At 35.0% G+C, this 72,089-nt stretch overlaps 4 protein-coding genes and 1 long non-coding RNA gene across 10 annotated transcripts in view; 2 read left to right on the forward strand and 3 right to left on the reverse strand.

The window, feature by feature from the left end:
• Positions 1 to 5,646: 5,646 nt before the first annotated feature.
• LOC121255652 lies at positions 5,647 to 25,765 on the forward strand. Of its 5 annotated transcripts, XM_041156085.1 has the most exons (27): positions 5,959 to 6,100; positions 6,335 to 6,617; positions 6,775 to 6,884; positions 7,022 to 7,148; positions 10,494 to 10,592; positions 10,671 to 10,739; positions 10,853 to 10,987; positions 11,060 to 11,128; positions 11,604 to 11,659; positions 11,815 to 11,974; positions 12,228 to 12,392; positions 13,688 to 13,772; positions 14,272 to 14,508; positions 14,631 to 14,725; positions 14,882 to 14,924; positions 15,054 to 15,211; positions 16,771 to 16,881; positions 18,110 to 18,178; positions 18,300 to 18,443; positions 18,876 to 18,950; positions 19,044 to 19,220; positions 19,308 to 19,393; positions 22,910 to 22,964; positions 24,718 to 24,843; positions 24,982 to 25,095; positions 25,344 to 25,460; positions 25,654 to 25,765. In XM_041156085.1, the coding sequence occupies exons 2-27, from the start codon at positions 6,615 to 6,617 to the stop codon at positions 25,717 to 25,719; spliced, it is 2,751 nt and encodes a 916-aa protein (XP_041012019.1). In that variant the 5' UTR covers positions 5,959 to 6,100; positions 6,335 to 6,614; the 3' UTR covers positions 25,720 to 25,765. The 5 variants fall into 5 exon arrangements, with proteins under 5 accessions (XP_041012018.1, XP_041012017.1, XP_041012019.1 ...); XM_041156084.1 differs by lacking the exon at positions 6,335 to 6,617 and having other exon boundaries at positions 5,647 to 6,100; positions 10,494 to 10,589; XM_041156083.1 differs by lacking the exon at positions 6,335 to 6,617 and having other exon boundaries at positions 5,648 to 6,100.
• Positions 25,766 to 26,666: 901 nt separating this feature from the next.
• On the reverse strand, positions 26,667 to 33,090 carry LOC121255925 (SEC12-like protein 2). Its single transcript, XM_041156483.1, has 10 exons — positions 32,622 to 33,090; positions 32,059 to 32,153; positions 31,068 to 31,218; positions 29,203 to 29,294; positions 28,931 to 29,030; positions 28,568 to 28,643; positions 28,343 to 28,463; positions 27,720 to 27,836; positions 27,545 to 27,612; positions 26,667 to 26,849 (listed from the first exon to the last, which is right to left on the reverse strand). Exons 1-10 carry the CDS (start codon positions 32,925 to 32,927, stop codon positions 26,764 to 26,766), a joined length of 1,212 nt encoding a protein of 403 aa, XP_041012417.1. The 5' UTR covers positions 32,928 to 33,090; the 3' UTR covers positions 26,667 to 26,763.
• A 2,777-nt stretch (positions 33,091 to 35,867) lies between these two features.
• On the forward strand, positions 35,868 to 36,568 carry LOC121256457. The gene is made up of 3 exons (XR_005938990.1): positions 35,868 to 36,009; positions 36,297 to 36,375; positions 36,507 to 36,568. It is a non-coding gene; the product is annotated as an uncharacterized LOC121256457 (long non-coding RNA).
• Positions 36,569 to 42,240: 5,672 nt separating this feature from the next.
• Positions 42,241 to 46,209, reverse strand: LOC121254826 (probable pectinesterase/pectinesterase inhibitor 61). The gene is made up of 3 exons (XM_041155008.1): positions 45,020 to 46,209; positions 44,429 to 44,565; positions 42,241 to 43,302 (listed from the first exon to the last, which is right to left on the reverse strand). Exons 1-3 carry the CDS (start codon positions 45,973 to 45,975, stop codon positions 42,602 to 42,604), a joined length of 1,794 nt encoding a protein of 597 aa, XP_041010942.1. The 5' UTR covers positions 45,976 to 46,209; the 3' UTR covers positions 42,241 to 42,601.
• A 20,879-nt stretch (positions 46,210 to 67,088) lies between these two features.
• Positions 67,089 to 72,089, reverse strand: part of LOC121254123 (GDSL esterase/lipase At4g10955-like) — a 9,527-nt gene continuing 4,526 nt past the window's right edge. The window contains exons 2-3 of one of the 2 annotated variants that reach the window (XM_041154087.1): positions 69,025 to 69,156; positions 67,089 to 68,404 (exon numbers count right to left, since the gene is read on the reverse strand). In XM_041154087.1, coding sequence (XP_041010021.1) covers positions 67,405 to 68,404; positions 69,025 to 69,086 — 1,062 coding nt within the window. In that variant the 5' untranslated portion in view covers positions 69,087 to 69,156 and the 3' untranslated portion in view covers positions 67,089 to 67,404. The remainder of the gene's footprint in view (positions 68,405 to 69,024; positions 69,157 to 72,089) is intronic. The other variant, XM_041154088.1, reaches the window with a different exon arrangement.

Below are 72,089 nucleotides of genomic sequence, written 5' to 3' on the forward strand. Positions count from 1 at the left end.
TATACATATATTTAAATATTATATATATATATTTAAATATTATATATATAATAGTTATATAAGTTAATTATGTAATTTTTATCTAATAGATCATTATTGACCATATATATAATGAAAGAGAAATTCTATTTATAGTCTCCAAATAGGGACTGCATGTGCAAGCCCTTCATTAAATAGAAAAAAACACCATTTTGATAAGGATATTATTGTAATTTTAAAAAAATTTAAAGATAAAATTAACTATACTTGCAATGCAGTCCCCAAATGGGGACTGTACGTAGCATTGCTCATAATGAAATTATTTAATATTCATTAATCATATATAAAATATTAAAGAGATTACTTAATTTTAATTTAATTAATCTTATGTAAAGAAAAAAGAAAAAATATTCATGGACCAAATCAAACTGAATGGATTAAAATGTTCGATCCGTTACCTTCCAGACATGATCAGACCGAATGTTAGGGGTGTAAACGGTCCGGTCCGGTCCGGTTTTAGACAAAATTTCGAACCAAATCGGTATGTACCGGTTTTACATTTTTCAAAACCGATTACGCACCGATTAGCCTTCTAAATTGATATCTCCGATTTCCGGTCTGGTTCGGTCTTGTTTTCCTTTTTTTACTAAAAAAATCCATATACACAAACTATCAAATATACATATAAAACACACAATCTGTTTTACAATGCAATCTAATATACACAAACTATCAAACACACATATAAAACGCACAATATGTTTTACAATGCAATCCATATACATAAACTATCAAACACACACACACAGACATATACACTAACACACACAAACACACATAAATTCAAATGTTCAGTTATCTTCGAAAGTTTCAAATGTTCCAATACACCGACACACATACAGACATATACATATAAACAAACACACACAGACACAAAACACATAAATTTAAAAAAGTTAAACCATATACACAAATACAGACTTCTAGTTCACGCATATGGAGAGGGGGGGGGATTACAGAAGCTTCCCATCAACAATAAATTGTACTTTCAAGTAGTTTCACACTCACAAAACCCTAATAACACAAACACAATCACAAAACTCTAATGATTTATATAACTTGAATTAATTTCAAATAACTTAAATAAGTGAAATGAAAAAAATAATGGAGAAAAATTACCACGAGGAATCGAAGAAAGAGAGACGTGAGGTGAGGTCGTAAGTTCGTGCGAGGAGGTTCGATGACAACAGTGATTCCGTGAGCTCACGGTATGTGCGACGGCCGGTGAGGGGAGGTAGAGAGACAGAGAGTGAGGTAGAGAGATGAAGACGAGAGGGCATAGTAGAGGTAGAGACTAGAGAGGCAGAGACGAGAGACGAGAGTAAGGAGAAGCCGTAAGTCCGTGAGGGGAGGTTCGACGATGACAGTGATGCCATGAGCTCGCAGTATGTGCGACGGCCGGTGAGGAAAGGTAGAGAGACGGAGATGAGAGGAAGACTAGAGAGGCGGAGATGAGAGACGAGAGTGAGGAGAGTGGCACCGTTTGAAATTGTTTTAAGGTTTATGCCTTATGGTATAAACTGGAATTGTGAGAGGAAACGACATCGTTTCCTTTAGTTTCTACTTTCAATTGTTTTATTTTTTTAAATGATAATTAAAAAAAATTGATGGTTTGGGAAATTGATAATTATAATTTATATATATTTGTAATACCATTAATACATAGTTAATAGTTATAGACTATAGTGATTTGGTTATAGTGATTAATAATGAATTAGTTATAGTGATTACTGATTAGTATAACTATAGTCTATACTAGACTATTATTATTAGTTATATATTAGTATAGCTATATAATATATTAGACTAAATGATAGTATTAATATTAGACTATTAGTATAGCTATATATTAGTATCAGTTATAGTGATTTAATATAATTATATTAGTATAACCATAACTATAGTCTACATTAGACTATTAGTATTAGTTAAATAGTTGTAGACTTATATATTAGTATAGTTATATAATATATTAGACTATATAATAGTATTAATATTAGATTATTAGTATAGTTAATTAGTGTAATTTAAAAAAAAAAACTAGGCTTGCAATGCATTCTCCAAATGGGAACCGTACGTAACATTGCTCATAATGAAATTATTTAATATTCATTAATCATATATAAAATATTAAAAAGATTACTTAATTTTAATTTAATTTTTTTTGTAAAAAAAATAATAATCATGGACCGAATCAAACCGAATGGATTAAAATGTTCGATCTGTTACCTTCCAGACATGATCAAACCGAATACACCCCTGTATATGATAAAGCCGCGCGTTAAATGGTTGAAGAAACAGAACACAAGTGATGAATTTGGTTGTTTCGATTTCAAATGATTATCCACCAACTTTGTGATTTGGCACAATGTCCCTTTCAGATTTTCAACTGTAAATGTCTGTTCAAAAGCTTGTTTCATAGACATGGTTGTAATTGACCTCTCTTGTTTTGTATATAGGCAGTGTTAGAGACATGAAATTTGTGTACACTCTCATGAATATTTATAGAATAACATTAGATATAGTTTTAGGATGGATAAATTCTACTGTAACGTTATAATGGAAAGCCCAAATCACATGGCTTATACTCTAAAAGGACTAGTCAATGATACAATTGGAGCTTCATTAGAACATTATAAAGAGCAAAAACTTCTTATTCCCAAGCAATGTGGGATCTCATACACCACAAACCCTTATTCATATCATATAGGGTATCACAATCTACCCCACTTAAATTCTCGACGTCCTCGTCAGGCCTGTCCATTGTAGGTGGCACGGTTCAAGTCTCACATTTCTGGTTGGAACCTATCTCTGATACCATTTGTAACATCCCAATGAAACGCTCAAACCACATGGCTTATACTTCAAAATGACTAGTCAATGATACAATTGGAGCCCCATTAGAACCTTATAAAGAGCAAGAACTTCTCATTCTCAAGAAATGTGGTATCACATACACTACCAACCCTTATCCATATCATATAAGGTATCACATATGTGCACTTCATTTTAAAAAAAGTTGAGTCTATCATTAAAAGAATAATTTTTTCATATAGATTCGAAATTTATCTACTTTTTAAAAAGAATGTACGTAATTACAAAACTTAAAATTGTAAATATCATTTCTCATTTTAAGTCTCGTTAGGTTGTCCTAGTTGTTGGGATTATATCTTCAGATATGATTTACATCCTTCAGGTTTTCTTTGGTTTTGTTTTAGAAAAAAAAGTTTCATCGTTAATGGCAACGGTGCCACAACATGGGCTAAAAATGCTCTACCCAAGTTACCTTAACATGTTTGCAACCATTGATCAAATAAGTGATTAGAGGCTCGGGATGGATTATTAATGAAGGCAAGATATCGTCTTGGTTTGAAAACTGATAATCTTTGGGGATATTTGATGAACTCTTAGTTGTTACGAATCCCTACTTGACTATAGATGAGGTATTTTCTTATATGGGGAGGTAACTGAGAGAAAATACAGGAAATAGTTGGGAGTCTCAACTATGAAGAACTGAAGATACAACACATTTATCTTTTCTCAGGTCATATTCCTATACGATGAGCAGAGTAGAATGACAACTTTACGACCTTTTCAGCTTGGCACTACAATCATGATCCTAAAGAAAAAGTGTCATGGGTTAAATAGATCTGGCATAAATTAATTCCGAGTAGAATTTCTATATTTACGTGGAAAGATATGTTTAATGATCTGCCTTTTGACTAGAATATTTTGAAGCTGCATATTTCTATGGGCTCCGAATGTGAATGTTGTCAAGTAGCTGACTGTTAATTTTTAAATCATTCGTTACTTTTTGGAGAGATTCTATCCTTTGTTTGGAATTTTTATGAGGCCACGCTGGGTTTAAATTTTTTTCCTACAATACATGGCATGATAAAACTCAGCAATGGCTATCCAAGGCTCATGTAGTTTCACAAATCAACGTTGCGATTGACATTCTTCCTTTATTAATAAGCTGGTTTTTGTGGTTATACAGATGTAAAGATAGATGGAGGGGCTTGCTCAAATTAGGGAGCAAGTGTGCTACAAGATCAATAATTTTTAGCTCAACTCATTCACAAAAAAATGAAAAAGCCCTTCACCAAATGTTCAGATGGAGTGATTTTACGACAACTTGGTTTAATGAAGATGTCTGTCCAGAAAAAGTTTATGTAGGTATTGAAGCGGATGCGCCTGACTTAGGGATTTGCTAAACTTAACATTGATGGCAATAGTCTGGGCAATCTAGGTCGAAGTGGAGGTGGAGGGATTCTTCGAGATGAGAATGGTCATATGCTTTTTGCTTTTATTAGGTTCTATGGTATTAATTCAAACAACATTGCATGAATAAGAGCCCTATCTGATGCTCTTAGTTTATGTGTTAAAATGAATATTAATCACATAGAGATTGAAATGGATTCTAAGCTAGTGGTTAATTAGTGGGAGAAAGACGGACAAGTTCCTTGATGTAGTCAGAGATACTGGAAATAGACTAAATTGACGGCTCGTTTAATGGTCGTATGCTTTTATCATTCTTTTAAGAAAATGAACTATGTTAAAGACAAATTAGCTAAACTGGACACAAGAGGTACAAAGTATTTATTTAATACCAAAGACAACCTTCCAAAAGAATTATGAGAGCTATTCGAATGGATCAGGCATGGTTACAAGTTATATAGCATTGATAACATTTTTGTGTTATATTTTGTTGTACAATTTATGCTTATTTTGTTTTATTTTGATTGTAGGTTTTATTAACACGCACTTTTATATTTTGATTTGTTGGGTATTCCTATTGAATTAAGGTTTGTGGGTTTCTTTTGTATTCTTGTAGTTCATTTTGATATTTGGATTTAAAATTTAAGATAATCTGTAATTTTAGATATTCAGTTGTAATTACGATTTTTTTCCTTTAAAAAAAGTAGAGGTAATTAATAAAATTGGGTCTGTACTCATTAAAAATGAAAAAATGTTTGCAACTTTCTCGCATGCCCACACGCTACAGGCTTGATGACTCGGTTTCGTAAAAGAAAATGCTTCTCCCACCTGGAAGACTGGAAGTTAGCGAGAGAAGCTCGGTAGAAATGACATCTAAATTATAATTTTTTATAATAAATTAAAAGAGTAATATTAAATATAAATTTTAAATGTATAAATTTTGTGTAAAATTTTTATAATAAAATGGATTCCATTAAAAAAAAAAGTAAAATTTTTATAATTTTTATGGTGGGGTATATTTTTTTATATAACGGCACATAATTTATATATTTAAGATTTATATATATCATTATTCAATTAAAAATAGTGCAAGAAATATTTTTTAAATAAAATTTTAGACAAAAAGTCTCGTGAGGTGTGTGCTTTTTTGATTCTTACATTACCCATTTGCTAAATATGAAAGAAAAATGTTATAATTTTAAAAAGATTTTATAAAAATAAATTCATTAATTGATATTGTTTATTTTGATATCTTAAATTTATAAAATATTTTTGAGTAAATTATTTTTAATAGAAGAATGACCTATCGCCAAGCAATTGCATACGTGGCTCATCTCTGAGTACACTCTTCTCACCTATTTCTCCGAAGAATAGTATATAAATATGGAAAGAAAGATTTTGAAGGAGAGAGACGATAAAGAGAGTGTGGGAGCTTTTCTCACTTCCAAGCTTGTCAGGCATGGCAAGGAAGGCTTCGAGGAAGTGAAAAAAAAATAAAAAATAAAAAATAAAGGCAAGAAAAGCACTGAACAAAAACCACGTGGATAATCCCTCTCTCTCATGTACCCAGAGATTCCCCTCACAAGCAATCAAGCAAGCAGGTGGTGGGAACATAGAAAGATAGCGATAGAAGAGTAAAGAAAGGTGCAGCGCTGGTATGGGGGGTAGGGGTAGGGTTTGATCCTGATTTCTGAGACCTAACCATCGCCCCCTGAAAAACATGGACGATGAAGTTGTTCAGCGGGTTTTCCAAGAAGGAGGCCGGGACTACTTCCAACAGCAGCCCTCCACTTCCGCATCCTCGTCCTCCTCTTCCATCCTTCAATCCCTCCCTCTCCATGTGGTACGCGCGCGCGCACACACTTGCGCCCATTTCTTGATTTTTTTTTCTTGGATTAGCATTTCTTGAAATTGGGTTTCTTGAAGAGAGAGTTTGTGTGGGTTTGAATGCATATTGATGGGGGCTTAGTGGGTAGTTTGATTCTTGATTTACTTATAGAAAAAATTTGATTCTTAATTCATCTTGTGTGTTAATGTTCCCATTCTGCTGCCTCTAATCTCCATTTATATGGCGTAGGAAACGATTTCATGTGTGCGCACATTTTATATAGTTTTTATTCGAGAAGCCTGCTTTATAGCTATTGGTGGAGATGCGATTTGGAGTTCTTTGTCATCATTTATTACGTACTTTCAAGAATTTGTTAATCTGCTTTTGTGATTTCAAGAGCATGACTAATTGTGGGAATGGTTTTTGCACTTATCCATGTGTGTTTATGTTGTGTTATTGGGGTGCTTCTCTGCTTGTTGTTGGCGCTGCTTTGTGTTTTGACTTCCTACTTCCATGACTCTGAGCTTTTATGGTACGAGAAATTGGAAAGTAGTATTAACAAGCTAATTCGTTTTGGAATTGGGATGGGAAGACATATTTTTTGATGACGTCGTTCAGTCAATATTTTGGTGGTTTTCTCTATCATTTTTTTGATAGGCCTAACAAATAGATGGTTTGGTATGGTGCAGTCATTCGATCATGGCTATTATTTATTAGTAAAATCTATCCAAGAACTGCGAGAGAAAAAAGGTATTGTCACAGTTGGCATTGGTGGTCCAAGCGGTTCTGGTAAAACAAGGTATGAATGCCGTGATCCGTTCATGATTATTAATTTTTGTTAAATTGTCTTCATAAATCTTCTGGAGTAAAGGTGTTTTCTGTTGGTTTTACATCCTATTGTTCTAATTTGTTTTGTAAATTTAATGGTCCCCGAAGCTTAGCAGAAAAGGTGGCATCAGTTATTGGTTGTACTGTTGTATCCATGGAGAACTATCGTGTTGGAGTTGATGAAGGGAATGATCTGGATTCCATTGATTTTGACACGCTAGTCCGCAATCTTGAGGTCTGCATGTGCTTCTCATTTCTTTATCGTGGGATTCTATTTTTACACGTGACATTGGCTTGAATCATGTGAGAGCTCCTTGGAAGCTTTACAAGTTGTGTAGTTTTTTAGAAGGTTTTCAACATGTGAGTTTAGCATTAGCTAAGATCTTGGAGTTGCTTATTTTCTTTTTTTGTTAGTGAATTTTAGTTGCATATGGTGGATCTTGAATCCATGATCACACCCTCCACTCTATTTTTTGATATGTAAAGCAATCTTATTAAACGTGCAGAGGAGCACAATCCATGTACATAGGAAGTATACAAGATAACACACCCTGCTGAATAGAAGAAGAAAAAGAACAAAAGTCCTACCCTCCACCCTCTAGGGGTTGGCTCAAGTGGTAAAGGCCTTGGTCTTGGTGATATGCTTCGTCTAGGTCTAGGTTTGAACCCTTGGGTGCAAAAAATTATTATGGACATGTTACACGGCTTTGGGGGTTTAATCGGGTAAAATACATGTTGCCTTTGCTTGGTCTCCTCGTCATCAGAAAAAAAATTAGCGGAATAAATCATTGCCAAGTTGCCTTTTTACTTCAATAACTTTTGAAAGAGCAGAGTTTCATTGGCTTAATCGTGCCCAAGAATCAGAAAAAATGAGAAGTTTTATTTTAGACATTGTTCTTCCAAGAGAAACCTGGGCCAATTTGTTGTGCTAAAACCTGATTTGACCATATGTAATTAACTTGTCTAAGAAAATAGATTAATAATAATTTCCATTACTTCAAGAGAGAGAAAACCCTAAGGCTAACCCCGTCGTCACCCTTCAGCTAAGGCACTAACGGGCGTCACCGTTCACCTAAGACACCCTACCACCGCCACAGACAAGGCCAACGGACTTCGGCGTCTTTGTTGAGGGCACTTTTGGCGTTGGTCCTCCCTTCGGTGACCTGGAATTTCTAAAATTTCTCGGAGGCGTCGTCGACCGTCATACCTGTGCTGTGCCTCCACGATATAGACAAGACCCACGGGCTCTGGCGACTCCTTTGAGGGCACTCTGACGTCGGTCCTCCCTCCGGCGACGAGATTCAGAATCGTCAAGGAGATCTCTTGGACCATCGTCCGTCAGATCTATGCCTCCACCACCACAGACAATACTGTCGGGCTCAGGCGACTCCTCTGAGGGCACTTTGGCGTCAGTCCTCCCTCTGGCAATTGGATTTTCTCAAGAAACCACTCCTTTGATTTCGCTGGCGCAAATTGTTTTGGGAGATGATGCCGGAGATGACGAAATGAGAGGAAGCTTAATGTTTTGGGAGATGATGCTATAATTTGGGACCAGAGGATGATGACGCGCGATGCAGATTCGTTTCAGATGGAAGGTGAGAGGTGGTTGAAGGTGGAATAAAATCATTCGTTTTTACCAAAGAGGGAGGAAATAGCTTTCGCATCTCTGAACGTAGTAAAATGATAGCTAAGTTCATGTGCCTATGTGGGGCGGCAGCTTTATGGGTTGGTAAGGGATAGATGATTGTTTACAACTCATCTGTCATGATGGATTCTTCAGGGTGTTAATGATGGGAATGGAGTTCTCATCATTCCACATCATATTAACGCAAGGGCAGTTTTCTGCAACTTTTAGAATTTCGGAATGGGAGGAGGAAAGGTTTGTTGGTGATCCCTGAAGGCGCAAATGGCATCGGATGGAAATGTTTTATAAATTCCATTCGAAGTGTCACTGGGTCCAAAGTTGTTGTTCTGAAGCATGCAAACAGAGGAGAGTTCGTTGATGGAAAGACAGTGGGAAGGCCTTCCTCGGTCAAAGGTGCCTCGTATGCCTCGGTGTTGAGGTCACAGGCGGGTAGTCCAATTGAGAATAGCTCTGTGACAGAAGGAAATGGTAAGACACTTGTAGGGACAAAGGACGTCGGGCGAAATTGGGAGAAGTGGAGGGTAAGCACCATGTGGTGTAGGGTGGAATGGCTGCCTCGATTGAGTGTTTGAGTGTGGGAGAAGTGGAGGGGGTCTTGTGGGTTGTTAAAACTCAATTGATGGGAGTTATGGAGTATGTGAGAGATCTTATGATTAATGTGGATAAGGGGTTAGACCTGTCATTGGCTTGGGTGGTGGGTTGAAAACGGACCCTGGGGGGGGGGGGGTTTGAAGGCCTCAAGTGCGCCTGCAAAGGCACTTCGACGCCGTTGCAGATTGGGTTGTCGGATGCCGGAATCACTGTTCATACCGATTTGCCGTCTGACTGCTCTCAGTCACCAGTTGCAATTGGGGTTGGTACATTTTTTCAAGGTTCACTTTCAGTTGAAGATGGGAGCTCTTCCAGGGTTTTGAGTACTTTGGAAGAAGCAAACAAGCTTCTTTTAGAAGATGAAAATGGGGTAACAGAAGGTAGTGCTCCCCTGACCTGTTCTATGCCTCATGAGGGAGTAGTAGGGTCTGACAAAGTGGCACAGAAAGGGTTGTCGAGGGGACCTACAAGCAATGTTCCCGTTGATGGAATGACAACACCTATGGTGGAGGTGAAGGAACCTCTAATGGTGACAACAACAATGGACAGTAACAATATAGCTGTTGATGAGGCTCGGAATTTGAATGCAGGATATGGTGGGGAGGAAATTTCGGGTTTATCGTTGGTGCCTTGTGAGGAGGAACGTCTAGGGTCAAGAGAGCAGTTGAGAATTGTGTCTGGGGATAATGTTATTCCCCTGGTTTCAAACAACATAGCGGGTTCACCATCAGATTGGGTTCTGCATAAGGTTAACGAGATTCAGCATATTGTGGGGCTTTCATACGGAGGATGTGACGACTAATTTAAAGCACCACTCACTGCGATAGAGGCGGGCCACTCGCTTGAAAACAAATCAGGTTTTAAGAAAAGCAGAGAGTTAAAGCGTCTTTCTTGGGCAATCAACTATGACGCTAAGGAAGGTAGCTCAAGCCGAGGGAAGACGAAAGGGAAGGCATTATGAAGACATCCTCGTCGAGGGAGTTTCGGGTGGAGTATTAGTCTTACGGGGTGGTGGGGGTTGGGGAAGTGGGTTCTATTCCAATTCGGGCTTTATGTATTTTTGATAGATTTCTAATTTTCATGGGCTTTTTGGGTCATTTGGGCTAGCTAGTATGAGCTAGGTGTTTTCTTGTATACGTCTAGTGTACTTGGTTACTCCTATTGAGATATATATATATATATATATATGTATAATATTTTTACTTGTAAAAAAGAAAAAAGAAAAAAGAAAAAAGAAAATAGATTATTGCATTTGTAAGTCGTGGCAATGAAGACTGCACCTGACTTTTGGTAAGGTTAGTCTTGTCTCCTTGCATTGAGAAACCGAATTCATGTTGGTTCTAGGATTTGACAAAAGGCAGAGATACATTGATCCCGGTTTTTGATTATCAACAAAAAAGGCGTGTCGGTTCAAAATCAATAAAGAGTGCTTCATCTGAGGTGGTAAGCATGTGTAGTTGCAGTTTCTACAATTTACTCAATTTCCTGTTCTGCTGATTAATTTCTTACTTTTTTATCTAGGTAATAGTTGATGGGACCTATGCTCTACATGCAAAACTGCGCTCTTGGCTTGATATTCGGGTTGCAGTGGTAATATTATTTGTTTTTGAGGATTTATGGTTTGTACTGGAGAGGCTTGCTGGGTTATTAATTGTTACCGAAAACAGTGATCAGATGTTTTGAATATATTTTTGGTGTATCAGGTAGGTGGTGTTCATTTCAGCCTTCTTTCTAAAGTTCGATATGATATTGGGGATTCTTGTTCGCTTGATTACCTCATTGACAGTATTTTCCCATTGTTTAGAAAGCACATTGAACCAGACCTTCATCATGCACAGGTTGGTGTTCATATTTTTATCAACTTGTGATTTTTCACTTCTAATTCTATTTTTGTTACATCTGTTTTGCAGATTCGAATTAACAACAGCTTTGTCTCATCATTTAGAGAGGCAATCTACAAGTTGAAATGCAGAAATGAGGTCCGTATATATTTTATTGGCATTGTTAATGTATTTTTGGCCTACATGTACAATTGGACTTGTCCTCAACTATGTTCTTTTTTATTTTATTGTAATGATCGGGGTACTTGGTAGTTGCTTTAAACTTTTCACCATATGCAACTTATTAATTGGTTTCACTATTGTATAAAAAATGCAATCAAAGACATTGAAGGAGCACAATAAAACTCTTTTTATTGTGTCTTGTATGGAAATATATGTGGTCTAAGGCCAGGTGCATGAAATATTTCTTGCTTGTAGTGCCCTGATTTATAGTTTTGCCAGGTCCATGTTTGTTTATGCTTCCCAACCATTTTATGATAATATTAGTTGCATAAATGATAAACAACACATGCCTTCTATTGATAAACCATTTCCTCTCTATGAAATTATTAATTCATTATAAGGTAATATTTATCAGCCACATGCTTTCACCATATTTTATGTTTTATGATAGTCTCCAGATGGACATGCTGCATATGCATTTCAAGGAAATGACCCACAAACAGACAAGTGAGTATATCCTGATGCTTAATGATTTCAGCAGATTGTTGTTTCTAGCTCTGACCATTTCCTATCATATTATTAATCTGAGAATCAGTTTGTTCTTTTTGTTTCTAGAGCCATGTTTGGTACTGAGTGTGCTAGAAACTTTACTCTGGTTTCAGTTTTATTGAGATGTACCTTAGACCTCCTTCGGCAAGTGAGGAAGCACGGATAAATGATTGGATTAAGGTGCGGCAATCTGGTATTAGATATTATCTATCACTTGGTGACCAAAGGATTGTTGACAAAATATACATCATCAGGCCTAAAGCTGAATTTGAGGTAAAGAATTTGCACCACTGTGATCTATGACAATGGCATACAAAAACCAATCTTATAATGATGGGTTATAAGCATCGTGTTTTGGCATCTTTAGCTGTTATTATAACCAAGGAAACCTGTTAAGGCTTAGCTTTTACTTACTACTTCATCTGTAACATTAAGTACTATTATGAGTCTATATGGACGATGTACTATATCCTGATGCTTAATGATTTTAGATGGTTTTCATGACTAATCTTCAATGCTGGAACAGGTTGGTCGGATGACTTTAGGTGGGTTGCTGGCTTTGGGGTACACTGTGGTAGTCAGTTATAAAAGAGCGTCTACCTCAGTCAATAATGGCAATCTTTCCCTGTCACTTGAAACCATTGATACTCTTGGTGAGACATTCATGGTGCTGAGGGGCACGGATAGGAAAGTATGTAACTTCTTTATAGATTTAATTTATCATCTGTTTCAAGATCCCTTCACCCCTCCCTAGGTTCCCAAATATTTCTGTGTTAGGTATACAATTATCATTTCATGCATATGCTTTATTTTGTATCTATAGTGATGTATAAATAGTTTAGGTAGCTTTCTTCCTTCTCAAAATTTATTTTATGGTCTGTTTTTACTTGCTCAAAAATAGTAAGATTTGTTGAATTCTTGGAGTCTGTTATGTGGAGAAGAGAGAAGTATTGTAAGACATGTAGGTTTTTTTTTTAATTTTTATTTTTTATATGGCAATGCTGTTCTAGAAAGGAGAAAAAAAAAAAGAAAAATGAAAAAAGAATGAAAGTAGTGGCAATGCATCATTAAACTTTTGAAAATAATTTTTGGAAAGCGTAAGTTTTATAGATACCCATCATTTGGGTTAAAAATGAAAGTCTCTTTGATTTCAATTGAAATTAAACCCATATATATTTTTTTGAAACAATCAAATTTGCTGTTGAGAGGGTTCATGCTACAAAAATTGGTGAAAGAAGGAAATTGAATAGGTTAACATTTCTCAAATTTTTTATACATTAGGTTAACATTTCTATATGAACGGACCACCGTGAATTCCCATATATTCATGTTCACCTTATCCATTGTTCTTCTATCCCACATCACCAACATCCCTCCAGAAGCCCCCAGAGACTCCAAACAAAACCAATATACTGGTGGCATCCCCACACGCTGCAAACAATGTTGCTGGTCACACATTCTAGTTTGGTTTCCTGAAGACAGATGATGTCACCCTTTCATTCTCTAAACATATTCCTCCTACACATGGTCTCGATTTAATTCTTGTAATATGTGGACTCAAGTTACGTATCTGAGCTTTAACAGTGGGTTTTTTCGGTATTATGTATTTTATATGGTTAAAATGCTCTTGGTGAATACAGGGTCGATTGATCTGTGTTCTTAATCTTGCTTGTCCTATTGATGATGTGCATCATGATTCAGTTTGTGTTTGCATACCTACGTGATATACCAATTTGCTAAGTTTTTTCTTCATTTTTCTCTTTGAAAAGTTGATTACAAGTTATTTCTTTACATCTATGTCCCCGGACTATAAAATCCTTGTCTGCCATTCTAGGTGAACAGCATGGTGTTTTGTTAATTTTCCAACAATATTCCTCTGTTTGACAGTGGTTTGTGCATGTTGCATGCCATTTATGGAGTTCTAAGATGTGTTCTTTTTTATTATGTCCAACTGCAATTTATAGTTTGTCGTGGTTTCTTTAATAGACTGTGGGAGAGGAAGCGTTGAGAATGGGCATCAATGGACCTTGGATCACCAAATCATATTTGGAATTGATTCTTGATAGAAAAGGTTGGGAGCTGGGCTTTATTTTTTTTTCCTATTTTTGTCTTGATGTTTCATATTTTCTATTCCCCCCTTTCTACTCCTTTGGTCCATGTTGGATTTCCTCCTTTTTTTTGCTTCACTCCTTTTTATTGGTCTGGACGAGATATAGCTCTCTCACATCCCTTAAAATCCACGGAAACTGAATTGACTCCTAGTTCCTCTTTTATTGGTGCCAAGATATTTAATTGTTAAAGAAGCTGGCGCAAGCCTTTTTTTTTTTGGCTTTTCAGATTCTTTGTAATATCTCTGCTTTGCCCTTAGAGATGATCACATCTTCTGTACTTGGTGGCTGAGTTCCTTTTGGGGCATCTTTTGATATGTTCACTTATTTAATTAAGTGGGCATCTTTTGATATGTTCACTTATTTAATTAAGTGAAATAAAAGCTGTTGTCTGTATTTTTTCTATCTTTTCTGTTTGGTCTGCTTTTTGTTACTCTTCCCAAAATTTTACTTCATGTGCAGGTGTACCTCGCCTTAATTCACCACCACCCTTGTTTAATACATCTCCAACTAGTAATCAAGAACGGGTGATTGTAACTCCCAGGCCAATTCGTGTTACTTCTTCAAACCTTGCTACTCGCATTGAGGATCTATCTCAACCATGGACTCGATCACCAACTAAATCTAAAATGGAACCTGTAGTAGCAGCATGGCATTTCATCTCGTCAGATCCTTCCCATTCTGATCGCTCAGTTGTTGGTATGTTTCCTTTACATAGGGAATATATTCACGAACTTTTTACTGTTTCTATCCGGTGATCTTTTGTGGATCTGCTGTCATGAAATGTTACATTATAGACTTCTCTCATGAAGCAACCACAGATCCTGCCTCTTTCAGGGATACCATAAAGCTTGCTCCAATGCCAGATTCATATGACTTGGATAGAGGATTGCTTCTTTCTGTTCAAGCAATCCAGGTATGGGGGTGATAAGCAGATGGGAAATTTTTTCGGTGACTTCTTGCTTCTTGTTTAAAAAGCTTATAACTACATTTAGTTGTATCCAAACTTTACACTTATTACTATAAAAAACTAGTATCCAAACTTCACACTTGTTTTTTAAAAATCTGTCAGGCTTTGTTGGAGAATAAAGGTCTCCCAGTTATAGTTGGAATTGGTAATGAGTTGGCTCAATCTCTTTCTTTCCCCCCTTCCCCACTTGATTAAGTTACTTTTCAAGGTGGCTCAAATTGTTTAAGCTCTGAGATGTTTTTTTACTGTGTCTTTGCCATTGTCAATGTTGCAGGTGGTCCAAGTGGGTCTGGGAAGACTAGTTTGGCTCATAAAATGGCAAACATTGTTGGCTGTGAAGTAGTTTCCCTCGAAAGCTATTATAAATCTGAACAAGTGAAGGATTTTAAGTATGATGACTTCAGCTCTCTTGACTTATCATTACTTTCAAAGGTAAGGCGTCAATTTCATTCAACAAGCTGTTTTAACTTGAAACAATTAGATTGGAAGCAGTTTAGCCCAACTGAGATCTGGATAAATAAGTATGTTAAAAAATATTAGATGATAGCAGGTTTTATGGTCAAGTTTGTGACACTTGTGTGACTTTCTATCTACTTGTGGCTGGCCTTTCATCAATATATTGTAGGGCAAGAGCCTTTCTTATTTCTAGTCCCTGAAATTGATTGTGCTTTGTTCACTCATTCTCTCGTGCTAACATTCCATTATATAGTCCAAATTGAAATGTGAAGAACCGCAGTTCAAAAAATCAGAGAAAGCTAGATAAAGGCACGCTATTAAGTTCTGCTATCAATTTGTAAAGGGAGTTTAATATGCTTTTTCTGCTCTGCCACCGAAGTTTCTCTATCTTCCAGGGTCCTTGCATCCCACTCTCTCCAAATACAACACTTGACACATAAAGGAGCTAACCTTCAAACTTCCAAAATATTACGAGGCCCCCGGTCCTCTCCAACTCACCAATAACTCTCTTGCTGTTTTAGGCGTAACCCAATCAACACAAAACAACTTGGAGCAAACTTCATGAATCTCTTACTACTTCACAATGCATAAGAAGATGAATCTCTTACTACTTCATACACATACAACACCAATCCACTACAATGAGGTTGAATTTATTGGGGGCTTCTGCTTAGGTGACTATCCTTAGGTGGAAGACCACTGGCACATTGGTGGGGTTCTTGTGGATTCACAATCGGTGCTTATGCTTTGAAAAGGGAAGCTATCGCACCTTTTTTGGTCACTGGCTTTTTGCCACTTTTATGTACCGGCCTGGGTTTTGTTGTAGCTTTGGAGAAGTGGTTTAAGGCTTGCTTCTCAAACTTGCCATAGCTTCTCATATTCATGAAGTTCTTGGAATCCTGAATTGCCCTTAAGCCCACACAAAAGATCAGGATAATGACCACAGATCTTCCATTTTCTCCTATCGCAAAATTAAACTTTTTGATCTTTACTTTCTATATTTAGGTGTATCTGATGTATACTTCTTGTGTACTTGGATCGTACCTTTTGGCTCTTTAATAAAGGCTATATTATTAAAAGTTCGCCTGTTCCAATACCAAACACTTGACTGTAGAAGCAGTTTTCTAGTAGCTTCCTCACAGCTTCTTGACAACAACCTCTCATAGCAGCTTTCTGAAAGTTACAACAACAGCTTTCAGGAAACTATACAACTTTTTTTTTCTTTTTCCCTTTTTGGTCAGTATCAGTCTATGATGTTGTGGTCCTAACGTTGTATCTGCTGTTACATGTGTTTTTTTTTTTTTTTTTTTACTGCATTTTATTATCCCATATTCACACTGTATTTCATTTATTTATTTATTTATTTATTTTTAAATATGGTAGCAATAAATAATTTGTTCTGTAGTTTTCTATATCATTGAAGATTTATTTGATAAATCCTTGACTTCTGCAAGTTGAAATATCAACCATTTATGCCTATTCACTTTTTTATTCCCTTGTATTAGCATCCTTATTCTTATGATTCACTGGCGCAGAATATTGGTGATATAAGAAATGGTCGAAGAACAAAAGTACCCACATTTGACTTGGAGACTGGTGCTCGGAGTGGGTTCAAAGAACTTGAAGTTTCTGAAGATTGTGGAGTGGTATCTAATCAAACCTATTTTGGATTCCTCATATCAAGTTCTTCTCTGGATTTATGTTTCATTTAACATGTAATATTGTAAGAGAGAGGCTGAGAGTAAGCAGTTCATTCCTTGAGTTGGCATCTACACACACACACACACACACACACACACACACACACACACAATATTATAACGGGAACCAGTTCATGAGGAGCCTAAGGCTCCCTCTCTTAGCTATGGAGATGATAAGATAGAAGAAAATAAAGGAAGGGTGCAAGTTTTTCTTCCATGCTTTTCAACATTAAGACAAGAGGAGGGGAGAACTGAGGCTGGAGGAGCACCTAGGTCTTCGCTTATTCTTGATCATAAAGAGAAATGCAGATAACTGAGGAAGGAGGGAACAGAAGAAAGATAGAAAGGAAAGGAGGCCAGGTGAAAGCAATAGAATGTAGAAGTAACTGGGAGATTTCGGGGACATCAGTGCACCTTCTAGATTCAAAGTATCAAACGGCCCTCCGAAAGGTCGTTTTAAATTTTAATCTGCAAAATATTGTTCACTAATGGCCCCGTATCAGATACCTCCTAAGGATTTGTGAAGTTTGGTTTCTAGTTGCTACCAAATTTTAGGCTTATGCATAGGCATATAGGAAGAATCTTTCTGAAGACGTGAGGAAGGCATGCCATGTCCCTGAGAAAGGTGGTTGGCTTTGTACTTTTCAGTTGTCAGTGTCGGTAGGCAGTTGCCTAAGGCGTCCCAAAAGGCCTCATTTTTTTATTATGTTTAAAAATAATTAATTACGTAATGAAGAAGAGAGAAGATGATAATTTTGACCATAAACATGATTTTTTATATTATTTATAAATCTATTTTATGTGATATAAATGTTGAAAGCAATACTAAAAAGTATATTTCTCTCTCACTTGAAGTTTAGACATACGAGTTTTAACTCTTCACTTTTCTGTGAGACTCCTAGTTTTCTTTTATCATTTATACTCTTTATCTCTCTTTCTTTTTACTACTGATAAAAAAAAAAAACTCTTTTCTTTTTACTACAGCATAAGTATTAATACTTTCAATGGTAACTTTTTATGGTTCTGCACAATACCATTAATTTTAGTTGGTTGCTATTCCAAGTTTTGATCGCTTATCATAACAGTCACTAGATATATTATTCTAAGCTTTATTTTTAGATTATTTTCCAAATGCATGGTTGTTTGTTTTAATCTTATTGTTGTATTTGAACAGATCATTTTTGAAGGGGTTTATGCTTTGCATCCTGATATTCGAAAATCACTTGACTTGTGGATTGCTGTTGTAAGGATGACTTCCTATTCAATCTTTGGAGCTTTAATTTTCATGCCATCTTAATCTATTTCGTTATGTTCTAAAGTCATTTGATGAGAAAATCAGCTAACTCCTATTGCTGGAAAAACAGGTTGGCGGTGTTCATTCACATTTGATTTCTCGAGTTCAAAGGGATAAAAGTAGAGTTGGGTGTTTTATGTCCCAAAATGAGATCATGATGACAGTGTTTCCAATGTTCCAGCAGTACATTGAACCACATCTTGTTCATGCACATGTTAGTAGACTTGGAACCATATGGAATGTGTGTGTGTGTGTGTTTCCTTCTTGCATCATTTGTAAGTATAGGGAGTATTTCAATGATTGCCAAGGTTTTAGATTGTACTAGAGCTTTAGCATTTATTTGAGTCTGCTTATTTTGTATTTAAAGCTTCTTTGCAATAAATACACTACTTATATCTGGAAGTACTCATTTTGTAACTTATAAGATATTCACAAGGACAATACCTACTGTGGAGGCAGTATCTTACCTTGAGAAATTGTCGTTCAGAATGGTTGCATCTTCTCTCAAAAAGTTTTTTTTTTTTTTTTTTGTTTCTTTTGGGAAAATATTTTTAGAGCTAGATGTTACTGCATCAAGTTAGTCTTCATTTTATACTAAGTTGTTACTTGTAAGAGCTAACATTTTTGGTGCTACATCATGTTGCAGGTCAAAATTCGAAATGACTTTGATCCTGTCCTTTCCCCCGAGAGCTCGTTGTTTGTGTTGAAGAGTAATAAGCAAGTAAGCATGTTTTTGTGTAGTGTTGTTCAGGGTAGCTTGACCTCTTGCAATATATATTCCCTGACAGACTTCTATATTCCCAAACAATAACAGGTGCCTTGTCAAGATATTTTGAAAATTCTCGATCCGGAGAAGTTTTGCAGTTCTGTCCAGAATTTTATTGACATATATTTGAGGCTTCCTGGAATTCTCACTAATGGGCAGTTGACAGAGAGTGACTGCATACGCGTCAGAATATGTGAGGGCAGATTTGCATTGCTGATTCGGGAGGTTTGTGGTGAAATGGCTTTATCCTTTTTAATAACTTTGACTGAAACTGTAGATGCTCATTTTTTTCTTATGAATTGAATTTGTTAGCCAATAAGAGAAGGGAACTTCATCATTCAACCCAAAGTGGATTTTGATATCAGCATCAGTACGGTTTCTGGTCTTCTTAACCTTGGGTAAGCCACATACATAAGTTTATGCAATTTCCCCCTAATTGTTGAGTAAAAGAAGATCATAATTGGGCTACACTCAATTCACTACAGGGGTTTCATGCATTTTTTGAAAGCTGTGTGGTCGACGATGTTATTAGTTTCTTGGTGTGTCAAAAGTAAGGCAGTAATTAATTGGGATGAATATGCGCATGATGTTTCTTGTAGTATCCTAGGTATATGAGGTTGGGATTAAAGTCCCTGCACACTTGTTAAGCTAGGAGAGATGTAAAATATCTTTTCAACCAAGTGCATCAAGAGTGAAGATTACCTGTATAGAATGACGAGGTAATTATGGAATGAATTTGTCTTCATTTAGGACTTAGTGTAAGCCCGCCGGTCCTTTACACCCCGCCATCAAAAGCTAATACATCTGCCTTACTCTGATGAATAAAATAGGCTCAACCCACAATGAATTAAATCTACAAGCTAAAATATCTGAATTGGAAAAAAATACAAGGATGTCTGCCCACCCCAAGTGGCGGCTGGCCTGACCACCCTTATGGTGGGACTAGTTTTTTTAGGTTTTTTGGAAATTTTCCTGTGCAGTTTACCCTTTTTTGAAAAATAGTGGAATCCTTACGTAACAAGAGAATTCTTATCAAAACAAACTTATAAATTGACATGTCTCAATGTGAGACGTCAGATCTGCTTTACAATAAAATGAGCTTTACAATTTGACGTACCACATCAATTTGTCAGTTTATTTATAGAGGATTTCTGTACTTGGGCTTTGTCTATTTCTATGAATAAAATTTCTTGATTACCTATAAAAAAAATTTATATAGGATTTCTTTGTAGACCAAGCATTTTTCATGTGACAATATATGCTCACATCTTGACAGTATATGCTCTCTTACAGAATGTGAAAGATCTACTTTCATTTAAGAGCTTAAGTTTAACCCAATCTTGACTAGATGTGGCTAGTGCTTTCTAGGTCGTTACATATAGTATTGGAGTCACCTAGTAAGACTAGTTATGTGATACTAGAGCAGTGTGGGATATAGCCTTGATGAAGGCGTCAGTAATTTAAGAGGGGGAGCTTGTAACACCCCAGTCCCTCATTGGGAATATGAATAACCCGTGTCGAGTTACTTATTAAAAAAAAAAAAAAAACCCATGTCGAGTAGGTTAATTATAAATGTCGTCACGAGTGTCAAGTCCCACGTTGGTTACTTATTAGGTGAAACTAGGGTTTATAAGTGATTCTAGAGAAATCTTGAATTGATTATAGCCTTTATAAAGTTATAGCATGGATGCCGCTAGTGTTTCCCTGGGTCGTTACAATATGGTGAAGACAAAATCGTTTGGGGCCACCTAGGAAAGGAATATTTGAAGTAAAGTCATTTTTCAATGTGTTGTGTGCCCATGTTAGAGACCATTTCCCGTGAAAGTTTATTTGAAGCTTAAAGCCCCCCTAGAGTGAACTTCTTCACTTGGACTGCAGCTTTATGAAAGATAGTTATTAGGAAATTGTTTTTCTATACTTTACTTCATTGGTCGGTTGTAATTGATTTCAATGGAATGAGGTTTCATGAATTTCTTGTATCACTGAACTAGCACGCGCAGGTGGTACTCTTGTATGTCCCGTATACTTGGGCTTATGCCTATGCTTACGATTAATCTATGCCTATACTTATAAAAAAAAAAAAAAAACAAACTTCTTTACTGATAAAAAAAAAAAGATTAGTATTATTTTTTTGATAAGTACTTTATGAAAGATTATTACCCTGGATATCATGAGGAAGCGGGGCATCATAATGATTAATTGGTTTTTCATGTGCAAGAAAAAAGGGGGAAATTGGATCACCTTCTCTTGGGTTGCGAAGTTGCTAGCACCTTATGGGATTTGGTTTGGCCTATTTGGGATAGATCGAATTATGCCTGCTTGGATGGTGAATCTTCGAACATGTTGGAAAGTCCAGTTTGGTAGCCATCAGTGCACTTTATTGTGGAGGATGATCCTCTGAAATGATTATTTACCTAGATGGGGGAGTTGTTTCATAAGATTTTCCTAGACAATGCTAGATGAATGGTGGAAAATATTATTCTCAATATCTTAGATTTATGAGGTTAAAAGTTGCTGCTGCCATCATGGTCTCCATACTTTTGTTGAGAGTTGTTGACAAAGAGCTCATAAGTGCAAGCATTGTTACTTATCAAAAAAAAAAAAAAAAAAAAAAAGTGCAAGCATTGTTAAGGAGACAAGGATTAGGAGTATCCACTCCATTGTATGTTGTACCAGATGCTTACTTGTATGCCTTGTAAAGCCTACTAGACACCTATATATACTCAACTTGTGTGGCAGAGAGTAACATGAATGTGGCCCTCCAGAGTTTGACTAACACTAACACCAAGCTGCAGATTATGCTGAGCTTTCCCTGGCGTTCCATTAGTGTGAAGCCCAGAACTTAAACCTCACTACGGAAAGAATTAAACTCTGTAAGCTGTTCAATTCCTAGGTTTTCCCACTTTAGAAAACACAACCTGTGCAATCTATTTTTTGACTTGGCGACACTATAAGGCACTGGGCATTCAATACATCATGGGCGTTGATGGGTGTTAGGGATTTGAGCAGGGGAGGTTGTGATGCTTACTAAGTCCCACAGTGAATGGAACAAGTATGATAGAGGTGAATAAGTATAATAAAGGTGCAATGAGTGTCAAGTCTTACATTGATTTGTTTCTATGCAGAATTGGGCTTTATGCCGATTCTAGTGAGCTCTAATTGTAATCTTTGACTAGTGTTTTTGGAGTATAAACATAGATGTGGCTTGGGTTTTTCTTGGGTCGTTACAGCATGTGTTTTTGAACTTCTTTGCTTGCTTCGTATTTGACAAAAGCCCCGCCTGGTAGAACTCTCTTGTACTGAGCATTCTGCTTGAACATAATTTAAAGCTTTGTGATAGTTCATGAGTAGAAAGGGTTAGAAATTAGTCAAGGGGAGTTCAAGGATGTTTGTGCATGCTACATTAGGAAAAGTTTGACAAGATTCCCCCGGCGCGAGACAAGAGTTAAAATCAACTCTCAGGTTTGTTTTGTTTTTATGATCCACTATGTTTATGTGGGCCATTGCTTTAGAGTTAAATGGTCTCAGCTTCCATGACTTTCTTGTAACAGTTTCTAGTTCTTAATTTGGTATACTCATATGTATACCTCCGGTGTACTTGGGCTATGCCTATCTTTTATCAATACAATTACTTCTTACTTATAAAAAAAAAAAAAATGATCACCTTCTTTATGGATATGGAAATCAGTTATTTTATGGTGAGTTAAAAGAAGGCCATTTTTTTAGCGCACAGCGTGAAAACATGCCTGTGATCTTTTTTTAAAGAAGTAATTTCATTACATGATTTTTCTGACTAGTTATGACCATTTAGATGCTCTCTTCTTTTCCATGCCTTATAGGAGATAGATTTGCATACTTGTCTCTCACCCCCTCTCTCTTTTTGTTCTTAATGGCTGGTACTGTTTCAATGTCAGGTATCAAGCTGTAGCTTATATAGAAGCATCTGCATTCATTTATCAAGATGGAAAGGTCAGTTCAAGTTATAGGAAGTTACTCTTTTGTGAAATGTATGTTTCTGGGGTGAAGTTCACTTGTTGAAGCAATTAGGTTGAATTTCTTTTGAGTTTTTTTCCTTTCCTGATTTTACTGGTGGGATTTCATTCAATCCAAATTTTGTTTTTCAATGTGTTTCATCTTAATTTCTTGTGGTTCTGAAAGATTTTTCATGTAGCTTAATTACCTATAAAAAGAGCTAGAAAAGACAATTTCACACCGTTTATGTTCTGGATGGCTACTGGTTTGTGACACAGGAAACTTTGTGATCAAATATCACACACCATGTACTTGCCCTTGTCCGGTGTGGAAATTTGTGGTTGCTTACATTTGGTGTGTGCATGCATCGACTAGTACGTATAACGACATAGATATCGCTTGCTGTTTATTTGAAGTGTTTTCAGCCTTGAAAGAGGTCAGAAGGACAGTTTAAGTAGGTTTCTATCGCATATCAAAGATATTTTTTTTTGATAAGTAAATATACCTATCAAAGACTCGCTGATTACTTATCAAAAAAAAAAATGACTCGTTGATTGCAATGATCTTGAGACTATATGATCTACATTATTAATTATCAAAAAATAAGTTCTACAATTATTGTAGTTGAGACTTCAGGGTTCAATTTGAAGGTTTAAACTTAAAAGGTTCACAAATTTTGCAATGATTTGCTCTCTAGTTTTAAGTCACGACTGGACCTCAGCCTATTATTGTCGCCATTTGCAGTAGTAGAAGTGTGTTTCATTTTCTGTTGCACTAATGAGATCACTTACTTCTCAAGATAAAAAGGGTTTACGTTATGTAAAATAAATGTTTCTACCTCTTATTGCCACCATTGTTATTATCAATTTTGTTTTTCAAATGGGTTCCTTCCAAACAATGTTACACGGTTTTACTTGACGCTTAATATATGATGGTGGGAGATGTTTGGGGAATGAGATGAGATGAGAAATTCATGAATAGTAGTGAAATAATTATAAAGTTAAAATATTGTTAGAATATAATTTTTTAATATAATTTTTATTTTGGAATTTGAAAACGTTATATTTTTTTGTGTTTTGTTTGGAAGTTTGGGGAAGTTGTAATGATTAATTAATGATTAGATGAAAAAGTTGAAGATGAATTGAAAAGTGTTTGTGTTTGAGTGATGTTTGAGAAAGAAATTATGAGAAACTTTGAGATGAGATAAGATGGTTTGTGTTCCCAAACAAACCCTTAATCTTCCTAAATGTGCTATGGCGTTCATCATTCAATAACATAATACTTTTCTTCTACATTCACTGTTTGACCGTACTGAATGGCATGGAATTTCTTCTACGTTTAACATATGATCCACCAATTCTTGATGCTTGACCAACTTACCTTCCTAACTCTGATTCACTGTTTGACCGTACTGAATGGCATGGAATGTCTAATATCTATTCCTTTCCGGAGAATGTTCTTCCAATATGCAGGAACTTCAATATGTAATGTGAAATAAAGTTATATTTACATGAATTTACGAGTGACCTAATTACTATTATTAATTTTTTTGACAAGTAAAAGTTTTACTAATATTACAAGAAGAATAGGCATTGCTCAAGTACATACTCGTTCTAATGGCAAAGTGTGAAGTTTTCTACTATTATAAGATGCTTTTTCCCAGTTCTCTCTTGATATGTTAAAAGTTCGTCCTTCATTCCTTTTTAATCATCTTTGAACTGATAATGTCTATCTTGATTGCCTTTTATAGATCCTGATTGAGGTTGATCATCTACAAGATGCCCCTAGTCCTTACCTACAAATTAAAGGTGTTAATAAAGAGGCTGTAGCTGCTGCTGGTTCTATGCTTAAACTGGATGGCTCATATACTACGAAGGTCTTGCCCTACTACTTGAACAACATAGAATGTTTGTGTGCTTGCGTAGCAAGCTGCATGCCAGTAAATAAATCACCACCAGAACCAAATTGCATCATAATTCTGTCAGAATTTTATTGATGTTTTTTGTATTTGTAGAGTTATCTTCAAATAATTTTGGAGAGATTACCGGCAATCGAAAGAAGTTCCAGTGGAATTAACCCTCAGCAAGCTGCAAGGCTGCAGGAACTCGTGGAATTTATTCAATCTCAGGTATGTTAGCGATGAGTAAATAAGGATGATTGCCATTTGCTTCCGAAATTTAAACAGCAGATAATATTCCTGCTTTAAATTTTAGGACCGTGTCAAATACTATCTGCATAGCTTTTTCTGTGGACTCTACTGTTGCAGATTATCATCCCCAGATGCTGCAGAAATCTCCAAAACTAGTGGAATTTCTCTTTCCTCCCTATTTGCTACATCTCTAATTGTTGGTTGAAATACTGTTGTGGAACCAACAGGGTAGCAGTTCTGCTTCAGAATCCTCACCATGTAGGGAGGTATCTCCAATAGATGGGATTATCGAAGACATGCAATCCAGGATTAAAAGGCTTGAACGGTGGCACACCATCAATACGGTAAGTGCAACACCTTTTCTCATATTGTCTACTTCTCTAAATAATTTTATTGCTTTTCCAATTATATTTCCTGCTGAATATCTTTTCGCAGGTCTCACTTTGTATACTTCCCACATACTTGGGCATTGTCTAGTTTCATTCTATTCGATAAAGATTCGTACTTATAAAAAAAAAAAAAAAAATCTTTTCGCAGGTACTTTGGACCTTCCTGATGTCTGCCCTTGTTGGTTATTCACTCTACCAAAGGAAGCGCCAATAATGGTTATTTACTTACATTGAAGATAGTTGATCCATTTATATCATACTCAGTCGAGGGGCAATTTCAAGATCCAAGAATTATGACACGTACAAGAGTTTAAATGGGTTATTAACCCCAAAAAAAAGAAAGAAGGTTTACAAACAAAGCTACTGGAGGAATAGTTGACACAACTTTGGAAATATATTTAGGGCCGTTTCAAATGGCATAGTATCGTCATAGCATAGGTTACATCCATTTTTAAATACTAAATGGAAGAAGACCATTTTGCTGATGAGTTTTGCAACGGACATGGCAAAGCTTATGTGAAAAAAAAAAAAAAAAAAACAAAAAGGCTACGAGAACGGAGGTCCTGCAAATAAGGAAACCCACACATATTTTTGCCACGCGTGTTAGCCTCTGCCTCTAATTTCCACCATGGAAACACTGGTAGATACCTTGTGGGCTTTGGTAGTCGCTTCCAAATGCAAAGCTTTCTCTTCGCAAAACACCATTTTTCTCTGCGTGGCTTGGCTGTCCTAGGCTTTGTGGTATTGGGCTTATCCCGAAGGTCCTGCATGGGGGCGGTATTGGTGGAAAACATCAATCAAGACCAAGCTGAAGCCAATACCAGGGCCACGAGGGTTCCTTATTTGCCGCAAATCCGGTAACCCAGATGCCTGCATTTCTGACTTCTTTGACGGCCTGGCTGGCTCAGTCACTGGCGGCCTCCTTGCTTCACTCCTTTTCACTCGTGGCAGAGATGGCGCCCCAATGTTCACCGTCGACCAGGCGCTGCAAGATTTCGGTGTCGAATGGAGGGAGGAAAATGCTGGTTGAAGACCGAAGAAAATACAAAAAGCCCCGTTCCATTTTCCACAATGGCAACGGTTCCCCTGCAGTTGTCCCTCCCAGTTGCATATAGTGTTTTTGTTTGCTAATTTAAGGGGGTTTCTTTCAAGAAACATACATGAATTTCAAACAAGGGCCAAAACTGCTTATTGACAATCGGTACAATTTTGGAGTTCTGGTACAAATTTCTCATTCAAACAGAATAAAACAGCACTTCTAGCTAAGGATTCCCTCATTCTTCATAAAATATACAGCAACGGCGAGTAAAATGACGAACACAATGACCCACAAGCTCAATCCACCTGCAAGAGGATCGAGAAATTGGAGTGAATCCCCGCTCAACTACAGATTATCAGACACGTCGAAAGAATTAGTAATTACAGACTCCATCCTCCCATCAAGACGGTCAACTGGCTCAACCCAACTTCTTGTTGAACCTATATTTTTTACAAGTGCATTAACTCCAAATATTTACTAGATGAAAGAACATTTAGCTTGGAACCAATATGTTTCAGAAAATTTATCAAGGAGCCAGTTGCAGAGTGTAACCTAAAATGAGAAATACGTGTCCATTAAACTTTAGAAGCGATGGCAAGACACAAGGGAAATGCCAGATGAATCTCTACTGATATGTTTAAACATAGTTTTACTTTAGCCCAGGTCTCTCGCCCGCCCTTGATATCTAAATGCATCCCCCACCATTCTCCCTTCTCCCTTCCAGGTTTCTCCTGAACATTTAAATTCCTGGCCGTTATCAAGCTTTCAGGATTAAATTCATTCTTCCCAAATTCAATGTCAGTTCCATTAGAGAAACTATCCTTTCAACTAAAGCAACGAAGCCATGAAAACCCTAATCCTTGAGGCCTAAATTTGCACTTTGAGCCGAAGTCAGATATTAACAAGTGACTGGATAGGCTGTAGATCGTGTTGACCATTGCCAGCCCGACAAAACAGAGATGGTTTACTCAATACATCAGAAAATAAGGAATGCACATACCCGTTTTCTTCCTCTCCTCAATAAGTGTCACCCTCGCACTTGAGTCCAGGGATACAGAAGCCAAAGCCCTATATTCAAAGTTGCATGGTTCATCACCAAATTATTTATTCCTATAAGGGAAATACTGCACAGCATAATTGTTATTAAGAAGCAGAGCAGATTTGCTTATTGATACCTTGAGTCATGAGAGAATGCCAGGGCAGTTACAAAGCCAAGGTGAGCTTTCCTAACCATTGTCTGAACCCGCATGCTGGTTGAATTTAAAATCAAAATGTCTCCTTGAGTCGTCCCGCTGAATGTCAACCAATCAAAGGGAGGATAAGTTAAAAACTGACTAAGTTCCATTTTAAGTGTTAGATAGTTGTACAATACGCATTGTTATGGAAGGAAAGGAAGATTTGGTTCTCTTTTTCACACATAGAGGAGATCCTCCCTGCAAAGGATTCAACCAAGAAACCTGCTTTAGCCATATCAATACTGAAAAAAAAGGTAATTATTGTGACGAACGGGTGATCTTGAAAACAACAGCTTGCTGTCATGATAAACTGTCTTGTCTTAAAGCCAGTGGCCTGGGAACACATCTTGCAGGATGTCTTCAAAAGCATCCAAGTTCACTGTTTTTCGCTGTAAAGAGTTGAGCATTGGCTATATGGATTTCCATTGTAGACGACATAGGTGGAGAATCATTGGTGATGTAAGGCACAATCACATCTATTCAATACCAATACTTGAAAATAATTGAGTCTAGGGTGACAAATCATGTTGTAAAGCGCTTCAAACTAGCCAAGTGAATCCTACCAGGCAAGGAACTTTCCATCTGGTGAAACATTAAAGGCAGAAATTGTGTCCCGAGCAACAGGCTTGGATCCCATCCTCTTCCACGTGGTTGGATTCCAAGTCACGATGCTCCCACCTTTACCTATGTAGGATAATGATAACAGTGGTCAGCTCATTAAACAGTAATGTAAACAACCAAAACTTTCACCATAAACTGGGAGGATGGCATCTCATCTGAATGTTCACCTGTCACTGCAGCAATATATAGGAGCTGATTCTTATCAGTACTCTCAGAAAATTTACATGAGCTAAAAACCTCATCCTGCATGCACAGATGATAGGAAATTTATCAGCTCAAATCAAAGGAAAGGTGTGAATTTTCTCCTTTCAACTTAATTCAAATAGACAGCGTCTGACATCATGGCCAGGTGGTTCCACAATAAGCCCACAATCAATAATGCCATGACTGCATGTTAAAAACATCAACCAAATATACTTGACTGGAAGCAGCTGTCAACTTAGAAAGCGAAGTATCAATCTGGTTTCAACTGAAGTTGAAAATGAGCTTTTCCTTCATTGGAAATTGGAAAATTTCAATGAATTGCTTACATTTTCCTTTGGAAGTGAAGCTATGACTGTTGAGGATGTCACATCCCAAACCCTAGCAGGGCCGCTATTTCCTAAGGAGACAAGATATTTCCCATCAGGGCTGCAAAAAAACCAAACTAGAGCGTCAACATAACTTTCTTTCAGACAAAGGATGTAACATGTGCTTACTAAAGATATATTAAAAGAGAGGTAGTATGTATAAATTCAAATTTCCTTTTTTTTTCTAAATCTCGTAATATTAAGAGTGAAATTTCAAATGCATGCCATCAGACCTGAAGTCTAAGTTCTTCAAAGTGGTATGAGCGCCAACCTCATTGAGAGTAATTTCCATGCTAGGCCACTTGAAGACCCTCAAATTTCCATCCTGTACTGCACAGAATTCAGATCATCATATGGCATCTTATATCTGCATGAACAAGAGACAAAGTTTGGAAAAGAAAATCCAGATAATGGAAATCAAGCTTTCAGTCCAGGGACGAAGCAAAACTTAACTCCATTGAACAATATACAAAAATCAGCCAATGAATATAAAGATAAACAGGAGAATAGACCCCATAGCAGGCAATATATTCCAAAGAAAAGAATTTTGTTGTAGAAAGCAAACTTGCATGACTTGCATTCTGATTTGTTTATGTAGATGACTATGATGTATTTCCTAACAAAACTTAGCTTATAAAATTCAAACGAAACCAACAGAATTAAGAAACTGAATCCACATTTTTTAACAAAAAAAAAAATAAAAAATTATAAGATGCTAATTAATTAAGATTTGCATTAAAACCAGAAAACTATTATAACGTCAACCTTCTGATATAATCTACCATGCCAGTTTCAGAGAGTTGCCAAAGCAAAGTTATGTATTCAGAACATGCCAGAGAGGGAGTACATGAAACACCATGGCTCAAAAGAAACAAGGGAGCATATTGAGCATAGTTTTTCTCTTTTAAGTGAAATTGAGTAATTTAACAAGAGAAGATAAATAGATTAATTTAACAAGAGAGGATGGGTCCCACAAATAAAGAACAGTTTTTTTTACACTTTTTTTAGGTGGGGTCCACTTTTTAATAAGGGCTTGCACAAATCATTTCTCTAAATAGAATACCCATTGCATTCAGATGAGCGATAACAGCTGTTAAGTAAAATTGAGTAATTTAACAAGAGAGGATAGACTACCCATTGCATTCAAATGAGCGATAACAGCTGTTAAGTAAAAATTGAGTAATTTAACAAGAGAGGATAAAGAGACCACCCATTGCATTCAGATGAGCAAAAACAGCTGAAAATAAGGAAAACAAATTAGTTTCACATTGAAATGCTTGGTTTTTTTCATGATCCTAAGGGTTAAGGGTAAAAGGAAATCATCAATATCTAATAGGCATGGGACTTTTGAAACAATAATTAGACTTGTAATAATTGAGATAAGAGCCTACACCATGTCACGAGCTCGTGTCACGGAGAGGTGTCCTACATGATCAAAATCTATGGGTGTTCCAAATGGGTGTAGTCTTAAGTCATTGAATATCGATAAGTGGAGCAGCTGAAAGAAAAAAGATTGGGTCACTTGCTGATAAAGTGGACATTCCATGAAAGTTGGATGTGGAACCGGGGTGGAATGTTGCAATCCATAGGGTTGAGGGTTTAATTAAATCAGTATCCAACAGTGCTAAGCTTTCGAAAGAATGGTTAGGCCCACAACAAGTTCACTTTAATTCTGGTTACATGAGGCTGGTAAAATAATTCCTTTCTTAGTAAAACTCTATAAAAGGGCCAGATCCTCCTTTATAGTCATCAACAGCAAAGTTTTATCTTACTATCTTAGTCCCACCATTTCATACTGTGTATAGAGCGTATAGAGCATTCCTTAGTTGAGATGCAAAGGAGATATTACCTTGGGAGACCCATAAATGGAAAAAAAGAAAAGACAGTGGTGTAGAGAGACCCTTCTTTTCTAATTAAACCTTTTAACCTGCTCACTCCAAACAATTTCTGAGTTTATTTTAATTAATAGACGACCATCTCTCTAGTGCAGAATCAGACCGAAAGTCAGAACGTAATATGTTGAAGTGTCATTTTCTCATGTTACAAGACATGTAATGTCTGTTAAGTTATGAGAAAAATGTTGAAAGACAGCATCTACCTCGCCACCAGCAGCAAGCGCAGAACCCTCCTTGTTAAACGCTAATGCTAATTGCTGTCCAACATCTTCCAACTGGGTGAGCACTTTATCAGACAGCTTCAAACCCAATTTATGAACTTCCTCACTCTTTTCTACTTCCCATTTGAACCATCTGCATTGAAAGAACTCAATTATAGATCAACAAATCTCAATTAACTCGAAAGAACAAAACTAATGGGTTAATTTACTCAACTATTTTCACAGTCTGTTAATATGGGACTCTATTAAGTGCTCAAGCATATCTTTGAGAAACAAGTTTTTCACAATGAAGTTTCTAGATCGTGTACTGCAACAATGACGTTAATTGCCTCCACATTATCCAAAACAACAGCAAACCCATTTGAGGTCCTCCCTATCGGTTATTAATTGAGTTATTCCAGGAGGATCTTGAAGAGAAATGGGTCTATATAATTTAAATGATTTCATTGCAATCATCTCTAAGCTATAAAGCATAGATATACCACAGATACAGCTCAAATGCAGGCGGGTGCATTTTGTAAATTTGTTCGGTAATGAGAAATTCATTTCAAATTTTGGAAACAGCCTGGCCATGATTTTAAGAGGGGAGGAATATCCGTGCTCTCTCATGCTCTTTGCTTCTCTTTCTTGTCTTAACTATGCCTCTGGTGCTAACTGAGAATCTCTCTCTCTCTCTCTCTCTGCTTTTATCTGATTTGTCGGAAGCCTATTACAGCGTCATAAACCCTTTTCCTTTTACACAACAACAACAAGAAGACTTTGAGATTGCTGCATGTATATATATATATATATATATATATATATATATATTATATAAGCAACGAAATGTAACACATACTTAAAATGTTCACAAAAAGTTCATAGGTTCTGAACTTCCCTACGATACAAAACCTTTGTGATTTCGCCGCTCTAGAGATAATTCTCCTTAGATAATGGTTGTCAATTTGTGGAAAAATATGGAAAGAATGAATACCTGCAACTCTTAGGCATTGAACAAATGAGGCCATCTCGACCAGGATGAACCCCCATTCTATAAGGCAAATCAGAGCCAGTTCCAAGCTTAGCCACCTGAAATGAAAGACGACTCATTTATAAATAGAAAAAAAAGTATCATCTCAAGTGATAAATATATTTAGCAATCCATGACTGTCTTGAACAATTGGGGAACGCCGGAAGCTAACAATCTTATCATCACTTTTTTTTTTTTATAAGTAAACGATGTTATTAATAGAGATAGGCATAGCCCAAGTACACAAGATGGTATACAAGAGATAAGACCTATCTAGGTCGAAGTAGTGATCTTATCATCATTGATCCTCTAGAACCTTAAAATTAAAACTAAGCTAACTGAAAATGGAGTTTTTACATTAGGCAAGCAAAGACTTACATGTAATTTGATACCAAAAATCAATATATATACAATTATTCAACAGCGATTCCAAAATTCTACAATCCCCAAATTTATTCCACTTACAACTCAGCACAAGAAAAAAAGACTCAATAACCAAAACTCAAATCTGAACGAGAAATTCTTACAGGCTGATCGGAGAGAACGTTAGATGTGTAGTCGAATCGGGCAAGAACAACGGCGTTCGGGATTCCACTCCGACCCTCGCCGCCGCCACCGGCGAACACGATGTAGTTATAATCGGCGGAGGACTCCGGAGCCAGAGAAGATCCGTCGCCTCTGGAAATTTGATCGCTGGATTGGTTGCGGTCTTCCTCCTGGCCTGGGGATTCGTGCTCGAATTTGATGCTCTTAAACGGAACCCAAGCGGCCGAATAGAATGGGACGCCGTATTTCTGGAAGTTGGGAGTGTCCAGGCCCTTGCTCCTCCCCATTTTCTTTGATCGGAGTGCCACTTAGATCTTTGCTTCTCCAGCAGAAGAAGTCAAGGAATTGATAAGCTCTTGGAATAGCCACCTTGCTTTACACCTTTACGAATCCGATACTCTCTTCAGACATTTCCTTCGCGATGACAAAGCTAAATAACACAATCGGAAACAGCTCCTAAATTCCTGTTGGCCGCTACGCCTTCCGTGTCTTCGACTTTCCTGCTGTGCGACTGTCTTTTATCCTTTTTCTATTATAATTCTAATAGTATATTTGAGAAATGTTTATTTATATAAAATTAATCTTACAAAAATAAATCTATCCAAATTTTTATATTGTATTATATAAATAATAATATATACAAATCTAAAATGTACAATATTTCGTTTATGTCTTTTATAAAAAAAGTAGATTCTATCATAAAAAAAATGAAGAATTCACTTATTTATCGTTAGATCTATTTTTTACAAATAACTTATACAAGATTTGTGCGTCTAGAACTTGTTACTCGCATACTCACATGGTACTATTATTATTTAAAAACTCAAATTATTTTTTATTTCTATATTCAAATTGTGATACTAAATTCACGAACAACCCTTTTTAGTTTTCCATGTTTTAAAGTGAATGTATTTTTGTAAAAGAGTAATTTTTGATACAGTCGTAGAATATGCAAGTACTACACAATCATTTTAAAAAAAAGTAAGATTTACTATTAAAAAATTAATTTTTTTTTTCATGTGAGTCCCGTATTTACTCACTTTTTTATACAGATTGTGTGGCGTTTGCGCATTCTATAACTGTAAATATCATTTCTCTTTGTAAAATGATATTATTTTTATAAATTATTTTACAAAAATACCACTCCTTTAAAAATATGACTGTGCAAAAGGTTGTAAAAAATGTTGTATTTATCATTTTTCATAAGAATCTTTTAGTAGTCTTTCCAATATTTGACTGTGCTAAAAAATAAGATCTATCGATTATAAGAGATTGCTTAGATGTTGAGATAATTTCATCTCATATCATCTCATCTTATCACATCTCAACATTCAAATACAATTCGAACATATATTTTTAAATTTCATATCTTTTACTTTTTCATCTAATCGTTAACTTTATTGAATCTCACTTTTATGTATGTGGAGTTTGTTTTTAACGTGGTTCATTGTATTGTGTGCATAATTTTCAAGTTTTATGCTATTGTTCAGTTCATGGCTAGGCAGACATGGTCGTGTTTGTTTGACTATACCCTTTTTTTAAAACTATTTTGTTAATCTTTATTTGAATGTTTATTTTATATATGTGGAGTTTGTTTTTGTTAATCTTAGATCACTTTCTCTGTGGAAAAGACTTGGATCCCTAGAGTCCCTGCTTCAGAATCGAGTGGGAACTTTTAGTATATTCAGGTCCATGCCTTTTCTTTTTCCAAATTTTTCATACCTTTTTTTTTTTTTTTTTTTTTTTTTTTTTCTATATGTTTATGAATTCCTCATGGTTGTTGGTAATTGTATCATGATTGACCTTTTATGGAGGCTTCTTTTGTTGTGTATGCAAGTAAAATATGGGTCCGAAATATTTTTCTACATCTCTCAAGTTTCTAATTGTTAATGAATTTTGAAAGTATCTTTCTGATAATAAATTTTCGCTTTCTGTCACCTTGTATTTTTTTCTTTATGAAGTTCACTTTTTGAATTGTCTTTAACAGATTGCTTGGTTTATGTATAATGTTAAATACCGTGACTGTTATTATTATTTTACTCTTGTTTCTTTCTATTTCTTTTTTATTCTTTCTTTCCTTGTTTTTGTGTGCGTGTGTGGCTTTAGTAAGGCCTGACTTTAGTAATGATGTTTTCAAGCGATCTTTAAAACTCTCAGTCTCTGGCCTTGCTTGCTTGGCCGGGAATATAGTTTCCTTTAAGTTTCTTAAGTTTCCATGTTGAAATTCATATTCTTTTGAAGCACAAATTGCTAGATTTACTTGTTCTCTTATTGAACTACTAATTTCTACATATCTGTTTTACCTGTCAATTTTTTTTTTGAAATTTTTACTAGCTAGGTATTTGGATGCTCATTGTATCTCAATGAGTTGAATACATGTCATGCGTACTCTTCCTGGTTCTGACTGCCGTAGAATGATTCTAATAGCTCTCTTTAGAGGTTTTCTAGCTCATTATGGTTTCGTATTAAATGCCCTCATTTTTAGTCTAAAGTGGGTAGTATAAGCAAGTCTCTGTATTGTGGTCAAATTAGGATTTGTGATCACTGATTATTATTCTCTTAACAATTATTTTCTTTTTTCCTTCTTTTTAAAATAAAAAAATAAAAATCCTATAAGTAGGCACAACATTTCTTTCATCCATTTTTAACATGTTTATCTATATAATATCAAAGTTATCTACTTGATTGATTAGTGGAAGTTGGAACCCACAACATACATAAAAATTCATAATTACTTAAATTTTTCTAGAATTAGTGTAATGGGGAAGAGGAAGATGGAATGGCACCCAGGCCTTCGACTTGGACTTCACAGTCATTAATGATGCCTCAATGTACATTTGGAGATGAAAACGATTACCATGTGAGTAGACAGGTTGATGTTTCTTATTTTTTAACGAGGAATGGGCTGACTCACTTTTTCCTCCCCACAAATTAATGCTATTACTTGAAAGTTGCTCCATTATTTGACTTAATGATGTACATTTTATGAGTGATTCTAGGGAAGTTGCAAATTGACTAGTCCTTTTGGAGTTCTAGTGCAGCCATGGTTGGTGCCTTCACTATGTAATGACTATGTCATTACATGTTTATTGGGTTGATTCATTTCAGCCTGTTTCTTTTCGAATGTTGGTATTCTATAGTCACTTATAAAACATTGGGTGGCATTCTATAGTCATAAACAACAGAGTTGGTTGGAATTTGATATATATGTATATAATTTATGTATATATAAATTTGATTGGAATTTTTTTTTTCCAAATTTCAGGTTGATCTTTTGGGTGATGAAGTTGATGCTCTTTCAAGCCTTCTGGAAAAAATATACATTGGACTTGATCATTATTCACCAATTTTGCACCATCTTATCCTGGAGTAAGATGGTTCTCTTCCTATGATTACATGATTACCTTTATGTTTTTGGCAATTGCAAGCATATACAAGAAATCCTGTAGCAGCTTGCAAACCATTAGTTTAAAAGTTTCTTATATTAATATATAATTATATTTTATAGCAACTAGAATAGTTTTTGAAGTTCTTGTATGTACTGGGATTCAAGAGGCAAACATTGAGTCAGAATGCTTCTCTCAGACTCTCCTCGAGTTGAATTGTCTGGGATTTTAAGCTAGTATAATTATCCAGATTAATCCTTTATTGTGCAGATTATCGAGATCCTGAAGCTGGTAAAAAGAGAACTGAGTGGAGAATCTACTGAATCAGTTTGATTTGTTCTATCACTAGGTAATGATAAAATTGATTTAGTGGTCGCATCCCATAACCTATTTTCTATAGTTTTATTGCCTCGGTTTTCTTTTTTGATTTTGCTTGGTAAGGATGCATCTTAATGATTCGTGTTCTGTTTTGCTGAACAGATGCAAGGCCGCATTTTTCATTTTGATCCTTGCTGCTGCTGGTGTAGATACTGCAGGATTTTGTTGGGAGTCATTGGCAAACATCAATTACCGCTATTACGACGGCTAAACGATATTTCGAATGTGTTATATTTGCAACAGTGTCATTAAAGTGTATATTTCTTAAAGTGACTATTTCTGCTTGAAAGAGTAATTACAGTGTTATTTTCTGATGCAATTTGAGAGTGTTGTTACAATGTATATTTCACTTCAAATAATTATTTGACAAGAATTTGTCAAGCCAAGAGTAGTCCTCTAGAACATTGCTTATATGTTCTGATTCATTTCTCATCCTTGGAAAACAAAAGTAATTAATAGAAGTGAAAATACATTGAGCATCGAGTATAATTACAGTGTTAGTTTGGGCTGATAATATAACTACTGTTAGTAAGGACATTCGAAATTGCAAATTGAATTGCCTGATGATTGACAAAACAGCTGGACGTGTTATCCAAACTACATAACTACACAAGACGTGGCTAAGTTTAGGGAAGGTCAATTGAAGTGCACAAGCTCTTCCCATTACACAGGTTGCTAACACAAAATACAATTTACATAGGTTGTAACATTTTAAAATACAACCTGTGGACAACCTGTTTACATTCAAAACTCATCTAACCCATACAATGTGTTTTTTTACATGGAATTTATCCGAACCATACAAACACTATTGCAAAGGTCACAACCCAGTACAAATACAATAATTTCGCTTTTCCTTTTTTAGATTCTTCGCTTTCTCTCTCACTTTATCTTCCCTTTTCCGAACGTCATACTCGCACTATAATACATCATCCCATCTCATCCAAACCTTATTCTCTCATAAGAAAAAGTTTTCCTCTAGCAACTGAAGTATATCCGCCCATACGAAGAATTCACACCTCGCATCTCCCTGCACACAGTGCGAACTCCTAGTTGAGTTTACATATTAGCCAAATATACATTTGTTTTACTTTTAAAACCAAATCAAGTACTACAAAGAATTAATCAATGGAATTGAGCTAATTTTTTTTCTGTTTTTGTCCACGAGAATGAGCAGACTAATAACCCTCAAAAAATTAAAACATAGGCATACCATAACAGAGGTCTAAGATTCCATGAAAGACAAACAACACCCCATGTTATCTTCAGCAAATGATACAATGATCTCAGAAATGCCAACTCTCTTGAAACAAAGAATAATAGATATTCTCAACTCATGTATATTTAGTTTTATAATCGGTAGATTAAAAATAGGTAATACTCTTCATAGAAGTTTTAGAGCATATAACTCAAGATTCTCATATGGAATTTTGTCTATGATTGAACTTGATCTCCCACGGTGAATCAAATGCTTTTCTGTCACTAATGACATCTACTCCGAAATTCAACCAGTAAGATTTATTATTCAACCCTCTAGCATATATGCATCCCACCTCTCCACTAAACGCTATACCATCACCAAATTCAAAAACCCTATATTATTATCAATTTGGGGCAAATTAAACTTCCCCACTCGGAAATAAGCTATATATAACTTACCAATATTGTGAACCCTGATAATCAAGACTATTGTTCAAATTTGTGAGTGAGTCAAAATAACACTTACAGAAGGATGCATAGCTGTATGGGCGAGAATGTGGCCGTCGATCCCTTCAGCTAAATCAGAGGATGGGTAGACGGTAACCTACGGGGATGCTGGGCAGAGTGAAGGTCCACGCCAACCCACGAAGCCTCATCGGTAGAGGGGGGCAACTAGGGCATTGTTTGGGCGACACGATCGTTGACGCGAGGGTGGGGGAGTGGGGGCCGACGTAGGTGGTGGGGTTGGTGGGTGGGGGCCGACACGGGTTGGAGGGTGGGGGCCGATGCCCGCGCGCCCGGGGGGGGGGGGGGGGGGGGGGGGGGGGGGGGGGGGGGGGGGGGGGGGGGCGCGGGGGACGCGGGGGGTTAGGGAAAAGTAAAGAGTAGGAAACTTTCAAAATCTCCTCTCGGATCCGTCTACGCTCACTCTCAACTCACTCAACGAAACAACGCGTTCGATGCCCACGTCAGGTGTGCGCCGGATGCAGCAAAACAGAGGCTGCTACCAAGAATTATTCTTTCTATTATAATTCTAATAGTATATTTGAGAAATGTTTATTTATATAAAATTAATCTTACAAAAATAAATCTATCCAAATTTTTATATTGTATTAGATAAATAATAATATATACAAGTCTAAAATGTAAAATATTTCATTTATGTCTTCTATAAAAAAGTGGATACTTATCATAAAAAAATGTGAAGAAATCACTTATTTGTCGTTAGATCTTTTTTTTACAAATGACTTGTACAAGACTTGTGCATCTGTAGCCTGTTACTCGCATACTCACATGGTACTATTATTATTTAAAAACTCAAATTATTTTTTACTTCTATATTCAAATTGTGATACTAAATGCACGAACAACCCTTTTTAGTTTTCCATGTTTTAAAGTTAAGGTATTTTTGTAAAAGAGTAATGTTTGATACAGTCGTGGAATATGCAAGTACTGCACAATCATTTTAAAAAAGAATGAGATTTACTATTAAAAAATTAATTTTTTTTCATGTGAGTCCTGTATTTACTCACTTTTTTATACGGATTGTGTGGCGTTTGCGCATTTCATAAATTAACTACAAATATCATTTCTCTTTGTAAAATGATATTATTTTTATAAGTTATTTTGCAAACATAGCACTCCTTTAAAAACATGACTGTGCAAAATGTTGTAAAAAATGTTGTGTTTATCATTTTCCATAAGAGTCTTTTAGTAGTCTTTCCAATATTTGACTGTGCTAAAAAATAAGATCTATCGACTATAAGAGATTGCTTGGATGTTGAGATAGTTTCATCTCATGCCATCTCATCTTATCACATCTCAACATTCAAACACAATTCGAACATATATTTTTAAATTTCATATTTTTTTACTTTTTCATATAATCGTTACTTAATCATTACAATTTTTCCAAACTTTCAAATAAAACACAAAAAATAATTCAAATTTTTTAATTCCCAAAACAAAAATTATATTAAAACAATTATATTCTAACAATATTTTAACTTTATAATATTTTTATTCAACTCTCTCTCTCATTTCTCAAAATCTCATAAAACATTATAACTCAAACCATTTCACTATTATTCACAAATTATTTCATTATTATTTATAAATTTCTCGTCTCATCTCATTCTCCAAACATCCCAAAACAAATATGTCATTAAGTAAATGTAGTGCGCAACTTTAAGCATATGGTTCAAGAAGTTTATAGGTACTGCCAAACTGCACTAGAATCGCCCCAGCTCTTATTATATATTCTTTTGCAAGTGACAAATTTAAAGATGCCTATACCTTATGTTTTATAGTTGATAAAACAATTTCTTTTTCGGATGAATTTCTAAAATTTCACAGGCGAACTTCCTCTATATGTCATTAAAAGCTGTATCGTAACACAAACGGTATAGGCTGCAATTAATTATTCACAACTCAGTTCGCTATATTTTTTTGCATGTAGCTAGATATATAGGCACAACGTACTAAATTAACGCCCTTCATATGCAACATTGTCAAAACTATATATGGGGGAGTGAAGTTGGTATTGATTGGTTGGCAGAAGAGAATCACAAAAGCAAAATTATTTATGGGGTATGCATATCTACAAACAGATCACCCATACCTGGATGCTGGCATGATAAATTTTGGGTAGAACCACATGAGATTAATGTGGTATTTGCGGCCTGTGGCACATATCAATTGGATAAATAATGCCTTTCGAAACAATTCCAGCTCGAGTGACATTGCCGTCTCGGCAGAGGAGGTGGTCCCTTTACGGGTTGGCCCGGGGACCCCGGCCAGTACTGATCTGTCCAACCACCAAGGACTATGGAATATCAAATAGCCATGTATATACGAGAACGAAAGTAATCGCCCTTACAAAGTTAAAATGCTAGTGACTTTATGCAATTTGTCCAATCCCACGTACAGTAAAATTTCAAGGATTTGAGGTTAAAGTTATGTACCAATGTTTTGGTATTTGCACGCCGAGGTGTAAATACATTATAAGAAATATTATTTATCATCTTCACATCATATATCATCATGTATTAGTCATTTTTGTTCTTCTATTTAAAAACACATATTTACACATCAATATGTGTGTTTAAATAGGTTGTTGGGATTAACTAGTTATCAGCGGCTAAGTTAAAGTGAAATAGCGGAAGTAAATCAAAAGAAAATAATGATAATCACACACATAGAATACCAAGATTTAAGTGGTTCGGCTCAATATGAGTCTATGTCCACTGGCGGGATCGATCTCGATGAATTCACTATCAACAAAAGTGGAATATAAGAGATCAATTAGAAAATCCTTAATCCCAGAACCCCAATATACCTAATGAGCCTTTAGGATTCTCACAAAAGGATCTCAATCTCTCTATGTAATTCGGCTACTCAAAAGTGTCAACATCACGAATATTATGAAAATAGCATGCATTTATATTGTACAGTGCATGAAGCCCTAAAACTAAACATTCGCTCGAGCTGCATGTTGAGCAAGGTTTGAGCAAACATTAGAGCTAGCGTTTTGTTTGAGCTGAGTGTTGAGCGAGTGATGAGCGAACTCTCGGGCTGGATCTTGTTCAAGCTGACTGTCGAGTAAATGATGAGCAAACTGTCTGTCTAAAGCTTTGCACGAGCGGCAGAACCACCGCTTGAGTGAACAATCTGTAGAAACGTTTTTTCAATAGGAATCAAGTCATCTCTTAATATGGACAAAAATAATAAATCACATATTGATGTGTGGTGTGGGGATGATAATTAGATTTTTTTTATACATCAATTACTCTTAAATTGAAAACAGTTGCCTGACGTGACAGACTTATACATCAAATAAACAGACTTGCAAATAAATCTTTCTCCGAAGTTATAATTTTCATTTGTTCTATTTAGATATGATCATATGGGAATGAGAGCTGATAGTTGGGTTGGAAATTATTGGAAATAAATGAAACAAAATTTTTACCATTACACGATCAAGTAAATTTAAATACAATCTTATTGTAGTCGTCAAATCTCGAAAATATAAACATTTAGTGACATCTAATCGGAAGGCAGGATAAGAACATTTCCTAAAAATTTTCCTTTCTGGTCGGACTTTTCCAGTAAAAGCCAACGCCATAGTTTGGATTGGAGCTAAGAGAAAAGTCCTAGCCCATAAGATAATTAAGCTAATGGCCTGAATTCAATGCCATTGAACTTTAGCTTTAACGATGTGGGCCATTTTTTAGTTCCAACTGCGACCGACAACATTAAAATAGGATAAATCTGGACCTCACTTTTTTAAAAAAAAGAAAACTACCTACGCGTTCACGAGATGCAACAGAAAAAGATAAAAACTTTGTGGCACTGTCGTACGTACGCTTTCCATGCACACAGTTGGAAGTTGCAACTCGTTTAATTAGGAACAAGTGAAATGAAATAAGATAAGATGTTTTATTAAAAGTTAAATAAAATATTATTAAAAAATATTGTTTTAATATTTTTTTTATTTTAAAATTTAAAAAAATTAAATTATTTATTATATTTTATGTAGAAATTTAAAAAAATTATAATGATTAGATGAGATAAAATAAAAAATTTTGTAAAAGTGATCGAGGTCTTAATGTGTGACATTGTTCACAGAGCGAAGAAATAAATAAAAGAAATTCTTCCACCTTTATAACACAAGAAATCTACATAAACATTAAGCTATTGATTAATACAGAAGAGGTAATAAGAAATAAAAAAATACAGACAAAAATTTTCAGTTCTCTCCATCGATATCTTGTGAGATTCTTCTTACCCTATATATTATACCATATATATATATATATATAAAATTCCTCATATCCCAGTTATTATTTTTAAATTAATAGTTAAAATCTTGTCACATATTGACCTGACAAATTTAATTGATTTAAGCTTCATTTTGATTTGAAAATGATGATCGGGATTTAAGAAATTCTATATTTTATGCATTATCACCCCCTAGTATTATACACTACTGGTGTAATTTAAATGGAGAGCCCGGCTAAAAATGCCACTCCGGTAGACGGCAACCACGACGAGCCATAAATAAACTGTGCAACGGTAAACTTGCTTGCCTCCACTTTCGACGTAATAACTCGATACCCCGGCCATTTGACGCGTTGCCCAACTGCTCCTCCTGGACCATAATTCATGTATTCGCCGTAGTACAGTGTATCTAAAGCGAACGAACTTGTGTTCCATTCCAACCACCCATGTGGGTGAATGTGATCACCCATGTAGGATAACATGTAGACAACCCTGGCGTACATCTTCCATGGACGGCCTAGATATGTCGGGAAGCTACCTTTGGATGCTTCGAGATCGGAGGTGGCGAGTATCCGGCAAGCGTGGATGGAAATGCCGGTGTTTTGATTAGGGTCTTTGCGGTTTTGGGCGGTGATGGTGTTCTTCTGCTGGGGCATTGGCTTGCGAGCATAGATGCTACAGTTTTGGAACACAACGGCAGCGTTGCCAAATATGAAGTCCACAGTGCCATAGATGTCGCATTCGCGGAAGAACTGGCGATTGGAGTGGACGTAGAGCGTGTCTTGGTAGCCGATGATGTTGCAGCGGTAGACCACGCCATGGTCCGCACCAACACGAAGCGCCACTGCTTGGTGCTTGCCTGGTCCTGCCGTGTTCTCAAATGTCATGTCCCGCGCAATGAAACCAGCTCCGGTTGCCGCTGAAAATCAGTACGTAGGTCCATGAATTAAAGCATGAGTTAGAGAATAATATTTACTAAGTGTTGCGTAATTATTTTAAAAAAATTAATTAAATATAGAATTTATATAAAAATAATATACGTTTTTTAAAAAAAAAATTGCGCAGATTGTATCTAGAATTCTCAACGTGCATTAAAAAGGAAATCATAACTTTGCTGTAATAAATAAATATAGGAGTTCGGAAGTCTAGAGTACTTCTAGTATTAAAGTAAATAGTATTGGAGTACTAAAATGGAATTTCAGTGGCTTCAAATAAATAAACATCCTCTTTAATTACTTAATTCAAGTAAAGTCCTCTGCCGGCCTTCCAACCCTATGAAAAAACAAAACTGATTTACATTTCGCTTTATATATATATCAGTGACCCACACCGACAATTGGATTCTCTTCCTCTAATTTGTAGGCACCTGTTATTTTTGGGACGGTGTTGATGTCTATTTACGTTTACGGGTGAGACTAATATGCATGATTTGATGTACGTAGGACAAGACTTTGCATAATTTTCCAGATTTTCTGTGCACACTGAAAAAGAGAACATCCCAGGTTGAAAAAACTGGAAACAAACGGCATTTGAAGAACATAGCTATCACGCTTGGAAAACGAGCCAACTTAATTATACCCTTCAACTGTGAGGGTCAAACAAATTAACAACTCATTATAAATAAATAAAATTAATTATTTTCTGTGATAATAATTATGTTTTATTAAAATAAATTTATTTTTATTTCAAATGATCTAAATAATTTACTATAAATATATATTTTTTTTGTAGGGACTCTAGCTACCATATATTTCCCCTTCAACTCCAAAAGATAAATTGGCTGAAAGTTGAAAGTGGAGTTTTAAGAGGGCAATTCGGACCAAAATGGACGAACAAATGAGCCACATGCAATAATGGATGGATCGGATAACAGGAATCTAAGTGGCATGAAAGTATGAAGGGGACAGACCACGTGCAACTTCCTACATCTTGCACAGTAATGGCCCACAGATTTCCTACCGACAAAAACAAAAAGAACAATAATAGAAAAATTATTATACGACAACAAAGGAACCGCCGGACAATCGTCGTAAAGCACAACTTACCGAACGATGCGGTGTGGAATGTCGTCACCTTATCGGCAACACTTTTGCCACCCGAGATGACCGTCTTACCCTTCCCGTCCCCTATAAACATCAAGTTCGTCTTCTTCCTTCCCACTTTCAAGTTTTCCTCAACGTACCTTAAAAACAAAACAACTATTAATTAATACCAAAACTAAGAAAATCTAATGAAAATAAATCATATTAAAAATAATTTTATTAATTTTTAAAATTCAAATATATTACTTACTATATAAGAAATTGGTAATTGATGTGACAGACTTTTTATACATTAATAATACGAATAAATTTGAAAAGAGAATTCTAAAAATCAACTAGAGTATAGAGCATGATTATTCACACGAATATTATTGTAGATTGCATGATTAGTGAGGCGAAGTCAATGAGTCAATTATCACTGCCCCAAAAGAAATACCAAAAACTTCGGAAACTAAATAAATTTTCCATATATAATTATTTCTTTAACCACCGTTGTTGTACTATTACAATAATAAGGTGACAATTATATATATAGCTGTAAAGTTGTTATTATTATTATTTTGAAAAAAAATGGGAAAAGTGAATTGAATTTACCTTCCTGCCCTCACGTAAATAATCGTCCGTCGAGAACTATGCTCGGGTGCCTTCTTGATCGCCTCTGCAATCGTCTTATACGTTCCATTCCCGTCATGGGAAACCACTATATCGGCTTGTATTGCCGATATCGGCATCTCCAGCAATTCCCTCTCCTTCCTGCTCAACCATCTCGGCAAACCATCCGCATTCTCCACCGACATATCGTTTTCCATTAACCTTCGCCTGTTCTGTATCGGGACTCCAGAAAAGTCGTCCGTGTCGGCCCCCGAGAATATCGCCAGGCAGTTGCTTACCAGCTCCGACAGGTCCTTCAACCTGGCAGCCATCTGGTCCCTGACGGACCCGCTCAGGTCCGCGAACCCCTCCGCACAAGTGTCTTGGTTCGTCAGCGCCGCGCTCAGCCACGTCAGCACGTCCTGGGTGGAGGTGGTGCTGGAGACTGAGACGAGCGAACGGGAGAGCGAGTCCACAGAGTCGTCGAGAAGCTCCAGGCAGTCGTCGTAGGCGGAACGTACGCGTGGCTCCATCTGGAGGTAGGAGATCCCGGAGGAGAAGTAGAGGGCTTTGCTCAGTCGCTGCAGCGTCATGTTAAAGGAAATGTGAACTAGGTCGCGCTCCGACGCGGTGAGCGAGCCGGGGAAATCGAGCAGGGAGTTAACGCAGAGGTCCGGATACCGGGTCTTGCTGCAGGTCCTGGAGATAGCCTGGGTGGGCTTGCGGTGGATTGCCGATTCGGGTCGGTCAGACACACCGCCCGGGAGCCCGATCAGAATCACGGCGGAGATCGCAGCGGCAACTATTAGAGCGACTGAGAGCAGTGATAGGAGGATCACTTTCTTCTTTCTGCTGCGCTGTGGGGAGGGTATAGTACTGGCGTCTTCCGGTACGTGGATGTGGCTTCTGGATGACTCACCCAGCGTGTCAGGCTGTTGGAGCCTGCCGTAGTACTCCATTTAGCTGGGGTCGTCAAAGAGAGCGCCAAGTTTATGAAAAGAGATGAGAGATAGAGCTTATGAAGGTTTAACAATGGAGGACTAGGAATGGGCGCATGAGTAGTAGTGTGACCAAATATATAAAAGAGAGGAAGGGATCGATAGAGTAAAGGAGGTTGGTGCGAGGTCGATGTCTGGGGAGAGCATGAGCTGGCTGCTACTTCCTAGCGAGCCCAAAGATGTGAGAGAGAGAGAGAGAGAGAGAGAGAGAGGGGGGGTTATGTTTGGGAATTGAGTATTCTTTTATTACTATTGAAAAAATAATAATAGGATATTAAATAATAATGAATAGTAATAATAAAAAATAAGTATAAAATAATAATAAAATAATAAATAATAATAATATCCGAGAATATCTTACGCTGAAATTAAGCCTAAATGTGGTTGCTTTTCATTGATCTTGGTCTTCTTTTTCATTCATGGTTCCATCGATTTAGCCATATAATTGAGGACAATAAAAGATTTAGGAAAGTGAGATTTTGGGTAAAGTGAAAGGATGTTGAGGGGGGATGAGGCCGGTGCAGATTGTACTGCGTCTGGATTCTCTTAAGTATTAAGCTAAGTCCTATTCTTTAGTCCATTGCATACTCATATGCTTATAAAAGTTTTCACTTTTCAGTTAGTGGATTTGGGACTTAAAAAGAAACCTTTTCTTTCTTTCTTTCTGTGATTGGGGTACTGATTTCACCAAAGTTAGGAGCTCTTTATACCTTTCGATCTGGACCTAATTTGAGTCAGCGCCAATATTATGAGGGCGTTGATCTCCATCGTCTTGATTATGATCATGAGCTCTCTAAGTATCTGTTTTTGCAAACATTTTTCCTTCTCATTAATTTGCAAAAACAGAACACATACTATATAAAATCATCACTTGTAGCTTAGGCCCATTTAAAAAGAAAGAAAGAAAAAAAAAAGTTTCTTTCTAAATTCTAAAATAATAATAATATTAAAAAAATAATATTTTAATAATATTTTTTTAAATTTTATATTTTATCTAAAATTATTTTATCTCATCTTTAATCAATTAGGATCATTAATATGATTAATTAAGCATTTGTTTCTTTTGTGGTCAATTTTGATCTACAATCACGAGAGAATCGTCGATCGTATATAGCTAGATTTATAGGTGACCGGAGTTCTTTATTTATTAATTTATTGATTTTTTCTAATTTCAATAAATATAACATGACTTTGAAATTTTAAGCAAGTCAGCTAATAAAACAATGGGCAAGATATATAGATAGATGCAGCAGACCATTAACTAATTCTATATAAATGGTACGTACGTACTGATATGTAGGCCTATAGCTTTACTCGACTTTTTTATAATTGACATGTATTGTAATTTGTAAAAAGGCTCATCAAGCCAAAAGCATAAATAAAATTAAAATTTCATAAAAAGAGGGTGCAGTAATTAATTCCCCCAAACCTTTAATTCGCATACCCACCCTACCAGCTCCCATGCATGGCATAGGATTCTGAAGTTGATGGTATATCCTATGCATCATAGACGATCGATATGGCATTGAAGGCACAAAAATTTAAATAATTTATTCTTTTATTACTTGCTCAAAATATTGCAAGGAACACTGCAAAAAAAAAAAAAAAAAAAAAAAATGACGAATTATAATTTACGATAAAGATGGCTATTTAATTTACAATAAGAATTAACAGATACAATAAGAATTAACAGACTAATTTTAATAGAAAATGAAAAATAACTGACTATTATATATAAGTGTTTTTTTTAATAGAAAATGATTAATTATCTGCATGCATGTTTAAGCTTCTGACAAATGATGATCATCATGTAGCACGTACTACTGTAATATTAATCAGAGATCGATCAGCTTATGCTTTACTGTTTTTTGAATGTCGACTCAAGAAACTAGATAGGCCGATTACATATATGTAGAAAATAATTAGGGCAATTAATGATATTGTTAGAATATTATTGTAGAATATTACCATATTTAGAATATAATATTCATAATATTCTAGTGTGTATGGTAACATGACTTATTCCCTATCATATTTAGTTTATTGTGTAAATCAATCAATATCAATTAGTATCATTGATTGATTGTATTTCTATTATTTTTCTAGTCTCATTTCCTTATAAATATGGATATATGTTATGTATTTAGACACTTCATTATAGTAAAAATATAGCCCTCAAAGCCTCTCTCCCTCTCTCTCTTATCCATCTTCTTTTATATTATATTAATTAATATAACATATATTTTCTACAGATATTAAGGGAAGCACGAAAATTTCGTATCGATATATATATATATATATATATATATATATATATATATAATTATTAGGCAAGTTGAAATGTTTAGAAGGCTGCTTTCTTTATTTGCTAGTAAACAATTTTTAGAAGGTTCATCAGTTAGTTATAATATCAATATATGTATATATATATATATGTTGGTTTTTATTAATTTCTTTGTGTTTTATTAATATATATATATATATATCTATATATTATATGGCGCTGCTTTATATCCTCCAAACAAAAACAATATATGGTGCTAGTGCTCGATGCACAGTACGTTAGACGAGTTACATGATGAGTTAGAATTAATTGGCTACAGATTTTTTAATTTTTTAGTAAAAAATGTTTAGGAAGTTGATCAATTAGAAATATTAAATATCTCCTGATCATCATTTAGATTGATTAGTTTTTAATCCGCTGTGTTTTGTTTAATTTGTTAAACGCCTAGCGCTAGCCAGCTATATATTAATTATCTCTTAATTTTCAGATGTTATTTCATGAGTGAATTTGAAAAATACTTTGCTACCTAATATGCATGAAGACTTGGTTGACCTTGTTTAGAGTAATCTTTACAACTCATTATTTCTGGCTTAGCTTGTTTTTTCTACCTTTTTTTTTTTTTTTTTTAATCTTTTTGGGCTTTGCGATTGTCTTCATTTTTGTTTCTCAAGTAATTTTCTCTGATCAGACATTAATGTTTTATGATAATTAGTACGTTGATCGATAATTTGCAGGAGTTCATTGGGAGTGAACTTAACGACAATAAGTAAATAGGTCTACAAATTAAAGATGAGTAGACTACGAAGGAGGTGAGCAATTAAGCCCTTAATTAATTAAGTGCTGCTGATTAACTAAGATAATCTCAAAAAAATTAATTCAAGTTCTTAAAGTTGTCTAATAGTAATATTTTTTTGTCATTTTATATAACGGTAATATTTTTGTCCTTATCTTGTTCGGTTATGCCATTTTGATTCAACCCTTCGACTTAGGCCAGTTTAGCACAAAATTTGTTGGTCACATTTTGAATGGCCGACCATCGATGTATTAAAGATCCAACACTCCGCTCAGTTGTACTTTCTTTATACTCATTGAAGTATTGACTAATTTTTTTTTTAAAGTTGGGCGTGTTTTTGGTTCCTTTTTTGGATGACATTAATGTTAGTATTCGGCCATGCTGAGACAAGTAACTTGTCTACTTTGGGGGTGAAGTTTGCACCCCTGGCTGATTTTCTTACGGAGAGAGGTTCTACTTGGGGTGGGGGCGGTAAGTCATCGAAAGTCACACGAGATTGTTCAATTTGACTACCGTAAGTGTGGTCAATTTGAGGGTCTTGATTGAGGAGGTTGGTGAAGTACATATATTCACGGTCTTGTGAATCAATCTCTAACAAATTAAAGACACAATAGTTGGTAGACATGTTATACACTTAAGAAGAATGGAGACGTGATTTTGCTAAGCGACTTAGGAACCAAATGGTAACATATAGGAAATTTGGCACTCTTGAATGACTGCAACAATTGGTTGCCATTATTTATTGGCCGTTCGAGTTACCATGCCATGGAGGTATATACCAAATTTCCTGAGTCTCCACTAGATTGTGATTGTCACAACCGAGGGGGTTAGAGAAGGAAAATCAAATAGCAAGCATGCTCTAATCAAACAAAGAAAACTGAGTGATATTACTAAATCACAACATAACACCACGAAATATAATTTACAAAATCTAAACAATATTGAGTAGTATGCAAATGATTAAGACCATCAAAACAAAAATGAGCAATATATCGATTAAAATGGAATGTTCAAAAGTGACAAATAAAATAATTAATTCATATCAGTAATTCACAATGTGTCTGCGAAGCTTCTTCAATTTCCAAAATCCAAACAACAGGAAATCAACATGCAAATATTACAAGGCTTTGTCAAAACAAAAATGAGAGAAGCAATATATGGATTAAAACAAAATGTTCTAATCTAATACTGAGCAGCATGCAAAATGAATAAGAACATAAAAACAAAAATGAGAAAGTAAGAAAGTTATGGTCAAAACAGAAATGAGAAAGTAAGGAAGTAATGATCATAACAGAAAATGGTTGTGTGTCGAATAAATAAACATCACATGAATAAATCCTAGTCACTTAATAAACTGATAGTGATAGTAAAGAAAATGAATCGATGCTAAATGAATAAGAGCATTCCCATCCGCTTTTATAACAAATGTGTGTTCCATGGGGCTCAGAATGGTGTTTTTTTTTTTAATTTTTTTTTATAACATGCGTAAGACAGGAGCCCAACCTTGAATGACTGCAAAATCTTAAACCTCGGTTGCCTTTTGTGAAAACTATCACAAAATATTTAGTGGCCATCTGGGTTCGGATTACTCTGCCATATCGATCGAACCTCATTAAAAACACTTGTGAATTAATCCCCTCCCATGGAGTAATTAGAACCATCACCACAACCTTACACTAGACATGTAACCTAGGAAAATAGGCCTAAATCAACACCAAAAGTTGCAAAGGACAAAGGTAGAACTAAACACCAAGGAGAGAAGCAATATATCTCAAATATAATGAGATAACTTGGTTGAAGGTGTCTGCATAATTATTGAGAAATAAAACAACAAAGCAAAAGAGTCGTGGAGGAAATTTTGATAGCTACAAGGTGATGATCAATGCACTAATTATTATGTAGCATCATTCACATATCAAGAAATAAAAGAGGCAACAAATGGTGGATAATCATGGTTATAAACATCAAATGAAACATTATTATAAATTAGTCCAGATCGATCATGGTGGGTTAGGGAAACTAAGATAATGAAAACAATGAAAACAAAGAAAATGATAACAAAGATAGTGAAATCAATTAAAGCAGTAGAGAGAGTCCATAAAAGAAAGATAATGAAAACAAAGATAATAAATGCAAAGATAGTGAAGTCAAATTAAAACCCTAGAGCAACATATAACAATGTAGGGCTTTCGATTTTGAATACCTAAAAGATCCAATTATAAAATCAATTATATATCATATCATAGATAATGAAATCAATACCCAAAGCAGTAGAGAGAATCCATAAGGAATGATTGACAAACAGAATGAAAAGAAAGAGAATCTAAAAAATGGTTAACAATGCAAACCAACAAAAAATTCATGACATTATAGGATGCCAAATAGAATGAAAACAAAGGGAATCTAAAAAATGGTTAACAATGCAAACCAATACGATAACATTATGGTTAACAATTTCTTCAATGCAAACTGACACAAAATTCAAACCAACACACATGACAACATTACGCAAACCAACACACACACAATTTAACAATTTAACAATCTAAAAAATGGTTAACACTGCAAACTAATATGGTAACATTATGGTTAACAATTTAACAATGCAAACCAACAAAGCCGACACGGTAACATAATGGTTATCAATGCAAACCAACACAAAATTCATTAATTATGGGCTACCAAATGGAATGAAAACATATAGAAACTAAAAAATGATTAAACAGGCAAACTAACACAAAATTCAAATGGCCAACAAACAATGTATGAATGGATTCAAAGGTACACACAATTTGCCCAAATCAGAATAATGCAATTGATGAAATTAGTCCAAACTAAACTGTATCACCCCTCGAATGGGTGCGGTGAAGAAAAATTAAGATCCAAATTCAAACCCTAGAGCAGCTCACAATGTATGGTTTTCAATTTTGAGTATCCAAAGATCAAAATACATGCATCTAATAAGTCGAAATTGTGCAGTGTCTCAGATGAAAGCCATGACTGATAGAGATAATGTGTGTTTGATTTGTGCGAGAGAGAAGGACATAGTTTAATCATGGAAGAAACCGAAACAAGAAATACATTTGTGCGAGAGGGAATGATAGACTTACATGAAATCCGACCGATGAAGAGGGGCCTAAGATGGTGGCAAACGGTGCGCAAGCGGGCCAATTAGAACGAGGGCAATCGAGACTTGAGACAGATTTTCACGCGAGACTAACAATAAGAAAAGAATGGATGGCTCGATTAGGGATGTACAGTAGTTTCAATATGGGGAACCACTTTAGCAAACTTAAATGAAATCCCTAATTCAGGGATCGGAGGAGGGTTTTGAGGTTTTTCCAAAAAAATTTCTCAAAATATAGAAATAACGGGCTTTTAAGAAAGTGGATGAAAATGCACTTAATTTACAAAATAGTATTTACGATCTGATCATTGTAATATATTTATAATATATATTAAAGACGTACATTCGCGATCTATATTAAAAATTGTGATATTGTAGGCCGGCCGTAAAAGCCGCAACAGGCCGTAGTGATACACGAGCTAGAGTTTACGAGTCTTTTTAGGAATAGAATTACTTTATTATAATTATTTACAAATTATTCACTCTTATCTATTACTATTTTATTACAACTACGTAGAGAATCCGATAGAACTTTCCACACGGCCCTCATCTTCTACTGTTGCTAAGTACTGGCAATATGGATGAGAGTAGCCTATTTTCAAAAGAGTTTTAGTAAGAGAAAAAAAAGTAAAATATTAAAAATTATTTGTGATGTATAGTAAGAAGGTGCATGCATGCGCATGTCAAAATGCTGATTAGACAATGCGTAAAAATCAATGGGGGTAAACATTTCAGTTTTAGAAAGAAAACTCTCTTTTGTATATAAATACACACATCATTAGAGTTTTTTGAGAGCAGAAATGCTTTGAAACTCGAATTTGGATCGTGAATTTATATTTCGAATGGCTTTTTATTTATTTATTTAATAATTAAAAAAATTATAAATTTTTTATTTTTATTTTAAATATTTATGATAATTAAAAAAATACATAAAAAAAAGAAAAGAAAAATAAAAAAAATTACTTTTACCTTTTTGGTGAGTTCTTGGGTTACATTCCTCTGTTGATGTAGCAGTACTCTTTTAAGAAATTTAGAGGGTAGTAGTAGTACCACAGGGTTTTGTTCGATATATTTTTATTTTTTGCCAGAGGTCTTAAGGGCAATATCAAAACTTGGAAGGACCGGAAGAGGTTTTTTTAGAACTTTCTTAGGGGATATGATTTTTTTTTAATAATTTTACATACAATCATAAAATATAAAAATACCATGTAATTGATTTGAAAAAGAGTGAGATTCACTATTAAAAAATTAATTTTTTTTTATGTAGGTCTCATATTTTATTTAAATTTTTTAAAATTATTATACGGTAGTTACACAATTCAAGATTACAAATATCTTTTTTTTTTTTTTTCCTTAAATTCAACGCTTATAAAATTAACGAATTAATTAGGAATTCATGATTGGTTTAATTAAATGTACTGTGTATATATATGTACAATAATATTCGATCGAGATAAAGATCAAGGGGCCTAATGAGAAACCACCGACAGTCCGAGCGCATGGGACAATATTATTTATTCTTAAGAACTCTAAAATCACTAGAAAGAAGTCTCTCCTTTCAATTCTTTCTTTCTTTCTTTCTTCCGTCGATAGCGAAGTTTTTAGTAACTCATGACGTCTTTTCTGTGCCCTCCTGGTCATTCCCGGATCATATAGATAGATTAGCATACTTCTCTCTCTCTCTTTTTTTTTTTTTTTTGAAGGAATAAGACTTTTCATTCAAATTATCGAGACAAAGACAGCGAGAAAACCCTCCAACGTAATTCTCTCCTCAAGAGTTTTAAACCATCCTTTGCAAGATTATGAGCAACACAGTTGCTGAACCTAGATACGTAATGGACAAACGACTTTTGCATTTTCTTCATAAAGAAGTAGATTTAAATATGTCATAAAATAAAATATTTTATTAATAAGATATCTGCTCTGATATGAAATAAAATCGTCACTTATTATATCATGAGTTGAAGCTGATGGAAAAATAAATAAATTTAATTATTTATAATATATATATATATGTATTATATGGAAAAACATATTTATCATTATTTTTATCGGATATTGATAGGTTTATTACCTTTTTACTATCCATTTATTACTTATAGTGTATTTATTTATTTATTTATTTTTTAAGTATTTTTTTAACATCATTAATCATTAAGAAAAAATTAAAAAAATATATAATTTTACTAATAGTCACTTCCTTAATCATTAAGTAAAATAAAAAAATTAAAAAAAATCAAATGCAAAAAAAGTAGTAAGAGGGTTGTAATCCTATCATTTTTCATTTTTATCATCATCCTCTCAACATCCTCTAATACGGTATTAAAAGATAGGAACACAAGTGAAATATAATAAATATTTTTCAATCATTCAATACCATATCATATAATAATAAGAGGATGATGGTAAAATGGATGATGATTAGCATAACTCTCTCTCTCTATATATACATAAAATAAGAAAAATTTTACACTACACTATCATCACACTATGTAAAGAGAAATACTCAAAACCAGTCGGGTGTTATTAGCATTTTTACACCAGTCAATAGGAACTTAACACATATGAAATTTATTTATCTTATAGTGAATCCTACCTTATTGAATTAGTTCTACTATTTTCTCTGTGCTCTCCCCTCCAATTAGCTCTACACCAGACCCTAGAAACTCTAACCCCTCCATCTGAAACTCAAACCCCTCCTTGCTACTCGATAAAAGTTGATGCCAATAAAGAATCAAAATCGCACTCTACAAAGAATCAAAATCTCACATTCACATTGTAGGTTTTATGAGAAAAATCTGAATTTTAGAATAAAACTCTACACACAACAAAGCGCATAACTGTTCTTCCCCAAAACTACCAAAACACAGAATAAAAAATGTAGCACACAGTACATGTATGTCGAACAGATAAAGGATACTCAACTATATTATTTAAAATAAGCACAAATGAAATATTTGTTACACGACAACGGAATAAATGGAGTTGGAATGTGGACGTTGCAAGGGAAGATCTGCAGATGGAGATGAGATTGCTCTAAATCTCTTTAAGAGTCTCTCACAATGCAAGCAAAAGTAATTTCATTTACTCTAGAATTATATATATATATATATATAGAGAGAGAGAGAGAGAGAGCATTTTCCTCAACTTGCAATCTGATTTTTTTGGTTTTTTTCTCACTGGGAGTTTGGGACTGAAGGAATAGAGACGAGGGAGGAGGCTGACGGGGGTGGGGGGACGAGGAGAGAAAGAGAGAGATTGGGCACGCAGGAGAAAAAAGAAAAATGTGATTTGCTGCATGTGAGTCTATTTTCTATGTTGCTAAAATCTATATGCGGCAGGTGCTCATTCGTTGGTGTAAAAATGAATATTACATCCGACCGGTCCCAAGCGTTTCTCCTATGTAAAATGTGATATATATTATCATTAAATAATATTTTATTGGATGTTTCTTTATCATCCAATGGTTTTGATAAATGTGTCACATGTTAATATGTTATATAGTAAAATGGTAGTGTGATATAATACATTGATCATAAAATAAATATATAATTATTTAGTTTAAAACATAAAGGCATATATAGTACTCTTAACATTATTAATGGGGTGATAATGACGTTGTTGGACAATCATAGAGAACTCGATGGAACACTAATGTTATAGACTGTGGAAGATTTACCATATCTATCAATTTGACATAATTGAATATTAGTGCATGTTGCAACACGCGTCACAAATAATAATTATGTTTGACTACATTTTTGCCTCCATATCTATTTATTTAGTCACGGACCAAGTCATTTTTTTACATTGACTCCGGCTGGAGTGTATATATCATATATATATATACCCATGATTAGTATATATATATATATATATATATATATATATATATATATATATTCTAATTATTTATATATATATATATATATATTATAATTCCAACAAAAAACCCAAACGCAAAGGCAAAGCATTAGATCAGTAAGAAAAATCAAACATGATTCCCGAAATAATAATTTAAACCGTTGGATTTTATGGATCAAGTCCATATATATACAAGAAATCCTAACATAAAAAAATATAGTCGAAAAAGTTAAAAATCATGTAATAACTAAATTCTCACGCCTTAAAAGGCAAATTTCCAAATCCTAACTAAATTAATTTGGGTCTTAGAAAAAATGATACACAAGTATTTTTTAAATATTTTTTTTGTGTAAAAATCCTTCAACTTTTTAAAAGTGATTTTCATATTTCGAAATGGTTAATTATGAGTGTTTTCAGATTTTTGAGAAGCCAAATGAGATATTTTAAAATTTTGCATAAAATCTAAATTAAAAATGCCAGTAAGATAGCTAGCATGCATTTAATATATATATATATATATAAATATTTATATACAACGCATGAATCTAAAAGGGTAAAATCATATAATAATAATAATAATTAATGTTTTATGTCTTGAAAGACGATCATCACACATGTATTTTTTTTTTAAAAGGTTTTTTGGGTAAATTTTGTCCAACTTAATTTTGAAGTGGTTTTTTCATAATTTTGAGAGGGTTAATTAGGACTGTTTTTAGAGTTTGAGAAGCCAAAGCCAAATTAAGGAGCTTATATTCTAAAATTTCTTAGAGATGAAATTTAAAGCTAATTTTATAATTGTTATTATTAGTTTTTTAGGGGGAAGCCCTAATTAATATGATCTCCCATCCCTTGGTCTGATTTTACCTATTTATAATATATCTAGTTGTAAGGGTGTACAAAAACCGTGTAAATCGGTTGGTACCGGCAAGAAACGGGTCAACCGGTCGGTTTGGCGCCTGTTTGAACTCTTCGAAAATTGCTAAACCAGCTGACCCTATATATATATATATATTTTAAATATATGTATATAAAATGGAGCCGTTTCACTTAAATGAAACGGCGTCGTTTTGCCCCTTATAAGTTTTAAAAAAAAATCCATATGGAACGACGCCCCGTTTCAAAATAGATTAATAAACTCGTTGGCCCCTCTTATTCTTCTTCTTCCTCGCGTCTTCTTCTTCCTCAGAATGTCGTTTCCTCCTCTGCAACTTCCTTCTACTCTTTCATGGTAGACGACACGGCATCCCTCCTCAGTCACAGAGACGCTTATGGCAGATGGAAGAACCTCACCTCACCTCATCGAGATCGATAATATTAGTTCTCTCCTCCCAATCGACCGGTTTCGGCCTGTTTTGTGCTCTTATGGCAGACGTTGGTGCAGTGTCAGTTTGGCACCGAAACCGCACCCAACCCATCGGTTTTCAGCCCTATCTAGTTGGTCACCAATGATTTAATTCGAAATAAAATATATATGTAATTCATGTGGGATCGAATTAATTAAAGATGAGTAGTGAAAAATAACCTTTTATATATTAAAGAAATTAAAAGTAACCTACAACACAATCACTGTCACATGACCTTGCATGCATGCATGTAACATTATTGATCATATGGCGCCCAACATGTATATATTGAAAGATTTATATATTACATGAACATAGAGTAGAATCTGGTTAGCAACACGTCACGGTGAATCTGGTATATGTAATTTTGTATCTAAACAGAGGAAAATTGTGGTCGCTTTTTCTCATCTGATGATTTGTTTATACCGTGGGGGCAGAGTAGAGGCAGCATTTCAGCTATGAAGAAAGCACTGATTGAGGTTTCTATCTCTCTCCAAGAATGTTCTCCAATAGACAAAGCCCCAACCCCTTTAACCAGATCTCTTGGGGGCTCTTCCTATGGATCTTCTCCTGATCCACATGCAGAGCTGTTACCACATCTTAGTTCACCGTTACCACCTTTAATTGCCTGGAAATTCAGGAAATAGGACCTTAAATGGCAATACATCATTGCCGATACATGCTGATGTAGTAGTTTCTGGCCAGGATAAAAAGGGTACAGAACAAGAAGTTATGTTCAGAATGCTTTGTTCAAATCATGCAGCTGGGTGTGTGATTGGCAAAAGAGGGGCTATAGTCAGAGCGCTGCAGAATGAAGCTGGTGCTTCTATATCATTTGCAGCTCCTTTAACAGAGTCTGGTGAGCGTGTGGTCATCATCTCTGCATGTGAGGTTTGTCATGCTACATGATGCTAGCAGAGTATATAAACTTTATCAAGTACTGCTCCCTTTTAATTTTCTATGCTTACTGATATTTTCGACCAACATAGAAATACATGCATGGAACAGGTCTGCAAAACTTAATAGACTTAATTAGTCATCATTTAGTAATTATATATAATAGAGTGTTGGAATGATGAGAGAGTTCTTACATAATATATTAATAGGGGAAAATACTATTTCCATCATTAATTCAACTAATAATTGTTTGCAACATTGTGGATCCATAACTATTAAGATTGATATTCAATACACAATTTCATAATCATTACCAAAACTTGATATATAGCACTTGTCAAATTATGATAAGAGTATTGTTGTTCTATCATCTTAAATATATTGCTCAAAGTTATCGTTAATGTATTTATATTTTTTTAAATATAAAATACACACAAATGTATTAACGATAATTTTGAACGGTACATTTGAGAGCGTAACATAGCATTTTCCTTATAATAATCGTTAAAGATAGATGAAAAATTGATGAAAACAAGTGTCGTAACACATACAATCTCGACCGTCCGATCTAAACAAAGGGTGCACAGTACAACTACTGTTTTATATATAGTTGAAGTGTTGATCGTCTTGGGGTAGAAATTAGTGTACAAGAAGTACTATATATTTTGATGGTCAAAATATATAAACAAAGAGACCATCTAGAGAGCACAATTGCGCTGTATATGGATTAATTCCGACGTATTACCAATGATGTGTTTGTTTCGCAGGAAAATCGATATGATGGAATAGTAGTACTACTTTTACCAGTCAATTTTCATGTACATCTGGCAAAAATGACAGTTGATTTATTTTGGATCCCTATTCATGACCTTTTCGCCCCCGCGACAAAAAAAAAAAAAAGAGAGTCTATTTGGGCCTATTTCTGCCACATACACTGTACTGAAAGCTGTCGAATGACTCGAATCCAAGCTTGCAAATTGACTCCTTCATTTTTGTCCATATTATCTCATGAATAATGCTACTTCGACACCATATTTTGAATTTTTATGTATTTTATTTTTTTAAAATTTTTTTCTTTGATTAATGGTTAAGAAAATGATTATTCATGTACTGATATATTTTTATATTATTTTAAAATGATAAAAATATGAATAAAAAAATAAAAAAAAATAAAAAGTTGATTTTGGTCCAGCGGTAATTTGCATATATGAGTGATAAAGTAATATCGCTCTTATCTCATCTTTAGTTTGGATAGAGAGATATTTTCATATTATCTCATCTCATCCTATCTCAATATTCAAGCAACACAAATATAAATATTTTTTAATTTTAAATTTTCAACTTTTTCATGTACTCATTATTTAATTATTACAGTTTTTCTAAATTTTCAAACAAAACACAAAAAATAATTCAAAATTTTCAAATCTCAAAACAAAATTAATTTTAAAAAAATTATATTCTAATAATCTTTTAACTTAATATTTTTATTCAACCTTTTATCTCTCATTTTCCAAAACCACATTAAATATTTTAATTCAAACCATTTCTAACTCATCTCGTTTCACCTTAAATATTTCACTACTGTGCATAACTCATCTCAACTCACTATCTAAAGTAGGCCTAAGGGTCTTTTGTACAAGGTAATTAATGATACCTTTAAACTTCCATTGTTATTGTTTTACTATTTAGCTATTTTTTTTTTCTTTTACTCTTTGAATTTGAATTAAAAATATCAGAACATGATCTTCTTGTATGATCTAGAAAAAGAATAAATTGAATCAACTAACATAATCACGTAATCTAATTAAAAAAAATTCAATTTAAAAAATATCTTCTATTTTAATATAAAATTATAAAAAAGTTATAAGTTTGATATTTTCTTCATAATATAGAATATGTATGTCACTCTTATGTGCTACCAAAATGGGTCTCTTTCTTTCTGACATATTTAACACTTAAAGAGCAAAAGAAGGTAAATTGAGTTTATTTTTAATTAAATTACATGATTATATTAGTTGATTGAGTTTATCTTCTTTTAGATTATACAAAAAGTGATGTTCTAGAATTTTTAATCTAGATTCAAAAAGAAAAAGAAAAAAAAAAAATTAGATAATAAAACAATAGTAAATAAAGTGCAAGACTATCACCCATTCTGCAAATAGAAATGTTCATTTCCAGTAAAACGTAAGAACATAATATATATATATATATATATATATATATCTATTTTTACTTTTTGTTTGGATGTTATTTCCTTGATAATTTATAGTCGCTTTATATATGATGATCTATAATTGGGGTAATAAATAAGAGTTCGGATCTGTGTATTCTACTCACTTTTGGGGCAATCTCACGGGACTTTTATTTTGTTAACGTATATAACATTAGATGATTAACTCGTTAGGATCTGTGTATTCTACTCGTTTGGATGATTAACTCATATCAATTTATCATTATAATTTTTTTAAATTTCAACATAAAATATAATAAATAATTTAATTTTTTTAAATCTTAAAATAATAATAATATTAAAAAATAATATTATAACAATATTTTATTATTTCAACTCAACTCAACTCAACTCACTTCAACATTCAAACACAATATGAGACTTCTTTTCAATAAGTGAGCTCAACGTATGAAATATTTAAATAAATAGAATAAAATATAAAATCAGGGTTTAAACTCAAGACTTTTGTTTTGATACGAGGTAAAATTACTACTTGTCTTAAAACCTTAAACTGATAAAAAAATTTAGACTTAATTATTTGTATTATATTTTTAACAATATCCTCCAAGGGCCAAGTTATTTAGTAGTTGTGAAGTATGATTTCTCAATCTCTCTCTTTCTCTCTTGTGCTCGCATGGTTTGGTTTGATAGATGAAATGAGATAATATCTCATATAATCATTAAATTTTTTTTTAAACTCTCACACAAAATATAATAAGTAATTTAATTTTTTCAAATCTCAAAATAAAATTAATATTAAAAAATTATATTCTAATAATATTATAATTTAATTTTTAACTTTTATCTCATCTCATCTTATGATCTGTGCAATCAACGAGATCTTATATATATTCTAACAATATTATATATTGCTTCTGTTATGGAATGCTTTGATCAAATCGGTAGGAGAAAAAGAAGAAGAAGAGGATAACAGCTAGGGATTCGAATGAATGGCCAAGCTAACAAACAAACTAGCTAAAAGCATGTGCCCACTTTCATGGTGGTAGGGGACATGGGGCCAAAATCCCAAGCATACATGCATGATTCCTTGTATATAGGATATATTACAAATCTCTACCCATAAACATTTATTAAATATTTCGAGGATTATTTGGATTTGATTATGAAGATAGTGACTAAATGTCCAATGAAACTTCATTTTAAAAGTCCCCACTACACATGCGTATATGATATGTATCAGCTAGATATTCCAGTGCGCTCTTGGTTTCTCATTGGAAAAAACAGCAACCCCTTGGCACCTTATCTAGCTACTTAGAAAACTTTCTGGTCTAGAAAAGGGAATAAAAAAGTCGAATTATATACTCTGTTTTTTGTCCCTGATCTTGCTTGATGTAATACTATATATTAAAGTACATATCATCAATATCCTAAACCTAGCTTAGTCAATAAAATGCATTTTATATTTTGGAAAACTCAAGTAATTGTATACGGCCATTGATTTCTTCTACTTTTACAAGATAATTGAGCTGATTTATAAACGATTATTTATGTAAATAGTCGTGCCGTAGGAGAAACGATAATTTGCAAATTTGCTACGGCACGACTTTCACAAAATGCATGCGCATGCATCTGAGATATATAAATCGATCTGATTATTTTTGGAGTACATGCATATACATTATATGTATAGATGTTAGCAGGACAGTACTACTACTGTACTAGTTCTGGTAATGCTGACTATTGTGAAGTGACTTACACGAGGAAAGTATACAAAAGTACTTCCACACATCGATTGATCGATCCCCACAGTACTGTGGTTTATATATATTTCTGGCAAATTATTGCATATCAGTAGTGGTCACAGTTCAACGTCGTTCACGCTTTTCATGATCTGCTTCGTAGCTTGATCGATCATCTGTCATGCACAATATACTTTGCTGTACTGTTTTGTCATTTTCTTTCTACTGTGTTGTAAACAGTACTGTTCAAAGTCACGTACCTAGCTAGCTTGTCCACCGATAATGATCTATACGTGTATCATGCGTCAAGACTTCATGTTTAAATCCGCGTATATATATATATATATATATATATATATATATATATATTATTCCATTCAATATTCTTTATTACATGAGCTGTATGCCTCTAATGCTTTGATTTCTTTAAACGTCTACCTATTCTCCCAAATCCAATTTTCTTTTTCTTTAGTGGATCAGGATATTGTGCGAGCAAAAAGGCATGTGTTCAGCTTGGGCTTGACTGGCTACATATATTTTGGCTGCTAATCTTCCCCTGTTGAATGTAGCACATGATGATCAGCATGTTAATTTTAAGGGATAAATTTAAGAGAAATTCTATGCATCAGCTATTATTTATTTTTATATTTCATATTTATAATTTTTTTTTAATTTCATAAAGGGTGAGAGTGTTTTTTATAAATAATAAAGTGTGAAATAATGAATAATAATTGACGATGAGAAGATTTTTTTTAAATTTAATTGAATTGGTGAATTTATAAGGGGTTTTGCAAACGAGGTGTGAATCATTCATTTTAATACAGATTAAATTACACTTTACTTTTTGTCTTTGTCAAGTAATTTTATGGGTAATTCTCAATAAAATAAAACAACTTAATTAATTAATTACTTCTACTTTTTTTTTATTGATTCTCCAAAGAGCCGTCCAAAAAACTGAGTCAACTTTCATGAACAATTGTTGTGAGTGTTAGCTAGCTAGCTAGGCCTAATATTACGTGTAAGAAATCATCTACGTACCATGAATGATATATATATATATATATATATAAATGCTTGCTAGCTAGATCCTGATGAACGTCCTGATCATGATGCAAACATTTCAGTCAGCATTGGCCAAAACGATCATAATCAATCAAATTGTGGATAATTGATAAGTTGCTTTCAAATTGGAGAATCCAAGGCTATATATATATATGGATGTATGTATGTTTCGATCAAATTAATACTAGTGAAAATGATTTTGCTGGCTTTTGTTTGGACCAGAAAGTAGATCCATTTTCCAATAATTTGCTTTGCTTCCCATGCTAAAACAATCATCCAACTCATCATGTAATCCGTTGTTATTATAATATATATATATATCTAGCTTGATGAAAAGGCAGGGCAAGGCAAAAGATAGCTAGTGACAATTATATTTAACAATAACTTTTTCAAAAAGGAGTAATATTTATGGGTCTCGATCGATCGATCGAAACTAGTCCTTTTGTTGACGTAAATTAAATATATATTAGGCCCGCATATATAATGGTTAAATAATATAGAAAAAAGAACACGATCGACTTGACGTATGCCACCAACTATAAAAATATTGCAGTGCTATTTTATAATGTGCATTAACGTGACAACACTAATGAAATCCAATTCCATGTAGTCATGATCAAACCCACCCGAGTTGTATTGAAAGCGAGTCATCTCCATGTACCAATTGTCAAAAAAGTGATCCATCCATGACTACTTTTCCAATCAAGACTGAGAATTTGAGAAATGCTGTTTTTTGTTTTTTTAATTTTGTCATCTCAAATTATATAAACTAATAATTGATGTATTGTATTTTAAGGGATATATAAATATTATAAACTAATTACTTAACGACAGGCTTCTAAAAATATACGGTATATATATGTTTGGAGATGACATATATAATTGAAGATGGAACTTAATAAATAACTGGGCTTATATGTTTAATTAGATGTCATTAATTATATTAGATTTCCAAATTAGTTCTTTTCATTCTTAAGTAGGCCAAAATTACTATTCTCTCTCTCTTCCTTTTCTCTCTACACAGCCTCCCCCTCTTAAAAAACTCATACCGGAAGAAGGGTTGAAGCTTTGGCTCCTCCCTTCCTCCCTCTTCTCTCTAGTTTTTCTTTTATTTTTTTTATTTTGTTTGTTTTTTTCCTTTCATAGTAGGAAGAAATGCAGATCTATTGTTCTTTAGAGCCAGTAATCACCACACGCTCCACCGCAAGATTCTCAAGGCGTTGATCCTTCAAAGGGACGAAGAATCTCGTTGAACGGAGCGGTGCGTGAACCACAAGTGCGGCCCAAAGTGCACGGGTGACATCCACGCGTCATCGCAAATGGAGCTCTATCGCCGCCACACACAACTTTTCTAGGACAAGGAGCCATCAGTTTCTTCAGATTTGACGTTTTGCCTTATTTCCAGGGTGGCGCGTGTCCCTGAAAATTCATCAAGGACACGCGCCACCATAGTCTTGGTGTTTGCGTTTTTTATTTCTTGTAAGGTTAAAAATTCGGATATATAGCTTTGCAAGCTAGAATTCGCTATTTTCTCATCAATCTTTTATGTTTTTTGTTATTTCCTTTGTTTTAGATTAAAAAAATACAGTCTCTTGAATTTTTGTACATAGAGTGTGTCCTCTTCCGTCTTAGACAAATTGTGAGGTTGTTTGATTCTGTCTTAGAACAAAATGTGGGGTTTGTTAAATCTGTTTTAGGACAGAATATTATCTCTTAGACAGTTTTTTTTGTAGAAAGTTACAATAATGGACTAAACCATATCAGTCACAAAAAAAAAAAAAAAATATAAAGAGCTTTAAAAGTAATTGTTGGCTTACATTTTATATGTCTCAAGTCAAAGTTATAATATTTCGTTATGAATGAATGAAGTTTATTCTACCTTCCCAAAAAAAATAAAAAAGTAGGCCAAAATTAAACAACCTGCATATATATTATATGGTACATATAATATTTAAGATCGATCTCGTATTAAAATGGCAACTTCAATAAGACGATATATGTTATATAAATATAATATAAATGTCAGATAATCTAAAGGTATTGCCTTGTGTGATCTTCTAGCTAGCTAGCGATCATCGTATTAACAAGAAAACCTAAGTTGGGTCCGCATTAATAATATATGTAATATGATTCATGGGAATTTATCGGATAATGTTTCATATATACAGATGATAAAAATCTAACATATATATACATAACAACAATATATATTTTGAGATAACCTTGGCCATTTTCCTATATGCATGAAGACATGGATGGTCGGTATAGTAGCAGCTAGCTAGCTAGCTAGGCATTCTAGATCTTTTCTTGGACATATATATAATCAATTAATTGCAATTACGTTGATAATATATTATAAATAAGCATTTTATCCGGCCAATATAATTTGATTGGACATTTCATCTTCCTCCACGGATAGATGGTCTTTACCTACCTGATCCAGTACTTGTTTTGTTTTTGGTCTTCATATCTGAAGGCACTAATTAATGGCATGCAGGTACGTACATAATTTATTTCGTGCCCCTACCCTCTTGTTTAATTGGCTAATCATCTTTCCAGGCAATTACATGACCTGTATATATATTATATGTGTGAAAAAATTTAATTGTAAAGGATTCTGTGTATTAATACGTGTATTCATTCAATATGATTGGTCAAAAAATAGATTTTATTAAAAATAATACTAGTTTAAATTTAAAATATGAAGATAACAATATTAATACGCAGATTGATACGTAAAGTTATTTATATATAACAAAACTCTCTATATATATATGCATGCTGATGAATATATATGGACCAGATTAATTTGAAGAAACAAGAAGCACCAAAAGTCACGTTCCAGCCTCCGATCCCTTTTTTCATAATTAATAGACCAGCTAATTACTAGTACTGATCAATCAAATATATTTTGTTGCCTACCATGCATGCATCACATGATCTTAGAGGCCATTTATAACGGTCCATTAATATTCTCACGTACTACATATATAAAAGCTCTTCTAATAAAGTTCGAGAGAGAGAAAGAGAGAGAAGGGTCCCATGCATGAAAGTATAGTAGAATGACACAAGATGGAATTAAGCGTAGCTTATTATAACCAGAAAAAGACTAGCTGTCATCAAGCATCTACGCGCGAATAATATTAATATAAGATATTTAATTTACTTGGTTTTAATTAGATGTATATATTAGATTCATTAATACTTTATATCTACCACAAAAACTAAGAAAAAAGGTTGAGGAGGAACTCATCTTTATGAATCTGTTTTAATGTTTTTCAATATTATTATATAATTATGATCAGTTTGGTCATGTCTAAATAAAAGGTGAAAAAATTAAAGACGGAAAGGAATTTCCAAAAGCATTAAATTGCATGTATTCATCTTATTGAAGCTAATACACAAAAGCTAGCTGGGTCGGATTCCACGGCCTGTAGCATGAATTATAAAAAATGGGTTCTTTTTTCCTTTTTTCTTTCTTTGTTAATTTTTTTTTTTTCTTTAGATTTCTTTGAGGCACAGCTCTCTGTAATTTTGAGGGTTAGGTTGGGCATGAGGCCAGGCGGCCTGGATAAGTCGGGCCAGCTCAGTCATGTGACCTTGTGTAGTGCTCCAAAGCTGGCGATACTTTGCGACAAAGATTTATTAACACATGTAAACACACCCGACCCATTAATCCAAATCCAAATGCATTTTTAGCAACCCGGCCAAGAGTCCCACAGAATAAGAGAAGGGACAAGCTCAGCAAGGGAGGTTGCTTTGATCAGAGTCAGCTAAGATGAAGTGCCACAACAGAGATTGCTTACACTACTTCCAAGTTCCAACCATTACATATGAAATTTGAACAACCAAAGAGGGAAAAAAGAGAGTACATTTTACACAGCAACAGCAAGCAAGCACACATGAGCCACATCCGGCCCACTTTATTCAAGGCAGGTTAACACACAATCACACATACACTCGCACACTTGCCTATTGGCATTGATCTTCACTTCTTTTCTTGGAGTCCTGGAAGAAATACTTGTTTCACAGAACTTATTTGATGAGAACTATCCAGTTTTCCATCTGCAATAGTCGTGATCTGTTAACTCTAGTTCACGAAATTATTGGACCGCTTCCCCCGGCACACATGGGGGTATTGATACAGCTGGATATCGAAACGAAAATTGGGATTCCACCATTGGTGAATTCTATGAGCGTCCCTGAAATTTTTGGATGGACCACCGTAAATAACAGTGAGATATGCAGAAGGAAGGAGATGCAACGTATCTTCTGAGTCCTTCCCAAATGCAGCACATTTAATCAGATTCCTAATAGGATTCTGCATTGCAAGCTTTTGGATTTCTCCATCTCCAAGGCCCTGCAATTTCTTCCTATTTTCAAAGTAACCAATATACTCTGCGGTAACAGCATCATCTGAATTCACAAACAGGTGAGGAATCCATGGAGATAGCGCAGCAAAAGGGTCATATTCTTGAGGCTTACGAGCGTCTGCAGCAAGGGCGAGGCCTACCTTGACAACATTGCCTGCAAAGCGGAGTCCACGCTTCAGTTTCTCGTTCTTGATCAGCTCTAGGGGGGCAGATGGGAATGGCGGATTGAAAAGATATGTTTCAAGAAAACAATTCCTTTTGACAACCATGTTCTTTCCAACAAGCAATGCCATGGCTGACCCTAGAGAATGTCCAGCCAACCAAACATTTCCAGCTCCAGCAGAATCAACAATGTTCTCAACACGCTGCATTGCAAGTTGAAAGCGGGAGGTCTGCTGCAGCTTGTTACTGATACACTTGAAGGCTAACTCGACAGCCTCGGGCCCTGAATCCAGTCCGAGGGCTTCTCCACGAAAGGCAATAACATATTTTGGGACTTTTGAGGAAGGGTCTTTGTATTTGTATTTATAAACGGCACCGAATATGGACAAGTCAACATCATCCACGAGAACGTAATCTAGTTTGAAATTGAAGAAGTTCCACCAGGGCGGAGCAAGAGCTTCATTAGGTCCGTGTCGGTGCAGGCGGTCATGTTCTAGAGTATAGACTCCTTGAATCAAGCTGGCAGCGACAGATCTTCGGTGATGTGCATTTCTCCTGAAACAAAGGATGTTTTAACTTTAAAAAATGCAGTAGCTAGGATCTGATCTAAATTTCGAATAAGCTACATACCGGCTAAAAAACAACAAGTTTTTTACAAATGATCGACAAAACATTGCTATATAATGCGTAAACTCTATGTTTATGCCTGAAAAAGATTGAAAAAAAATCTTTCTGCATGCTTGCTGTCACTTATATTTTATGTTCTCCACATTAGCATGAGTCGTTTCTTGAGATAGATATAACCCTTGAATCAGCAGATGTCAGACTGACAGTTCATTTATGGTCCTTTTTTATGCAATTAAAATCAAATAATGGCCAAGTACTGCATACTAAAAAAGGCTAGGGAGAAAAAAAAGGAAAACATGAATAAGCGTTTGCTATCTTGGACAGGTATTGCTGTGAGCAAGATAGCAGTGAAGAAAGTGTACGAGTATCATCTAATTTCTATAATGGATTAGCCTCAAATCATTGTGTTATAATATATTGAAGAGCCAGTTTTTGAGTTCTGGATACAGTAGTACTGCCGGTTAATTCATTCGAGTTGCCTAGCAGCAGCTTGCAGTTGATCATCATAGTACTCCCTCGGTAAAGTCTTGCATGGTTTGTGGTCTTACCAGTCAACAACTGTGAGATGGGTTGGTCCTGAAATGTTGAAAGCTTTCCTGTGAGATGTCATATATGCTAGCTCCTCGTGTTTTGTTTTTCTTTTTTCCTTTTGCTTCCTGTTATCCTCAATCTGGAATAAGCTGCCATGCATGAAGCAAGAGCCAATCATGAAATTATGGTATATATGTATATGGAGTTTGAAATGTGTGATTCAGATACGAAATGATCATCAGCTGTATAAATTTTGAATGAGTACATTAATTACCAAGCATTTCCCAATTGTATCTTCTCTCTCCCTCTCTCTAGATCTCTCTTAATTTATTTTCTTTTCCCCCCCATTTTATATGTTGTATATATACCAAATGAATGAGAATTTGGATATGGATGGTAAGTATGTTGCATTAGCAAGCAGCTAGCTTTCTATTCTCCCATTTCAGTTTCTTTAAAGCATGAAATTCTATTTATACGTCGAGTCACAGTACCCTCCGTACTACCGTACGTTGAATTGACAAATTTTGATGTATAGATCGAACAGATCAATCACTCGTGCGATATATATGCACTAATGTGATGTCATCGAATTTTCCCACCCATTTAAAATTGGGTGAGCATAATTATTAAAAAAAATGAATAATTCAAGTATTTAATCTACGCTCATGGGAAAATGAAAACGATATCCTAAAATACCAACAAACTTTATCTATCAGCTCAGAACTACGTACTGTTGGGAATAAGTGTAGCTAAGACTAACACGAAGTATAGTAGCGGAACTAAACGAAAGAAATTAATGACAATCACACAGAAAGAACACCAAGAATTAAGTGGTTCGACTCAAAACGAGCCTACGTCCACTGGTGGGGTCGGTATCGAAGATTTCACTATCAACAGAGATGGAGTACAGATCAATACAACAAAACTTCACAAGGAAGTTATCTCTCAAACTCTCTCTCTAGACTTCTCTCTCAAGAAAACACTAAAACAAAAGCCAAATGAATTCTGAAGTCCTAAGGAAGTGAGAGGCGCCGTTTGATATTTATAGGAAAAGTGAGAATTCACTTTTATGAACATTGGCTCGAGCGAACGTCGAGCGAGTGTCGAGCGAACGTAGATATTCTGCACTTCGCTCAAGCCAACAGTTGTGCGAGAGTCGAGCGAAGCTCTCTGCCTGAACTCGCTCGAGCTGGGTGTCGAGCGAGTGTCGAGCGAAGCTCTCTGACTTGGATATTGCTCGAGCTGAATGTCGAGCGATACTTGAGCGAAGCTCTCTGTCTGAATTCGCTCGAGCTGAATGTCGAGCGAATGTCGAGCGAAGCTCTCTGTCTGAATTCGCTCGAGCTGAGTGTCGAGCGAATGTTTGAGCGAAGCTCTCTGTCTGACTTCGCTCGAGCTGAGTGAACCTCCGCTCGAGCGAACCTACGACACTTGCACTGTTCAATCAGAATTCAAGCCACCTCATAACAAATCTCCACCTTGGCTTGAACTCTGCCAAAACACAAAAAACCTCCGACCACAAAACCAATCCCCACCACCAAATCCCTTACGGGAATAACAAAATGCGAACACCAATCAAGTCCAAACAAAGTTTGAACTTGTATACTGCAACTGGCTTAGTCATCATATCTGCTGGATTCTCTGTAGTAGCAATCTTCAGAATCTGTATAGCACCCTCTATAACAATCTCTCTGAGAAAATGGTACCTGACATCAATGTGCTTCGTTCTTTCATGATACATTTGATTTTTGGTCAAATGTATTGCACTCTGACTGTCACAGAATACTGAGATCTCATCTTGTTGTAAACCCAAATCATTGACCAAGCCTTTCAACCAAATGGCCTCCTTAACAGCCTCTGCTGCTGCCATGTACTCTGCCTCGGTAGTTGATAAAGCAACAGTGGATTGCAATGTTGCTTTCCAACTGATAGCTGACCCACACAGAGTGAAAACATAACCTGTCAATGATCTTCTTTTATCTAAGTCTCCAGCATAATCTGAATCAACAAAACCAGTAACTTTGGAACTGAGATCGACATCTCTATCAAATATTAACCTAAAGTTCAGGGTTCCCCTCAGATACCTGAGTATCCATTTCACAGCCTGCCAATGAGTCTTACCTGGGTTAGCCATATACCTGCTAACTACGCTCACTGCCTGTGAAATGTCTGGGCGGGTGCAAACCATTGCATACATGATGCTGCCAACTGCACTTGAATAAGGAACACTAGCCATGAATTGTTCCTCTTTAGTTGTCTGAGGAGATAGGCAAGCTGAAAGCTTAAAGTGCATAGCAAATGGTGTACTTACTGGTTTGGAATCAAACATCCCAAATCTCTGAAGCACTTTCTCAATGTACTTTCTCTGGGACAAGTACAACTTTCCAGCTTTCCTATCTCTGAAGATTTCCATTCCCAAAATCTTCTTTGCAGCACCTAAGTCTTTCATTTCAAACTCATTTCTGAGTTGGGTCTTTAACAAACCTATGTCAGATATGCTTCTAGCAGCAATAAGCATATCATCAACATATAATAGCAAATAAATGAAAGACTTATCAGATAATTCCTTATGATAAACACAACTATCATAGTTACTTCTCAAATAACCATGATCAATCATAAAGGAATCAAACCGCTTATACCATTGCCTTGGCGACTGCTTCAAACCATATAAAGACTTCTTCAATTTGCACACATGATCTTCCTTGTTTTCAACAATGAATCCCTCTGGCTGATGCATGTAAATGGTCTCTTCAAGTTCACCATGTAGGAACGCTGTTTTAACATCAAGTTGCTGTAGCTCTAAGTCATACAATGCTACTAAAGCTAGTAGTAATCTGATCGAACTGTGTTTCACCACTGGAGAGAAGACTTCAGTGAAGTCGATGCCTTCTCTCTGACTGAAGCCCTTAGCAACTAAGCGTGCCTTGTACCTTGCATCTGTATCACCCTGGATTCCCTCTTTTCTTTTGAAAACCCATTTGCAGCCAACAGTCTTTACCTTCTTTGGCAACAGAACCAAATCCCATGTTTGGTTTTTGTGAAGAGACTCAATCTCTTCAGTCATAGCTGCGCACCACTG

This window comes from Juglans microcarpa x Juglans regia, chromosome 3D (genome assembly GCF_004785595.1).
Source record: "Juglans microcarpa x Juglans regia isolate MS1-56 chromosome 3D, Jm3101_v1.0, whole genome shotgun sequence".
Taxonomy (NCBI): Eukaryota; Viridiplantae; Streptophyta; class Magnoliopsida; order Fagales; family Juglandaceae; genus Juglans; species Juglans microcarpa x Juglans regia.

Bases quoted from the DNA above. Each gene is read 5' to 3' on its own strand.
- LOC121255652 (XM_041156083.1), top strand. From the start codon at position 5,978: ATGGACGATGAAGTTGTTCAGCGGGTTTTCCAAGAAGGAGGCCGGGAC. The intron at 19,394-22,909 runs GTAAGCCACATA...TTTCAATGTCAG, and splicing joins TCTGGTCTTCTTAACCTTGG to GTATCAAGCTGTAGCTTATA. The intron at 22,965-24,717 runs GTCAGTTCAAGT...TGCCTTTTATAG, and splicing joins TCATTTATCAAGATGGAAAG to ATCCTGATTGAGGTTGATCA.
- LOC121255925 (XM_041156483.1), bottom strand. From the start codon at position 32,927: ATGGGGAGGAGCAAGGGCCTGGACACTCCCAACTTCCAGAAATACGGC. The intron at 28,464-28,567 runs GTGAACATTCAG...TATCCTACATAG, and splicing joins ATATATTGCTGCAGTGACAG to GTAAAGGTGGGAGCATCGTG. The intron at 27,613-27,719 runs GTATCAATAAGC...CTTTGAATATAG, and splicing joins GCATTCTCTCATGACTCAAG to GGCTTTGGCTTCTGTATCCC.
- LOC121254826 (XM_041155008.1), bottom strand. From the start codon at position 45,975: ATGGAGTACTACGGCAGGCTCCAACAGCCTGACACGCTGGGTGAGTCA. The intron at 44,566-45,019 runs GTAAATTCAATT...TTTGTTTTTAAG, and splicing joins ATTTACGTGAGGGCAGGAAG to GTACGTTGAGGAAAACTTGA. The intron at 43,303-44,428 runs GTAAGTTGTGCT...ACTGATTTTCAG, and splicing joins ATTCCACACCGCATCGTTCG to CGGCAACCGGAGCTGGTTTC.